A 66595-nucleotide genomic window follows, 5' to 3' on the forward strand; every position below is an offset into this window, starting at 1 on the left:
TCAAAACTGCACATGCTGGCACGGATGTGGGGAGAAGGGAACACTTTTACACTGCTGTAAAACTAGTACAACCTTTTTGGAAGGAAGTATGGAGAAAACTCAAAGAACTCAAGCTAGACCTCCCATTTGATCCTGCAATCCCATTACTGGGCATCTACCCAGAAGGAAAAAAAAACAAACATTTTTTTCATAAGGACACTTGCACTAGACTGTTTATCACAGCTCAATTTACAATTGCCAAAATGTGGAAATAGCCTAAATGCCCACCAACCCAGGAATGGATTCACAAGCTGTGGTATATGTACACCATGGAATACTATTCATCCATTAAAAAAAAATGGAGACTTTACAGCATTTGTATTAACCCGGATGGAAGTGGAAGACATTATTCTTAGTGAAGCATCACAAGAATGGAGAAGCATGAATCCTATTTACTCAATTTTGATATGAGAACAATTAATGACAATTAATGATACAGTGGGGGGGAAGGGGAGAGCAGAGACAGAGAGAAGGAGGGAGGAGGTGGGGTTACAGTGTGTGACATATCTTGTACCCTCAATGAACTCCGCACAATAAAAAAAAGAGCATCTAGGGCAGATGCTCAAAGGAGTAGGGTGCCAGCCCCATATGCCAGAGGTGGCGGGTTCAAACCCAGCCCCAGCCAAAAACTACAAAAAGAAAAAGAAAAAAAATGAAAAGAAAAGAAAAGTGCATCCAAATCATGGCAGAGGAGGTCAAACTCTCATTCTGTGCTGGTGATATGATCTTATATTTAGGAAACCCCAGAGATTCAACCACAAAACTCCTGGAAGTGATCAGGAAATACAGTAATTTCTCAGGGTATAAAATAAATCTCCACGAATCAGTAGCCTTTGTTTATGCCAACAATAGCCAAGTTGAGAAGCAAATCAAAGACACAATTCCCTTCACAGTAGCTTCAAATAAAATGAAATACTTAGGAATATACCTAACAAAAGAGGCGAAGGATCTTTATAAAGAGAATTATAAAACCCTAAGAAAAGAAATAGTAGAAGGCATTAAAATGTTTTAGAGCATACCATTCAACATTGAAGAATCAACATTGTTCAAATGTCTATACTTCCCAAAGCAATCTACAGATTCAATGCAATCCCAATTAAGTTATCAACAACACACTTTGAAGAACTGGAAAAAAATAGTACTTCATTTTGTATGGAACCAGGAAAAAACCCATATAGACAAGGCTGTTCTTATTAATAAAAACAAGCCAGAGGCATCACTCTACCAGATGTCAGGTTATATTACAAGTCCACAGTGATGAAAACAGCATGGTACTGGCACAAAAATAGAGACTTAGACATATGGAACACAATAGAAAATCTAGAGACGAAACCAGTCTCTACTTGCCCTCTGATCTTTGAAAAACCCAACAAAAGCATACAGTGGGAAAAGAATCCTTACTTAACAAATGGTGCTGGGAGAACCTGATAACCACATGTAAAAGACTGAAACTAGACCCATACCTTTCACCCCTTACAAAAATTGATTCAAGATGGATAAAAGATTTAAATCACAAAACAATAAAAATGTTAGAAGAAAGGATGGAAAAATCTCATAATAATGTCAGACGGGTGAAAGATTTTAGATGAAGAATTCAGGGGCAGGGCGGTACCTATGGCTCAAAAGAGTAGGGCGCCGGCCCCATATACCAGAGGTGGTGGGTTCAAACCTGGCCCCAGGCAAAAACTACAAAAAAAGCTTCTAAGGACAACTAAGGACACAACAAGTAAAGCAAAAAGACAACATTCAGAATGGGAAAAGATATTTGCAAGGCATGAATCTGACAAAGGGTTAATTACTAGAATCTACAGAGAACTCAAATCAATCAACAAAAAAAGAGCAAACAATCCCATCTATAGAGAATTGAACATCATCATGACACCCTTCTACCACTGGGGAAGAGATATGAGCAGAACCTTCTCTGAAGATGGCAGATGAATGGCTAACAAACATTTTGAAAAAATGCTCATTGTCCCTAATCATCAGAGAAATGTATATCAAACACAAGTGCCTATTGACCCAGGAATGGATTAACAAATTGTGGTATATGTACACCATGGAATACTATGCAGCTATAAAAAAGATGGAGACTCCACATCTTTTATGTTTACCTGGATGGAGCTGGAACATATTCTTCTCAGTAAAGTATCTCAAGAATGGGAAAAAAAGTATCCAATGTACTCAATACTACTATGAAATCAATATATAATCACTTACACACTCATATGAATGGTAAAACATAACTGTAGTCCAGAAAGAAGGAGGGAAGAGGAGAGAGGGGATGGGAGGGTGGAGGATGAGAAGAGGGAGGGTATTTTGTGGGACCTCACCTAATGTGCATAATGCAATGGTACATTTCTTTTTTTTTTTTTTTTTAATGTAGAGACAGAGTCTCACTTTATGGCCCTCAGTAGAGTGCCGTGGCCTCACACAGCTCACAGCAACCTCCAACTCCTGGGCTTAAGCGATTCTCTTGCCTCAGCCTCCCGAGTAGCTGGGACTACAGGTGCCCACCACAACACCCAGCTATTTTTTTTTGGTTGCAGTTTGGCCAGGGCTGGGTTTAGAACCCGCCACCCTCGGTATATGGGGCCGGCGCCTTACCGACTGAGCCACAGGTGCCGCCCTGCAATGGTACATTTCAAAACTATTAAGAATTAAGTATAAATGTCTTACCACAACAAATAAGTAAGGAAGGAGATGGTTATATTAATCTGTTAGATGTAAGCATTCCACATTGTATATCAAATTAACACATTGTACCCCATAAATGCACTAATGTACACAGTTATGTTTTGATAAAGGAATAAAAACTACCAGGAATATCACCTAAACCCAGTGAAAATAGCCCACATCACAAAGTCTCAAAGTTTTGAATGCCGGCATGTATGTGGAGAGAAGGGAACACTTTGACATTGCTGGTGGGATTGTAAACTAATACAACCACTTTGGAATGAAGTATGGAGAATTCTCAAGAAACTCAAATTAGACCTCACTTTTGATCCTGTAATGCCACTACATAGGACATTTGCACTAGACAGTTTATTGCAGCTCAATTTACAATCACCAAAATGTGGAGACAACCTGATTGCCCATCAACCCAGGAATGGAATAACAAATTGTCATACATGTATGCCATGGAATACTGTTCATCCATTTAAAAAGATGGAGATTTTATCTTTTGTATTAACCTGGATGGAGTTGAAACATATTCTTCTTAGTAAAGTATCACAAGAATGGAGAAGCAGGAATCCAATGTACTCAATTCTAATATGAAGCCAGTAGACAATCTAATGCACATTCACATAAGACAAAAACTCAAATCAATTCAAAGTGTGGGGCAGGAGAAGGAGGGAGTGGTGAGAGGGTAGGAGGGAGAAGGACAGGTGTGCTCTTACTTACTGGGTACAATGTTAGCATGTATGGCAATTCTCTTGGGGCAGGACACAATTATAAGAGGGACTCTACCTAACCAATGCAAACATTGTAACCTAATTCTTTGTACCCTTAAATTGACCTGAAACAATTTTAAAAACCCAAAGTTTTATGGAAAGTAATCTGATTGCATTAATGAGACCCTCAAAATGCATTAACTCGTGAGTCAGTAAGGCACGAGTTAGTATCTATCTGCAAAATAATAAATCAGAGGTTGAAAAAAATAAGGATTTACATACTAAAATGTTCACTGCAGCATCAATGAGAATAGCGAGGACAGGAAAAAAGTGAAAAATAATCAAAGGGGACTGACTGTTTAAAAAAGATAACTATGGAAAGAATTATTATTGAATATAAAAAAGTATTTTTAAAGAATTTCAATTACTATGAAAATATTACTCAGTGAAAAAAGCAAAACCGAATGTACAGTATGATCCCACATACGTTAAAAGATACACACACACACACACACACACCCTTCCAAAAAAGACTGAAAGGAAATAATACGCTATTAACATTAGAGTTAGGTTTCAAGATTATAGATGACATTTGTTTTTTTCATAATGATTAAAGATTTAGTCTATTTCAGCAAATACTTTTTACTTGTTTTCTTGTTCTGTTCTGTGGTTGCCTAAAGGTCTCAGTCATGCTCTGAATAATCATGGCTGACCTCATGCACATTACTTCATGCCACACTGTGCTGCCTGCTCCCTCCCAAACATGTGGCATGCATTCCTCTGGAAGGCCCAGTTAGTGTCTCCATTTACAAGGAAGAAAACTGAGGCTTACAGGGGTGAATAAATATATCCAAAGATCACATGTGTAGGAAGTGGCAGAGGTAAGCTCCTTCCCCAAGCTTAGCTCTGCCCTTAGCCTCGCTCCTTTCATGGCTGCACTACCCTGACCAGCTGAAAATCCACTCGCTATGGCAAAATCACATAAGCAGGAAGGTTAAGATACAGAAGGAACACTGAACCCTGCTTAGTCTTTGTCTCAACCACCCTAAAAGGTGATAGAGATATCCCTGACTCCATTTCCAAAGTATGAGAGAACCCACACTGCAGCAATACAATGCTGAAGTCATCCTATTCAGCAAGCAGAAAGGAGAGAGGAAATAGGATGGGTGGTAGTCCCTGATTTATCCCAAATCACCCACCCCACCTCCAGGGAGGACAAGGGGTATATAAGCAAAGAAGGTGATTGAAGGAGGTCCCCTGTACAAGCTAAACTGTTCTCATTTCTACATCCTTGCTTCTCTTATCTCCCTATCCTGGCCAGGTACCTCTCAAGATGTTTCCAACTCTTGAGAATCCATTGGCTTCCTCTTTGCTCCAGGCACAACATCACCTCCAATTGAAAGCTGTCAGTCCTGTTCCTACAGGATGAAGAAACACACAGCAATTCTGTCTTGAGAAACATGACATCTGTGAGAGGCATGAAGCAACATGAAAAAAGAGTAGAATAGCTAAAGAAGTGATATTCTGAAGACTACAGAAGAGAGGTCCCAGTTCCTTGGTTCCAAACACACCCTGCATATCTCCAGGACAATTTGACATCAACGTGTTAAAACCAGGTCACCCCCCTTATGGCTTCTCCCACAGTCCCTATCAGTTTATGGAACCTTCCAACATAAGTGCCAAGCTAGAAACAATAGAATCATGTGTATTGTTTTCCCTTGAACTGCTAACCACAACCTCTCACCATCACTGTCTCTAGCTCCAGGATGCTGCTCCACTCCTTGAGTTTGCCTTACCTCCAGTATATCATTGAATGGATATACTGTCATTTATTTAACAATGCTCTTATTGTTCAATGTTTAGGTTGGTTTTGATATTTTACAGTTAAAATAATACTGTAATGAGGGGAGAAGCAAGATGGTGGCCGAGTAACAGCTTCCTTGTTTCTGGGCATGGTGAGACTGGGGAGAGGAGACCCCAGGCATCTCTGGCTGGTGGGATCTGCCCAGAAACATCCCTCTGAGGACACAAGGAGTCAGTGAGAGACTTCTGGACCCCATAAGGAAGACAAGAGCAGTGGAGAACTGGCAAGTGGTTGCTTGTGTTTGTTCAGTCAATCCTCTGGCAGCTATAAGTACAGTAGCAGTGAGATTGCAAACTGGAAAGGCCTTACCTGTGAGCTGTTTTCTTTTCTTTGGACTTGGCAGTCAGTTGAACTACCTTGGGAGAACTTGGGCGAGAGTGTGGAGGACTTTAACTGTTGTCAAGGGCCCCAGACTGCACTGTTAAGCCAGACGGAGATAATAGTGTTCAGATGTGGGCCACATGGAGCATTGTGGGAGAATTGCCCTTGCAAGCTCTGTCCTCAGGGTTGCAGAGTGAGGATTGGGCATGAGACCTTGGGCAAGTAATTTAGTGACTGAGCAGCCGAAAGGTTGGGGACTGAGATGCTTTACAGCCTTGGCCCTCAGGGATATAGAGTGAGACTGGTTTTTGCACACTGGATAAGCAGACAACCACTTTAGGAGTGATCCCAGTGACAAGTGCTTTCCTGGGAAAGCTTCTGCTTCGCCAAGGTTAGCAGTTTAAAGTGCCTTTTAAGTGGGCTGAGGAAAGATTTAGGCTCTCCACCCTGTGGGGTTTGAGAAATCAGCAGAGGCCTCCAGTCTCCATCTTGTACAGCCATATCAGCATTGTGATTAATATCTCATATCCCTGAAGATCACCTGTTGCCCAGAAAATATTCAGCAAGATATATATACTATTTTGTTTTTTTTTTAATTTCAACATTTTCCCTCTAGACGTTTTTTCTTTCTTTTCTTTCTTCATTTTTCTAGTTTAAATATAATTTTCCATTGTTGCCTTCTTTAACAATTATAACTTCATTTTTGCTAGTGTTTCTGCCCCTATTATTTGGTTTTCCCCCAATTTTATCCTGTAAGGGTTTCTGTTTGTTTAGTTTGGTTTGATTTATAGTATTTTTGTCTTTCCTGTATACTTGGTGGAGGTGGGGTACTGTGTCTGAACAGACTGGCAAAGAGCTGCTGACCTCAAGGAAAACAACCCAACCTGGCACCCCCAGAGGTTGGGGGTTTTTAACATTGGATCAAAATACCCTACTGTACACCTATATTGCTCCTGTCTCCCTCTTTCTGTGCCTCTCTTCTTTTTGTCAATATTCCCTCTTACTCATGCCCTCTCCTTTCTATTTTTTCTTTCTTTCTTTTTTTTAATCTTTTTTCTCTTCTTGCTCTTCAATCTTCTCATCCTTCTGGTCCTGTACCAAAAGGACTCATCGAAACCCTAGGCCAGAGTCATGGTAACTTAAAGAGCAAGAGGAAGTGAAAGGAAATTAGGGCAAGGAAACAGGTAAAAGAAAACACTCATGAGGAAGAATCAGCAGAAAAATCCTGGCAACATGAAAAACCAGTCCAGAGCAACTCCCCCAAGGGACCATGAGGTAGCTACTGCAGAGGATTTCACCTACAAAGAAATGTTAGAAATGACAGAAAGGGAATTTAGAATACAGATGATGAAAACAATGAAGGAAATGATGGGAACAATGAAGGAAACTGCTGTTAAAGTGGAAAATAACGAAAAGGAAATCCAAAAACAGAATCAAATAAGAGATGAATGATATGAATAATACCATCATGTTCTATATTCTTCATCTCTGAAGAATATAGAAAGGATATAGCAGAGCTGAAGGAACTGAAGCAGTCAATTAGGGAACTTAAAGATGCAATAGAAAGTGTCAACAACAGATTAGACCATGCAGAAGAAAGAATCTCAGAGGTGGAGGACAAAGCTCTTGAGATAACTCAGATAGTTAAAAAGGTAGAAAAGAAGAGAGAGAAAGCAGAACGTTCACTAACAGAATTATGGGACTTTATGAAGCATTCAAATATACGAGTTGTAGGTAGCCCAGAAGGGGAAGAAAAATGCCCCAGGGGAATGGAAGCCATACTAGAGAATAGTATAAATGAAAATTTCCCAAATATCACCAAAGATTCTGACGCACTCCTTTCAGAGGGATATCGGACTCCAGGTCACCTCAACTCTAACAGAGCTTCTCCAAGACACATTGTGATGAACCTGTCCAAAGTCAAAACAAAATAAAAGATTCTGCAAGCTGCCAGGAGTAAGTGTCAGTTGACCTACAGGGGCAAATCCATCAGGGTGACTACAGATTTCTCTAATGAAACTTTTCAAGCAAGAAGACAATGGTCATCTACCTTTAATCTACTTAAACAGAACAATTTCCAGCCCGGAATTCTATATCCTGCTAAGCTAAGCTTTAAAACTGACAGAGAAATCATATCATTTACTGATACGCAAACATTGAGGAAATTCGCCACAACAAGACCAGCTTTACAGGAGATACTTCAACCTGTTCTGCACACTGACCATCACGATGTATCAACAGTAAAGTAAGAACTCAGAAATTAAAGGCAAGAGCCTAACTTCCACAATGATGCAAAAGATAAAACTAAGCAGTGGACTCTAACAAAATAAGATGAATAGAACACTACCACACTTTTCAATTATCTCAATAAATGTTAATGACTTTAATTCTCCACTGAAGAGGCATATATTGGCTGGTTGGATTAAAAAACACAAGCCATCCATTTGCTGTCTGCAGGAAACACACCTACCTTCAAAAGATGAATTAAAACTCCAAGTTCAGGGTTGGAAGACAATTTTTCAGGCAAACGGAATTCAGAAGGAAAGAGGGATTGCAATCTTATTTTCAGATACATGTGGATTTAAAGCAACCAAAGTCAAAAAAGACAAAGATGGTCACTTTATATTGGTCAAGGGAAAAATACAACAAGAAGATGTTTCAATTCTAAATATTTATGCACCCAACTTAAATGCTCCCAGATTCTTGAAACAGACCTTACTGAGTCTGAGCAATATGATATCTTATAACACCATAATAACAGGGGACTTTAACACTCCTCTTACAGAGCTGGACAGATCCTCTAAACAGAAATTAAACCAAGATATAAGGGACTTAAATGAGACCCTAGAACAACTGTTATTGACAGATGCATATAGAACACTCCATTCCAAAAGTAAAGAATATAATTCTTCTCCTTGCCCCAACATTCTCCAAAATTGATCATATCCTAGGACACAAAACAAATCTCAACAGAATCAACAGAATTGAAATTTACCTTGTATCTTCTCGGACCACAAGGCACTAAAGGTGGAACTCCACTCCAACAAAAATGTTCAACCCCACACAAATGCATGAAAATTAAATAACCTTCTGTTGAATGACAGCTGGGTGCAGGAAGAAATAAAAGAGGAAATCATTAACTTCCTTGGGCATAACAATGATGACGACACAAGCTACTAAAACCTGTGGGATACTGCAAAAGCAGTTCTGAGAGGAAAATTTATCACTTTAGATACCTACATTCAAAAAACAGAAAGAGAGCACATCAACAAACTCACAAGCCATCTTATGGGATTGGAAAAAGAACAATCTAAGCCTAAACCCAGCAGAGGAAAAGAAATATCCAAAATTAAATCAGAGATCAATGAAATTGAAAACAAAAGAATCATTCAGAAAATTAATGAAACAAGGAGTTGGTATTTTGAAAAAATAAATAAAATAGATAAACCTTTGGCCAGACTAACTAGAAATAGAAAAGTAAAATCTCTAGTGACCTCAATTAGAAATGATAAAGGGGAAATAACAACTGATCCCACAGAGATACAAGAGATCATCTCTGAATACTACCAGAAACTCTATGCCCAGAAATTTGACAATGTGAAGGAAATGGATCCATATTTGGAATCACACCCTCTCCTTAGACTTAGCCAGGAAGAAATAGAGCTCCTGAACAGAACAATTTCAAGCACTGATATCAAAGAAACAAAAAAATGCCCTGATCCAGGTGGCTTCACACCAGAATTCCATCGAACCGTCAAAGAAGAGCTTATTCCCATACTGCAGAAATTATTCCAAAAAATTGAGGAGGAAGGAATCTACTGAAATTGGCATAAATGTATTTATGAACTATGTATAAAAGACTTAATAAAAAAATAAAGATATGTATTTTTCATCCTAGGATTCCATGAGAGATATATGAGATGAGATTTTTTTGTAAAGAAACACCTGTCAGCTGTCCCACCAATGTGGTTAAGTATCCCAAATGGAGATTTCCATGATATTTCTGATAGATCTCCCCAGAGTTAGCCCTCCCAAATGGAACAGGGAAATGCATCCTCAGACTTGGTGGAGGATTTGATGATTCTTAGCATTTTATGATTGCAGTCCCTTCTGGAAATCTGGTGTATCATCAATAGCTACTTTCATGCTGCAAGGGCAGAGCTAAGTAGTAGTGACAGGTTATTCTCTGCTATCTTCCCTTTATGGAAAAGTGTGCCAACCTCTGGTTTGCATGCCTGCATTTTTTCATGTTGTATAAAGGAGTGGGGTGATTTTAAATGCTTCTTCCTCATTATTTGAACCCATCCATCTATCCACTCTGAAGATGGGTATGAGCTAGTAAGCCCTGACTCATATAGGGGTGGTCTTCTGTGGGTCTATTCTGTATTCGTTGGGAAATGTTGGGCAGGCTTCTATAAACCTAAATAAGCTGTAAAAATTTTGATGTTACCTATAAATAAGGGCTTCCGGTACTTTCCTTCAGGGCTGAATATACACAGCAGTGTCATCTGTCAGCCTCTTCTTGGGTGGGCCAGCAAACATCAACCAAATTTGTAAAATACACTTTTCACTGCTGGCAAAGACGGGAACTAACACAGTCATGTCTATCAGACTGAACACCAGGGGATGGCAGGTTCCACAGGGTGTAAGGGGCAAGATTTGCTCAGCATAAGAGATATGAGGAGGAGCAGACATGCTGCCAACACTGAGCAGAGCACGCCCCAGGCATACCAGGAGACTCTGCCTTGTGTCTGCCAGCCAGGGCACGAATGGCTCTCTTCTGAAGGGAAGGTGAGGAAGAATATGACAGAGGGTGCAACTTAATCCCTTCAAGGTTAACATAAAGAGATCTATTATTCAAAAGCACTGAGCAGCCAAAAAAGGTAGGAAATGCTGATTTAAAAGATGCTCCTATAGAGGGAGGGGGATCGGTGGGATCACACCTGTGGTGCATATTACAGGGGTATTTGCGAAACTTGGTAAATGTAGAATGTAAATGTTTTGGCACAGTAACTGAGATAACACCAGAAAGGCTATGTTAACCACTGTGATAAAAATGTGTCAAATGGTTTATGAAGCGAGTGTATGATGCCCCATGATCATATCAATGTATACAGTTATGATTTAATAAAAAAAAAATGCTCCTAGTAGTCTGGTGGGGGAGAGCATGTGTATGAGTTTTCTGGAGCTGCTGTCACAAAGGACTACAAGCTTACATTTTAAACAACAGAAATCGATTCTCTCTCAGTTCTGGAGGCTTGAAGGCTGAAATCAGGTGTTCAAAGAGCCTTACTCCTGCTGAAGGCCCTAGGGAAGGATCCTTCCTCCCTCTTCTGGCTTCAGGGGGCTCCAGGCATTCCTTACCTTGTGGCTGTGTCCTCTGTGTCTTTACATTGTCTTCCCTTTCTGCATGCCTGAATCTATGTCCAGACTTCCCCTTTTTATAAGGACAACTGTTATCTTGAATTAGGGCCCACCATAATGGTCTGAGTGCATCACCTCCATAAAGGCTCTACCTCCAAACAAGGGCCCATCCTGAGGGGCTATGGGTCAGGACTTTAACATGTCTCTGTGGAAAGACACAAGTTAACCCATAACAGCACATACAGAAGTGAGAAATCAAGGGCCAAGTGCAGTGGCTCATGCTTGTAATCATAGCACTCTGGGAGGCTAAGGTAGGAGTATCCCTTGAATTCAAGAGTTCAAGACCAACCTGAACAAGAGCAAGACCCCATCGCTTCTAAAAACAGAAAAACTAGGCAGGCTTTGTGGCGAGTGTCTGTAGTCTCAGCTACTCAGGAGGCTGAGACAAGAGGATCACTTGAGCCTAACAGTTTGAGGTTGCTGTGAGCTACATATAACACCATGGCACTCTACCAAGGGCAACAGAGTGAGACTTTATCTCAAAAAAAAAAGAAAAAAGAGAGAGAGAGAGAGAAAAGGGAAGGGAAGGGAAGGGAAGGGAAGGGAAGGGAAGGGAAGGGAAGGGAAGGGAAAGGAAAGGAAGGGAAGGAAAGGAAAGGAAAGGAGAAAGGAAAGGAGAGAAACCAAAGTGAATGAACTCACCAAGACCCTCACTCTCACCATTTGGCCAGAACCCTTCTGGAATCTGCTGTAAAAAGAGAATACAAAAATAAAACTGTATTTTAGAAGACAGGACAGACTAAGAGTTCAAAGACACACAAAAAGTATCCTTTCGAAATATAATGACTTTTTGAAACCAGGGAGATCATGAAGGAACTGATTAAGATATCTTATCTCCTACCAAAACAAAGAAAATGTGTCATTTGGCCACAATGTTGTGACATTAGGTAAGAAACATCTCTCTCTGGGTCTCTGTTTCCTTGCAAATAAAATGAAGATTTAATAAAAAAAAAAAAAAATGAAGGTTACTGGGGAAATACCTGAGACCCCTTCCAACTTAAAAATACTCAAAGAATCTGCGGTTCTCCCCAGTAGGTGGCCCAGTTGGCGATGTAAGTGAAAACAAGCAAAGCTGGGGTCCAAATCCAAGTGCATCTGCTCCAAAGCTCTGTACTATGGATTCAAGAATTGGGGGCAAGTTTAAGAAGAACAGAGCCACAGACTGAGACCAAGAAACAAGGGGATCACATACACTTCTTCAGGCTTCAACTGGCTTCTGGTTGTAGTAAGCTCCTGCCTCTAGGGCTTGGCATTTGCCATCCCTCTTAGACTACTCTTCATTCAGTATCCACACAGCTGTCCCCACCTCTTTCATCCCTCCATTCAAATGCTACATTCACCAGGCCTGCCCTGACTAACCTTTCTGAAGTAAGATAGCACCACTCCCAGTCCCTTACTATGCTGTGCTGTCGCTTCATAGCACTTCTCCGCACCTGACATGTTTAGTTTTGATTTATTTTCTGAGTGTTTATTGTCTATCTCACCCCCTCCTCCCTCCTTCTGTCAACTCTATGAGGCAAAGATCATTGCCTTCTTTGTTCGCTAGTAGATCTCCAGAACCTAGGCGGGCACCCCAGGTACATAGGAGCTCAATACATTTTGATGAATAGATGTTACAAAATGATTATAATCAGGAGCAGGGTGACCCCTGTGCTACTACTGAGCATGCCCCATGCCCTGCCAGAAGGCTGAGGATGATAAAAGTCTAGGCATTTTCAACACGGGAACAGGATGAGAGAAGCTCCCAGGACCAGCCTCCATGCTGCTTTTAAGGCAATCTGTCTCTAGAAGTTACACGCACTTTTTTTGGAACCTGTTGAGTTACAACCAAATGACCTAATGACAAGTAAATGATAAAGCCCTTTGCTCTCCTGAGAAACACACATGAGAGCAGAGGAGCCAATGCGTGCATGCAGGTGACCACTACCTCCTCCTAAGCCCTCACTACACAGTCATTCAGTTCAGTCATTTGGAGAAGAAATTAATTAATTCAAATACACAAGGCAGAAAAAGGTATGGCCTCCTAGCCATTGGCTCTCTTCAGCTAGTAAAGCTACTCCAGGCTTGCCATGCTTTAGAAACAAATCAATGAACAAACACCACACAATACATCTTTGACTTCTCCCTCACAGCCCCCATCCAGTCCTGAGCAAGTCCTAGCAATCGGGCTGCCTAAGGTCTAGAACACACACCCAGGTCTTCAGGCCCACTACCTCAGAACAGACGCAAACACATCAGCATAGATTCTTGCAACAGTCCTGACAGGTTTCCCAGGATTCACCCTCTCCTGCACCTATCCCGTCTTCCACCTGACCACCAACCTGGGCTTTCAGAGCAGCAAATCTTGCCAACATATGACAGCTTCAAAACGTTCCAAACATCCCCCGTGACCACAGGGCACAAATCCAAATTCTTGAATGTGGGCTCCATACTTTTTTGTGATCTGGCCCAAATGAGCACCCACTGCATGACAGGCACTGTTCCAGGTGCCCTCCTGAAGAGTTCACCATCTGGTGGAGTAAGCGGTGCTCCAGAAAAAGAACAGGGTGCCAGGGGAGCACGGAATAAGAGGGCTGTCCTTGGCTAGCAAAATCACAGGTGTGCCTTCAGCAGAGAGCTAAATATGAAGATAAGGGGACAGCGACAAGTAGAGGGAGCCAACCAGGACACCCTTGATATTTCTCTGTTGTTATAGCTTTATGAAGTCATCCTTGAACATACTCACACTAACCATTTCTTTTCCTTTACTCCCATGGGCCAATTAAACAGCCCTCTCCAAGCTTTCACTTCAGCCTTCCCTACTAAGCAGTGGGTTCCCTAAGGGCTGCCACCATGTTTTTACAGAAGTGGAGACTTTAGGACCTGTGGGGTATCAGTGAATGGATAAAGAGAAGTTGGTCCTTCCTTTACATGTGGCACACTGTACATATGTGTAAAAATCTGCATGGGAGGGCAGCACCTGTGGCTCAAAGGAGTAGGGCACTGGCCCCATATACCGGAGGTGGTGGGTTCAAACCCAGCCCCGGCCAAAAACTGCAAAAAAAAAAAAAAAATCTGCATAGGAGAGAGCTTTCCAGACTACCCACACCAGGCCAGGACCCTCCCTGTGCCCTCATTGCCTTGAGAAGCTCTCTATTTCACACTGGCAACTATCAGTCATATTCTCTTGCTGCCATCAGCCTGCAGATTGCACGAGGCAAAGGACTGTGCCGGCTGCACTTCCTGCAGTGTCCTGGGAGCTTGCTCCTGCCCAGCACACAGCGGTGCTCAATGAGAAGTATTGGCTGGTTGGCGCCTGTGCCTCAGTGGGTAAGGCGCCAGCCCCATATACCAAGGGTGGCGGGTTCAAACCCAGCCCCAGCCAAACTGCAACAAAAAAATAGCCGGGCATGTGGCAGGTGCCTGTAGTCCCAGCTACTCAAGAGGCAAGAGAATCACCTAAGCCCAGGAGTTGGAGGTTCCTGTGATCTGTGTGATGCCATGGCACACTACCAAGGGCAATGGAGTGAGACTCTACAAAAAAAGTAAATAAATAAATAAATAATAAGAACTATTGGCTGATAATTGAGGGTAAGCAGGCAGCAGCAGCTGTTAGTTTTATGTCTCCCAAAGTGCTGAGCACCAGAACAAGTATTCAGCAAGTAGATCCTCATGGAGTTGAACTTTATTAAGTCATGTATGTTCTCAAATGACTCCAGTGTGAATTAGCTGAAGAAGTAATGTCTTTGAAGGAAAATTATGTCTATGCAACACATGTAAAGAGGAAGTAGCTTTGAATTCCTGGCCCTGCCAAAAAGCAGCTAAGTGGCCATGGCAAGTCACCCAGCCTGTCTGTCTCCATTTCTTCATCCAGAAAATGGTTATACCTGATTCTGGAGAGGTGTATGAAATGACCTATAATAGAATATTTAACTCATTAGTCATGATCAGCGTTCACTTCCATTACTGTAAGTACTGTGAAGTTTAGTCATAGTGCATGTCACCTGTGCCTGCCCTTGTGCCCATGCCACCTCAAATTGGCCAGCTTCTCTTATCTTCCTCCACATACGCAGAAATGAGTCTCTCATCCATGACACTTTCCCGGAGTTTCCCCTTAACACATGCAAATAGTTACTGGCTGATTCATGTCACAGCCTGGGGCATTCAGTCACAGCACCGAATCGCACATCCACACCAGGCCCCCTGTACATGTCATTATCAAGAATGGCTTCTGGTTACTTGGCCATGGAGCACATCACTTACAAATTTTTAATGCCAAAGGATTTGAACATGAGGAAAAACTAAAATTATGCTCAGAATTACACTCAACAGTTTGGAATCTTAGTCAATTCCAAAATTGCCTAGATCTTTCAGTGGCCTTTACCTTGCATGGACTGCCCTCTGCCCCTGGAATCTGCTAGAGTTTCAAAGGTGAGGGCTATCGGTATAATCCCAGCTTTGTGACTAAATGCAGGTTTCAAGGCCCCACCTTGGCAACTCTGATTCTAGGGACCTGGACCGAATCCCATGCACCTGCATTTTCCTAGGCCCCTGAGGCCCAAATGTGAGGAGTGAGTAGGGGGAAGTCAGGGTGCACCCCACTCTGCCAGACTCCAGGGCTGAGATCAGCAGAGCCTTGGTGCCAGGATACTCTCACCACGCCTACCGAGCACCTGGGGTCGCACTGATTAGTAGCTCCAGACCCTGCCTACTGGCCTTTGCCCACGTGGTCAAAGGCCACCTGGCCAACTCTGATTCAAGCTGGCTGTGACCTCTGCTCCCTAGACCTGGTGGGACTGAGGAATGCAGTTCAGCAGACCTGGCTAGAGGTGGGACTAGGGCTGTGGGCAGTGGCACTCTAAGAAAACACTGCTACTTCCCATGGTAGAAGCAATGCTGAGTGCAGAGGAAGGGTGAGAAGTTTCCCCTGTCCTAAGGAATGCCCCTAAGGGGGTTGATGCTGGAGACAAGCAGAAGGACAATTCCAACAACAGTGAAAAGAACCAAGTGAGGGATGGCCACGAGTGTGTAGGAGAGACTGCCTCTGGTAATCTCTTTTTGTCTCACCACCAGAGAGCACAGTTTTTGATCTCCATTCTACAGATGAGGAAACTGAGGCCCCAAGATGGGGAGAGAATGTTGTTTATTGAGTGAAATGTGTAATCACCAAGAAGTAAGTCAGTGAGTGCCGGAGGATGCCTGAGCCAGTCCAGCTGCATATCAAAGGCTGTCATATGGAGACCAAAGGCAAGCTAGAGCGACTCCCCAGTCCCACAGTGCTCATGGGCACCTCTCAGGGCTGTGTGGGACACGGGCCTGAGTGCTACATGCACACTATTTCACAGGCATTCCCTACGTTCCTGTTGGATATCTTAATTTTAATTATTTTATATATAAGAAACTGAGTTTTGAAGCACCCAGCCAGTCACACAGAACCCTGCACCTCTGAAGCCAGTGTTGGGCTACAATGACTCTAGAACTTTCTTCCACATCAGAACCACTTTCAGAGAGTTTGTATTTCTGGAAGTTTGAATGGGATACTAAAGCTGTTGTTGTTCCCCGATCACCACCTCAACCCCCATTGTGCCCCTAGTGCTGGCCCAAACTGGAGACCGGTCCTGCCTGTGTGCTTTGGGCACGTCCTTCGCCCTGCCTGGAATATCCCCCCCCAATCATCCTAGGGAAATCCTTGAGATCTGCTCTCACACAGGAGATGTCTTTCTCTGTGACCTGTCCTCCCTTGCAGCAATCCGCCCCAACATTCTACTGCTACTCCAGTAACAAAGGTCCGGATATATTATATATACTTAGTTTCGACTTTATCTTTACCCCATCCTGGGTTCTTACTTTTCCACAGGAAATGACCTTGTCCTATTTATTTTGTTATGCCCAGCAACAAGTACAAGCCCACAGAAACGTTTAACTTTTGGGTTCCTCCATAGTCCTGACCCGGCCTTCATTGCACTCTTAGCTTTCGGCATCTGTCAACTCTCATGCTGCTCCTGCTTTCTTTTCAGCAATAATAGCACCCACAAACATAACATTCATGCTTAACACCAACAGCAGCCAGGAGCAGTGGAAGATACACCGCCACAGGACCCAAGTGTGGAATGACACTGCAGTTTTCGAAGCAGGTCCCAGGGGTCCCTGAGGCCCTTTCAGGCAGGGGTCCACAATGTCAAATCTCTTTTCATAATGATGCTGAGATGTTTCTGCCCTTTGCTCCCTCCTTCTTTCACAAAGGTACAGTGGAGTTTTCCAGAGGCTACCTGAGTGTGATATCATAGCACACTGAAGTCAGAGACAGATATGAAAATACAGCTAATAGCTTGTGTTAATATGTAATGGTTTTGTTACTGTTATCTTTCAATAAATAATAAATATTTTTAAATTTCTCATTTTTAATTCTAGCATAGTAAAATGTACACTGTGTATATCTATGGAGATACATAGATATAGCTGTCTGCTACATAGACATGTGCTCTTTGAGGTCTTCAACAAACTTTACAAATACAAAGAGGTCCTGAAAGCAAAAGCTTTGAGAGAGAGAGGCTGATATTAAATAGCTAGTAAGTTAATATTGCTTCATTTGATGTTCTAAAATGGAATGAAGAGAAAAACCCTTTCGTGGTATATTAGGTGGATGGATCTTTACCTTTTGAAAGATGATTTTTTGTTTTCCCTCTTGACAATGGTACAGATACCAGAATGCAAATTGAGGAGCGCAAGCATGGAAGAATTTTGTAATTCATGCAAAACATCAGGTAGTTACACTAACAATTTTAGTGCTCTATTTTTTTAAAACCCTCCTTCTTTGTTTGTATATGGGAAGGGTATATAAATGCAGCACAAAGAAGGAATTGTGGGTTCAGCTTGGAAATGACCCAAGATCAAGAACTGGGTTGGACAAATTTGCCAGAGCTGCTATTCCAAGGTACCACAAAGTGGGAGGCTTAACCAACAGAAAGTGATTGTCTCCAAGTTCTGAAGGAGGAAGTCTGACATATGGGTACTGGCTGGGTCCTGATTTCTCTGAAGGCTCTATGGAAGCATCTATTCCAGGCCACTCCTCCTAACTGTTGGTCATTCTTTGGCTTATGGTTGCTTAACTCCAATCTCCACCTGGCATTCTGTGTGTACAGCCATGCACACACAAGCATGTGTGTTTCCGTATGTCCTCTTTTTTTTATTTTTTGAGACAGAGTCTCACTATGTCACCCTGGGTAGAGTGCCATGGTGTCACAGCTCACAGCAACCTCAGACTCTTTGGGCTTAAGTGATTCTCTTGCCTCAGCCTCCCAAATAGCTGGTACTACAGGCACCCGCCACAGCGGGTGTAGTTTGGTTGTAGTTATCATTGTTGTTTGGCAGGCCCAGGCTGGATTCAAACCTGCCAGCTCTGGTGTATGTGGTTGGCACCCTAGCCACTGAACTACAGGTGCCGAGCCATATGTTCTCTTCTTTTTTTTAATTAAATCAAAAAAAGGTAGATCATGTACATATGTCCTCTTCTTATAAGGACATGAGTCATGTTGCATTAGGTCCACCCTAATGACCTCATTTTAACTTGAATATCTTGTAAAGACCCAATCTTTAAATAAGGTCTCATTCTGAGGTATTTGGGGAATTGGGACTTCAACATATCTTTTATTTCTGGGGACATAATTCAACCCATAACTATAAGTAGTAACACAAGTTAGAAAAATTATAAAGGAAAGAGGTATGGCATAAATTGATGGGTGTCAAATCAAGAAAGCCAATTTCATGTTTTGGACCACAGCAATAAAGAACTAGAGGGGGTTTCCAGGGAAAACCCCTACAATTCCTTCTTTTGTTATGTCTTATCACCCACCATGCACGTGAAAATATTACTAAAGGTGCTGGGCCTTATGCTGGACCAGGAGGATGTGCTGAGCTAGGGGGTGGTTACTTTCTTTTAAGACATCCCTGCTCAGATGATGCAGGTGGGGAGAATGATTTGGACCTAGAAGTTTTAGAATCAATTCCAAGTCTCTTGCTCCAAAAGTCCAGAGCGGGAGAGAACATACAGAGGAGGAGGAGGATGAAGAAGAAAAGTAGATTTTGCAGAACTTTCAAATCCTCTATGGTTAAGGACCTTGCAGCCATTTAGAGCTTTTGCTTGCAATAATGAGAAGTGTTGCCAGGAATCAGCCGATTTAAGAAATGAGACCTCGTAAAGAGACAAAATGAGGAGGAAAACTGCCAGATTCTGCATGGTCCCAACCTTGGGAGTGAGTTGAGCTAGAAACCATGTTGGAAGTTGACCAAAGGGATCCAAGACACAAAGGGCCACTGAGGCCAGAATCCCCCATTCTTCATGGCTGTGGCAGTGATGAGAAGGGCCACACCCACCAAAAGGAGCAACGCTTAAAGGGGGAGTGCCGCACTGTGCCATCCAGCTTCATGAAACCGATTGCTAGGAATGTTCAAGCTTGAAACAACACCCATTTATTGTTAGACAATTGTGCTGGATCAGGAGCCCAGGCCTAGCTTAAAGGGGTTCTCTGCCCACAAGGCTTTTTTTTTTTTTTTTATTGTTGGGGATTCATTGAGGGTACAATAAGCCAGGTTACATTGATTGCAATTGTTAGGCAAAGTCCCTCTTGCAATCATGTCTTGCCCCCATAAAGTGTGACACACACCAAGGCCCCACCCCCCTCCCTCCGTCCCTCTTTCTGCTTTTCCTCCCCCCATAACCTTAATTGTCATTAATTGTCCTCATATCAAAATTGAGTACATAGGATTCATGCTTCTCCATTCTTGTGATGCTTTACTAAGAATAATGTCTTCCACTTCCATCCAGGTTAATATGAAGGATGTAAAGTCTCCATTTTTTTTAATAGCTGAATAGTATTCCATGGTGTACATATACCACAGTTTGTTAATCCATTCCTGGGTTGGATGCCCACAAGGCTTTAATCAGGGTGTTGACTGGCTGGAATCTTATCTGGAGGCCTTAGGGGAGAACCAGATTCCAGGCGCGCCATGGTTGCTGGCAGAATTCAACTCCCTGAGCTTGCAGGACGGTGGTGTCCATGTTCTTGCCAGCTGTCTCCTAGGAATTGTTCTCAGCTCCCAGAGGCCTGTCTCTGGTCCATGCATGTCCTTCCCCAACATTCTCGGAGCCAACAATAAAGTGTTGAGTCCTTCTCATGCTTTAAATCTCTAATTTTCCCTTCTATCTTTACCAGACCTGCCAGAAAAGCTAAGGTAATCTCCCCATTTTAAGGACAACTGATTAGTAACCTCATTTACTTCTGCAAAGTCCCCTTTACCTAGTAACCTTAGAGATTCACAAGTGTGACACCAGATGGAAAGGTCACAGCCCAAAGCCTGCCTGCCACAGAGGGCACCTGGTGTTTCTGCAAAGGCTTTCTTTGGAGACTCCATTTTTCACTCACCAGAGGATTATTATCTGCTCAAAAACTCTCAACCCTTTCAAATTGCTTTCTAGCTGCTACTGACTTGTTACTGCAGCAGTTCCCTTGGCAACACCATTGCTAATGCAGACCACACTTGGCACTTTGCTACAAGGCCAAGGACAGCTGCTACCTGCTAGAAAGAGCCATGTGCTGCCGGCCTTCTCTGCTCCTCCAGCTCCAGTCTCACTACTGCTCTCCTCCAGGGAGCCCCATGGATCCCTAGACTGGGTTGTGTGTACACAACTTGCTCCCAGTCTGGCCCACTGTACACATTCCACACTGAGCACATGCAGCCAAGTGCTACGGGCCTGTTACATCAAAGGACATGGGACTCTACATAAAGATAAAGCGAGCACCAGTTCTTATAAGGTCCTGAGGAGGTGCCTGGCAAGCAGCCAGTGCTAATGACAATGACAGCCACTGTTGTCCCTGCCACCAGTACTTCTGTCAGGGTGATGGTGAGCCTGCCCTAGCCTCAGCTCTGGGAGACTGTGGGGTCCAGACTGTTGGCCTCTTCCTCTCTGTATGCCCAGCTGCTGGCACAGGGACTGGCCCTGCCCAGAGGTGTCCCTGAAGAAGCTGGCCCACCAGCCCTGCTCACCACCTGACCAGGTCCTGGAGGAAGGGACCTTGCAAGCCCAGGGCCCCTGCTGGGTAACGAATGAAAGAAACAGACCCCCCCCTCCCCCGCAGCCTCTTTGGCCTCTCCCCTGAAAGACATTTCATCACTAGGCTTCCTGGGGCCAAGGTCACCCTGGGGCCCAGGAGTGGGGAGGGCAGGCTGGCTCAAGAGTGCTCTCTCTCTCCCCTCCTTTCTCTCTCTCTTTCCCTCTCCCTCTGTCTCTCTCTCACTCACTCCCTTGTTCTCCTCCTTCCTCCCTCTCCCTCCCACTCTTTCCCTGCCCTTTGGGGGCTCCAAGTGACCTGCAGCAGGAGTGGGGACTTTCTCAACACTCAGGGGCCAGGGACCTGAGGTCTCTGGGACCCATCCTTTGTCCTACAACACCCCAGGTTCTTGTTCCCACCCCTGCCTGCTCCCAGGCTTTCCTCTTCCAGCCCATCTCAAAAGCCCCTTGGGCCGCTCTGCCCTTGGCCAGTCCCTGCTCCAGCCAGGCCAGGGTATTTGCCTGCTGTGGTTAGCAGACAGCCCCCGGGTGGGATCCCGCTGGGCACCCCTGTGCCTCTCGACTCCTCTCAAGGGCCCTCTGCTACATAGCCAGGCTGCTTCTGTGTCCCTGTCCCCTCAATCTTCCCTCCTAACATCAGAGCTCACCTCGGGGGCTGCCAGACACCACTCTCTCATTGTGGCTGCCCCTGCCAAGTGCCACCCTGGGAGGCCAACACCTGCTGGGGAGCACCAGCCTTTGAAGGCCTGGCTGTCTCCCCGCCCCAGTGAGATGGGCCTCTGGACTTGGGGGCCTCCACCGGAGACCTGCTGCTGGAGAAGGTGGGCGCGTGGCCTCACAGAGTCAGGACCTGTCCCAGGGCAGGGGTCTGCCACAGCTTGGAGCGAGAGATGGGATCCCCTCCCACAGTACAGCCTCAAGCCTGGGGGCAGCTGCCTGTCCCAGCCCTCTGCACCTCAGTTGTGCACGGGCTCAGGATCACTGACCGTGGCCACAGTATTTCCCAGTTCGGTGTCTCATTAGTCCTCAGGGAGGCAGGAAGGGGGCTGATGGACCTGAAGGACTAAAGCAGGGGCCGAGTTAATAAAGGGGATATAAGGTCTTCTAGGAGTTGGGTCCATTAGGTCTTTTCACACGTGACCATGCAGTGGTCATGGGGGAACCTGATCCGGGTGATCTAGGTGGGTTTTCCCCCTCCTTAGTGGTATGGATTGGGGGAGTTTCGTGACTTTCCTCTGTACCTTGGAGTATTGAGCTCATGTGATGTCCTTTAGAGGTGGGCAGATGCAATCTGAAGACAGGCAAATAGATGTGCAGTTTGCATCTGTCGAGAAAGGCCATGGAAACACTGCAATTCCAATTTCTGTGTGTGCTGCGTCAGTTTGACTCAGGAGCTGTTGTGGCCTCCAGTGCAAAGAAAGAATCACAAGTCTTTAAACTGAGACATCCTGTAATTCGCATGGCACGCAATTCACCCTTGTAAAGTACACAATCGAGTGACGTTTAGTGAATTCACAATGGTGTATAATCATCACCTCTATCTAGTTCCAAAGCCAATCAGCCTAAAGGAGACCCTATGTTCATTAGTCACTCCCTCCGCCACCACAGGCCCCAGCAGCCAGCAATCTGCCTTTCGTGTCTGTAGATTTCCCTTTCTCAACATCTCCTATGAATGACATCGTACACTACGCTGCATTTTCTGTCTTCTTTCATTACCATAATGTTTTCAAGATTCATCAGTATTGTGGTGTATATCAGGACTGCGTTTCTTTATGGCAAAATAACACTCTTGTGTAGACAGGACACATTTTATTTATCCATTCATCAGTTGCTTGATATCTCAGTTCTTTTCACCTTCGGGGGATTATGAATATGCTGCTATGAATCTTTTTGTATACTTTTTAGGTGGATGTATATTTTCTTTTAGTAGGGGAGATATCATTAAAACAAAATAAATTACAGGCTTGAGGACTCTCCAAGCAGAGAAAACCAGTTAGGACATGCAAACAAAACTTAACTTAGGTTATTTCTTTTTTTGCAGTTTTTGGCTGAGGCTGGGTTTGAACCCGCCACCTCAGGTATATGGGGCCAGCGCCCTACTCCTTCAGCCACAGGCGCCGCCCAAGTTGGGTTATTACTTGTGAGTGCCTCTAATAATAATAAACGAAACTGAAGTCACCTTCCAGAAATGGTAAATGATGATAACTCTTAACAAATCCTCTGCCATCTGAAAGCACCTATTATAATACATACCTTTGCCCATTTTTCTGTCGCTTATTAGCAGAATGCCTAATGCTGGGTCATTTATAAAGAAAATAAGTTTATTTCTTACAGTTATGGAGGCTGAAGCATCCAAGGTCAAGGGGCCACATCTGATGAGAGTCAGAGCTGCCTTCTTGCTGGTAGGGACTCTGTAGAGTGTCAAGACGGCACACACCATCCCTTGGTGAGGGAGCTGAATGTGCTCACTCCGGCCTTTCCTCTTCTTCTTCTCCTCCTTCTCCTTCCTCTTCCTCCTCCTCTTCCTCCTCCTCTTCCTCTCCTCCTTCTCCTTCTCCCTCTTCTCCCTCTTCTCCCTCTTCTCCGCCTTCGTCTTTGTCTTCTTCTTCTTCTTCCACCAGTCCCACTCTTATGATAACCCATTAGCCCATGAGTCTGTGAATCCATGAATAGACATTAAGCCGTTCATGAGGGAAGAGCCCAAGTGACCCTATCAACTCTTAAAGGCCCCACCTCTCAAAACTACCACAACGGGGATTCAGTTTCAACACGAGTTTTGTAGGGGACAAGCTTTCATAGAATTCTGCCCCTGGCCCTCCAAACTCATGTCCTTCTCCCATATAAATACATTCATTCCATCTCCATAGCCCAAAGTCGTAACTTGCTAAAGCACCAACTCAAAAGTCCAAAGCCCGGGGTCTCAACTGTGAGCCTGTGAAATCAAAACAAGTTATCTGCTTGCAACATACAATGGTGATACAGGCAAAAGATGGGCATTCCCATTGCAAAAGGGAGAAATAGGCGAACAGAAGGAGGAATAGGCCCCGAGCAAGTCCAAAGCCCAGCAGGGCAGACGTTCAATCTTAAAGCTGGAGAATAACCTCTAGTGACTCCACTTGCCACTGAGACGGGGTGGGGTTCCCACGGCTTTGCCGGAGGCAGCCCACGTGGCTCCTCATACAGGTTAGAATCCAGGGCTGGGAGGTTTTCCAGGGAGGCACTACATGCTGCTGGTGACTCTGCACTTCTGGGGCCCCACCGCTCCACTGGGCATTGCCCTGACGGGGACTCTCTGCGGCAACCCAACCCCACGTTGTCACTCAGCATTGCTCTAGGGAGACTCTCTGAGGTGGCTCCACCTGCAGCGAGTCTCTGCCTGGGCCCCCGAGCTTTCCATGACATCTTTCAAAATCTGGGTGGGAGGCTGCCGAGCCTCCCTAGCTCCTGACTTTTGTGAGCCCGCAGGATTAGTGCAGTACAAATGCCAGCGCTGCCCAGGTGTACCGCTTGTGCCTTCAAGAGAAGGAGTGGGGACTGAGATGGGTGTGAAACTCAACCAGTCTCCAAGGAATCCCAGACTTTCCCTAGTCTTCTTGTCTCCCAAGCCCTCACCAGGATCCAGGCGTTTTCTAGCCCACTCCTCAAAATTCTTCCAGCCTCTGCCCATCACCCAGTTCCAAAGCCATTTTCAGGTATTCATTATCAGCAATACCTCAGTTCCTGGTACCAATTTTCTGCCTTTGTCCATTTTCTGTTACTTATGACAGGTGCAAACTAAAAATAAAACCCCAACCCAGTGTTTTTCAACCTTTTTTATCTCACAGCACACTTGAAACTATAGTTAAACTTCTGTGGCACACCGAAATTATCTTGGTCAAAAAAAAAAAAAAAAGAGTAAAAAAAAGGAATATACTTACTGTGCTTTGAACTTCTTTTGAAAATAATTAATGATCTTTAAAATGTTTATGGCACACCAAAGATCTTCTCACAGCACACCGGTTGAAAATCACTCCCCTACCCCCTCCAATTGGGTGGACCCCTCTTGGCCAAGAGGACCCCAGAAAAACCTTAAAACTAGGTTCCCAGTCATGAAGGGAAGAGAAATTGAACACATCTCCTTATACCCTCTTCCTTTTGAAGTTTAGAAACAACTGACCGATTTTAATGTTAATATAGAGATCAAAGACTTACATAACAGACTCTTGGCAATAAGATGCTAAATTATAAACAGGACCTAAGGCCTTACAAGGCAAAGGTTACCTGACACCTGCAGACCATCAATTTGCTTAACAGATCACTTTAAGTCATTATATTGTGCCTTGCTCTGTAAGTAACAGACTTCCTTAACTTAAAACATTCATTTTTACTGACTCCAAGCTTTAAGAAAATGCTTTATTCCTTTAACCAATTTCCAATTAAAGAATCTCTAGTCCACCTAAAACCTTTAAGCCCCTTTTCCAAGATTTCCAAACCAATGTATAACTTTCACATATTATTTTATGATTTTACTTGCAATTCATAAAATATATAAATATCTCCCTAAAATGTATAAAACCAAACGGTAACCCAGCCACTTTGGGCACATTTACTCAGAACTCTTGAGACTATGTTCCCTGGGCTGCAGTCACTCATATTAGCTCCTTGCTTCAAACCACGTGGGTGCTGCCAGCCCAGGGGAGTGGGGAGACAGGAAGGCCACAGCTGCGGCCCCTAGGCCAGCAGGGACCAGCTGCATCCAGAATGCAGACATGGGCAGTGGCCCCATCACCTGTCTGTGGCCTTCCCCAGGCCTCCTTCAAGGGTCGGGTCTGCCCTGCATGGGACCCTGCATCCCTAGAGGGGGATGTGATCAAAGGCAACCCCTGAGCCCAGCTCAGCCCCCTGGCCCTGGCCCTGGACCTGCAAGTGGGTCCACACCCCTCCCTCCAAGCCCCTCCCCCCAACACCCTGCTCCCCAACTACAAGGCTGTGCCCAGAGCCTAGCTGTGCCAGAAGGCCACAGCAGCGGTCCCTAGGCCGGCAGGGGCCAGCTGGGTCCAGAATGCAGACATGGGCAGTGGTCCAGTCACTTGTCTGTGGCCTTCCCCCGGCTTCCCTCAAGGGCCATGTCTGCCCTGCATGGGACCCTGCATCCCTAGAGGAGGATGTCGTCAAAGGCAACCCCAGAGCCAAGCTCAGCCCCCCTGGCCCTGGCAAACATTCAGTGACGTGCTCCCACATTCATACCCTTCAATGGCACACGCACACCCTCAATGACACACTCATAGGCTCATGGTGACACATATTCACATTCATGCACATTAAATGATACATTGACACAATCACACAAATTCAGTGATAGTCACACACATTCAATGAGATGTGCACACTCAGTGACATACACACTCAGTGACACAAATACACACAAATGCTCACATGCAAACGCACTCACACACTCTTGCACACATTCACCCCACACTCACTGCAGAAATCCACCTGTATCCATATGCTCACGCTGATGCTGATGCTGACGCTCACACACACATTCACACTTCCATACCCACTCGAACACTCCCACACTTACACCGACACCTGCTCAGGGGTCACAGCATGCGGGTTCACTCTGAATAGGGAGATACAAGGAGGCCCCCACACCCCTGCAGCCCTGCCATCTGCAGCCCTTGCCCTATGGCCAGGTCAGCCAGATGCAGGGCTCCTGCGGGCCACTCTGGCTGCCACAAGTTCTTGTCCCGGCTCTTTGTCTGCCTTGGGGACTGTCTTTCATAGACACAGACTTAGTGAACCCAAGGGCACTCATCATTTCCGGGTCAGTGATCCCATCCCCTCTGTGCACATGGACAGGAGGGCGAGGAGCCCACCCTCATCCAAGGGGCCCACCCTCATCCTGGTCCAGTCTCCAGAACATTCTGAGCCTGTGGAACTGCTGTTGGGAGGCTGCCCTTGATGTGAGCATGCCTACCTGTGGGAAACAGGCTGAGACTTGGGGCGGTTAAGGAGGGCAGATTCCAGGCCCCTCACCCCGATGAAGAAGTCCTCTCCAACAACTGGCTCTCCAGAGAAGTGCCCTTGTGGACATGGAGCTCAGGGCAGAGATGTCCCAGATGCACAGGGCCATCCATGTCCACATGGGGGCTGTGGTCAGGCATCTTTGGGGCTCAGCCGACTGCAGGGACCCAGGGCAGGGAGGGCACCCTCCACAGTCTCCCCTTCTAGCCCAAACCTGCCCTCAGGACGCAGGAGTGATGGCAGCACCAGGAGGCCTGGAGGGGCAGCACAGGACTTGGTGGAGGGCAGCCCTCCCCATCCTTCCTGTCACTCAGGCCAAGGCCTGAGCACTGTGGAATCCACATCCGGGCCGCACTCTGCCCCTCAACGATCACTCAAACTCTGTCCCCAGACATGCTTCAGGGGCTAGGCCAGGGTGCACCACTTGTCAACTCGCAGGGGTGGGTGGAACCAGGTGGGTGGACAGACCCCACACGCAGCTCTGGACAGGGTGTCCGACCTCATGTCCAGGGCCTTTGGGCCCTTTTCCTGATCTTCACTGCCAGCCTGGGATCACACATGTGGCCTCTGTTTCCTGTCTGGATGCCCTGAGCCCCCACAGTGCTGCCAAGCAGGGATCCTGGGACCCCATGAGCAGCCTATTGGCCCTGACCCTCCTTTTCACATCTGACCCACTCATGCCTGGGGGTCTCTACAGGCCTTGGGGACCCAACCAGCCACCGGCCACACCCAGCAGATCCCCATTGCCTGCCTCCATCCAGGTTACCCCATAGGCACTCACAAATACTGTCCCCAGTGTACCCCAGTGATGGCCCAAGCACTGTTCCCCCTCACCCCCATGCCCTCCTCAGTCAGTACGTCCACAGTGGGGACACTGTCCCCACAGAGGGAACACTCAGCTGCAACATTTAATGAATTTTATTGAACAGAAACATTCAGCGCAACCACTGTAGAGATGGGAACAGCAACAGACAGCAACTGCTAACTGCCACTAGAGGCCACGTGGGATCCAGGACCCATGATCTGCCCCTTGCCTGGACTCTGGACTCTGGCAATGGCCACACACTCTAGGGAATCCCCTCGGGGGCCATCTACTGGGGCGCGGCCCTGCCCCATGGCCCACACAGGACACCAGGAATAACAGCAGGACATATCCCACCAAGTTCAGGAAACTGAATCACAAGGGCTGACATGACAGGCATGGGACACCAAAGCACAGTCCCCAGGGAGCCCCTCACAGCCCCCCTTCTGTTCCTGGTCCAGCTCTTCTCCCCGCTGTATGGGAGTGCACATTCCCACTGTCTCCTGGGACTGTGCTGGGGGTCTCCAAGGTGGAGCTGCTCAGGTAAGAACACACATCTGCACCAGGACAGGCAGCGGTCAGCCTACATCTACACCGAGGAAGCAGAGGCTCTGCTATCTGCCATCTGATTCAGAATGGCAGAGAGCAGAGCCTGGGCTGGCACTGAAGCTCACAGCATGTGTCCCGGGCCCAGCACACACACAGCAGCTTTGCACACAAAAGGTCACTGGTAGCTGGTGGAAGGGGGTACGTGTTCTGGACACTTGGGTCACTACTGAGCCTGCACGGATGGGGAGTTTTGCAGAACAGGGCTCAGGCTGCCCCAGGACATTGAATAGGGGGGCCCCTCTGAGGAGGCCCAGGCAGTGGGCATCCCTGAGATGGCCTCTCTCCCAAAGGCCTCCCAGTCTACCTCTGGTGGTAAAGGTCTTCAGGTGCCCTCACCCAGGCCACAGCTGGCTGCTCAGAGGGGCTTCCAGGTTGGCTGCCCAAGTTTGTGGGGTTTGGGGCTGGGAACAGGTGTATTGGTGTCATGGCAGGGGCACCTCTCCCCTCCCTGCTGGGCAGCAAACTTGGTCATCTGGGTCACTGAGAATGTCTGAGAGTAATGGTTGGGGGCCCCTCGAGGGAGAAGGAAGGTCTGAGGAGCCCATGTGGTGGTGGCTGTGGCCTCCCTTCTCCCACCTCCAGGACACTGTGCTGCCTGAGAAGGCAGGAGAGGAGGCCCCTGCATGGGCCTTCTGAGCCTGTTTGCCTGAGGACTCGGGGTAGCTCATGTCCCCAGCCCTTTCCTGTTTTCCCTACTCCTCTGGGATGGGTTTGAGCCCCTCCAGCGGGGGCTCCTCGGCCTCCTGCTCTGCTGCCTGGGCACGCCTGTCAGGCACCCAGCCAGGACCTCCTGGGCTCGCCCCAGGTGCACTACCCATCTGGGCTGGGGTGGGGCCCCCGGGGGCCTCAGTGGACGCTGCCTGACCTAGCCCCACAGGTTCAGAGACACTTTCCTCTCCCTGGGGGACAGGGGAGGCCCCAGCCGCAACACTGCTGATGGGGAGAAGCTCAGCAGGGGCATCAGGAATTGCCTGGCTGGCACCTCCAGGGGCCAGGGGGACCTCCGCAGTGCCTCCCAGGACAGGGACGGCCCGGGCAACAGCCAGGTCTCCACCGTCTCCATGGGACCCTTCCTCTCCTCTGCACAGCTCCCTCAGAGGCAGAGCAGCCTCCCAGGCCTCCGTTTCCCGCACCAACCGGAGCAGCCCCAGGAAGCCAGGCAGCCGCCTCTCCAGCCACATCCTCCGCAGCTTGTCCTGCAGCATGGCGTTGGGCCCGGCCTGCAGCAGCACCTGCCTAGCTCGCATCTGGTCTGCCATGGCTGGGTGGACAGCTCCCTGCTCCATGGCCACGTGCAGCAGGCCTTCCAGGCGCATCACGTAGGCGAACAGACTCTCCCCTGGCTGCTGCGAGCACGTCAGCAACTTCATCCTCGCTGTTACCCGGGTGTCATTGTTCCCGAACACCTGCTCCAGCGCGTCCAGGCAGTCCTGAGCCGGGGTGTCCGGATGTTCTGCCAGGAGGCCGCACATGAGGTCCAGGGCCGGACCGTCCAAGCTCTCCACCAGCCGCCGCCGCCTCTCCCGTTCTGACGTGTGGCGCCACAGGTATAGCATGTCCTTGGCGTGGTCCAGCCAGCTCTCAAAGGACTCTTCCCCACAGCCTGGCTGCTCTCTTCCGGAAAAGGCTCGCAGTTCCTGGCAGGCCAGACTTCTCAGCAGAGGCTTCAGGGACTCACTCCATTGCCGGGACCAGGCGTCTGCCTCCCCTGCAGCTCCTGCCTCACCTGCAGTCCCCGCAACACCTGCAGCTTCCTCTCCACCTGCATCCCCCACCTCACCTGCAGCTTCCTCTCCACCTGCACCCCCCACCTCATCTGCAGTCCCCGCCTCACCTGCAGCTTCCTCTCCACCTGCATCCCCCACCTCATCTGCAGTCCCCACCTCACCTGCAGCTTCCTCTCCACCTGCATCCCCCACCTCACCTGCAGCTTCCTCTCCACCTGCATCCCCCACCTCATCTGCAGTCCCCACCTCACCTGCAGCTTCCTCTCCACCTGCATCCCCCACCTCATCTGCAGTCCCCACCTCACCTGCAGCTTCCTCTCCACCTGCATCCCCCACCTCATCTGCAGTCCCCGCCTCACCTGCAGCTTCCTCTCCACTTGCATCCCCCACCTCATCTGCAGTCCCCACCTCACCTGCAGCTTCCTCTCCACCTGCATCCCCCACCTCATCTGCAGCTTCCTCTCCACCTGCATCCCCCACCTCATCTGCAGTCCCCACCTCACCTGCAGCTTCCTCTCCACCTGCATCCCCCACCTCATCTGCAGTCCCCGCCTCACCTGCAGCTTCCTCTCCACTTGCATCCCCCACCTCATCTGCAGTCCCCACCTCACCTGCAGCTTCCTCTCCACCTGCATCCCCCACCTCATCTGCAGCTTCCTCTCCACCTGCATCCCCCACCTCATCTGCAGTCCCCGCCTCACCTGCAGCTTCCTCTCCACCTGCACCCCCCACCTCATCTGCAGCTTCCTCTCCACCTGCATCCCCCACCTCATCTGCAGTCCCCGCCTCACCTGCAGCTTCCTCTCCACCTTCACCCCCCACCTCATCTGCAGCTTCCTCTCCACCTGCAGCTTCCTCTCCACCTGCATCCCCCACCTCATCTGCAGCTTCCTCTCCACCTGCATCCCCCACCTCATCTGCAGCTTCCTCTCCACCTGCAGCTTCCTCTCCACCTGCATCCCCCACCTCATCTGCAGTCCCCACCTCACCTGCAGCTTCCTCTCCACCTGCACCCCCCACCTCACCTGCAGCTTCCTCTCCACCTGCAGCTTCCTCTCCACCTGCATCCCCCACCTCATCTGCAGCTTCCTCTCCACCTGCATCCCCCACCTCACCTGCAGCTTCCTCTCCACCTGCATCCCCCACCTCATCTGCAGCTTCCTCTCCACCTGCAGCTTCCTCTCCACCTGCAGACCCCGCCTCACCTGTGGCTCCTGCCTTACCTGGGGCTCCTTCCTCACTTGTGGCTCCTGCCTTACCTGGGGCTCCTTCCTCACCTGGGGCTCCTTCCTCACCTGGGGCTCCTGCCCCATCTGCACTTCCTGCAGCTCCTGCAACTCCTGCCCCACCTGCGTATCTGGCCACTGATTGCCCCTGGGGCTGTGCAGGAAAACTCCGTGTGTCCTGTAAGTCAGCATCAGGCGCCTGGGGCAGGAAAATCACAGTCCAGGGCCCCCCCTTGCCTGCTATCTGTCTGGGGATCAAACTTCGGTTTAAAACGTCTGCGAACTCGACCAAGGCTGCCCTGGCCCCCAGCTCCTTTCTGAAGACCTTGCTGAGCACTCGGTACCTGCCCAGAGGCCACAGCGCAGCATGCAGGGCCGCCCGGAATTCACCTTCCTGGCAGTCGTCAGGGATGCCCAGGATGAGCAGGGCACGCTGCGCGTTCGCGCCCATCCAGCCGCACCAGTCCTGCAGCATTGCCAGCGCCATCGCTGAGGACAGGGAGGGAGTCGATGGGACGGGGTATGCGCTGACTGTCGCAGTCTCTGCCACAACCTGTGAGTGCCAAAGGGAGAGAGGGACATTGGTGCCACACACAGCTCAACGCCACTGCCCCGTGGTGGCCAACCACCCCCCACAGCGGGGACCTGAAGCACCTCGCCTGCCCAGTGTCGCAGCCCCTGCTCCCCCTTACCCCCACCCCTGCGGCTCAGAGCCCCTCACTGTACCCCTCCCCTCCACGGCGGGAACAACCCCTTTTGCCTTGCAAGACGCCCCCTGACCGACAGGAGCAGCGTGCCCCCCCTCCTCACCGGTGCCGGTGGTCTGCCCCCTGCCCTGCACCCCTGCGGCAGGAGCCCTCCCCGCCCACATCTCTGCCGCTGGGCCGCACCTCCCCTCACCCCCCGCCGCCCTGGGACTCCGACCCGTCTCGCCCCCACCACCTGCCCGGGACCCGCGGCCACTCCGGGTTCCCACCTGAGCAAAGCCCGGTTGCCGCTCACTTTCTCCGACTCTGCGGACGCGGCACCACCCGCAGGGACCAGCAGCCTCCAAACCCTGCGGCAGGAGGGTGCAGGAACGCGCCTCTGCCCGCCGAGGGCTGCGCAGTCGAGGGTCTCCAGGCCCTCGGTGCCGAGGCCACGTGGGCTGCCCGCGTCCCCCAGAAGCCCGGGGCAGATGAGGGAGGAAGATGTCGGAGTGTCTGTGGGAGGCAAATGGCCAGGCTGGGGGCTGGGGGGGTGGTGTAGATCATGTCGCCATGACAACAGGACCTGTGTCATCCTAAGGGCCTGATGCAGCCGAGTATGGGGCCTCTGGAAGCAACAGGCACAGCCATTGGCCTTCCACCAACAGAAAGGCCGCTGTTAACAATTGGGGCAAATCTGTGGGGCTGGGACCGAAAATCAGGGGCAGGCTGCCCTCCTCACGCTCGCCTGGAATCTTCACGATATACCCAGGCTGGCTGTGTTCCGGGTCATAGTGCCCTGTGCTATCAAGCCAGCCCCCCATACCTTCTGGGCAGCCATTGCACAGGAACGCGGTGGACTTTGGGGCAGACAAATACAGGGTCACCTGACAGTTGAGTAGCCTACATGGGTCACTGAGCATCTATGCCCCTCATCTGCAAGTGGGCGATAAAATATTTTCCTTTTTATATATTGCTGGACATGATTTGCTAATAGTTTTGCTACACTGTTTATGCAGAATATTTTTCTGTAATTTTCTTCATTTATATCATTTTTAAATCAAGATTTAGCAGTAGGTTGGTATTGTCCTCATAAAATGAATTGGAAATTGTTCCCCACTCCTCTATTTTCTGAAAGTGCTGTGTAAAATTGGATGTTTTTACTATATACTAGGGTTTGGCAACTATAGCATAAAGGATGTGGTAGGAGGGAAATGGAGTTCCTTAATATTTTCTCGAGTTCGCCCCTGAGCTCATCTGGGATGGGATTCCTGTTTCGTTTTGTTTTGTTTGATCCACTAATTTTTATGAGTTTTATTTTATTACTATTCTGTCTGAAATATTTTCTAAGTTCTTTTGTGATATGTTCTTTGGCCCATAGTTTTTATTTTTTTTAAGAAGTGTAATGTAATAAAAAAAATTGTAATGTTGAATTTCCAAATATTTGGAGATATATCACTGTTATTAATTTCTAATGGAATTCTATTGTATGCTCAGACATTATTATATAATATTTCAATCATTTTCCATATGTTGAGACTTGTTTTATGGCCCATTATTTGATCTATCTAGGTGAATGGACACAGCGCCCTTGTAACAAATCTATATTCTGCAAGTGTTGAATAAAGTGTCCCTTATGTAAAAGTAGTTGATAATGTCATGTAGATCTTATATATTTACTGATTTCTTGACTAGTTATGTCAATTGCTGAGGCATAGATGAGAAAATGTCCAGCTATCGTTGTGAAAATGTCTAGCCCCAGACCTGGCTTCACAAAAACTGCACTTAGGTACTTCCTCTTCACCAATTGCTTGATTTAGCAGGTGCCTATAAAATCCACTGAGATCTTCCTGCTTTGTTACAGCCCAATGCACTTCTAGGGCAACGACCCTCTTCTCTCTTTCTTCCTCTTCAGCTCTTGCAGTTTTTTTCTTATAAGCTGATGTCACAAATGCCTCTTCATCATCAAATTCGCCCTTTTCCATTTCTCGTTCTCTCTGTATTTTCTTTTTCATTATTTTTTCCTGTTACTTTTTTCTAATTTCAACTGCTTTAGTAAGTTGGGAATGTACTTGGGCTTTCAATCTTTCCCTAAAAGCAACTTGGGATTCCTTTCCTCCTTTTTTTCTGCATTTCATCATAAATATTCACATCCATACACAGTGGAATCTTCTACAAGGGCCTTCTGCATTTCCAGTTTGGTCTGTTTCATGGCCTGTTTCTTAGCATCTTCCCTCTGAAGACTTTCACTCATGGAGGTCTCATCCTATCTTCATAATTTGGGTTCTCTCAGCTACTTCTGTAATGCTCTTATCCTACTCGTCATCATCATCACAATCATTTCCAAACACTGATAGTTTTTGCAAAACAGGGTACAACTGCTGTGTTTTCTTTGGCAAAATAAGACTATACTGCCTGCCTGGAATCGCCATCTTGCTCCCATGTGCGCTAAACCCCTGCCAGTGATTCAGATGGAAACTCAGTGGGAACTTTTGCTAATGTGCTCCTGAATATACAATGTTCCCTTTTTTTCCTGCTGCTTTCAAGACTTTTCTGATCATCCTTTGTTTTTAGGAGTTTGACTACAACACATCTACATTTTGTTTTCCTTTCTATTTCTCATCCTCTCAGCTCACTGAGCTTCATTGACTCTGTAAATTACATATTTTCCCCAATTTTGGAAATTTTTGGCCATTATTTCTTCAGATGGTTTTTCTTCCCCATTTTCTCCATCCATGTTTGACCTTTCTATATTGTCCCAGGGACTGCTGAGGTTTGTTTGTTTTATTGTTGTTCCTCTCAGTTTAGTAGAATGGGTCATTTCTATGAATCTATCTTCAAGTTCGGGACTCTTCTGTCACCTGCAATCTGTTATTAAAAATATCCAGTGGAGGGTGGCACCTGTGGCTCAAGGGAATAGGGTGTCGGCCCCATATGCTAGAGGTGGTGGGTTCAAACCCAGACCCAGCCAAAAACTGCAAAAAAAAAAAAATATATATATATATATATCCAGTGGATTTTTTACTTTAGATATTGTGTTTTTCAGTTCAAGAATTTATACCTGATTCAATAATTTCCTTTCCTCTAATAAAATTTCCTATTAAAAAATCCACAACTATTCCCTTGGGTCATTCATTAAACATTCACATTTTTACACTATTACTTTTTATATTTTTACATGTTACACTTAATATTACATTTCTACACCATGCATTTAGTTATGTGTAAGTCATAATAAACACAATAGCTAAAATGTTAAGTAGGGCCATTGCATATAATTCATTTATTCATTCATTCATACATTACCCATTCAACAAGCATCTGCAGTGCCCCTACTGTGTCAGACATTATTCTAAGCCCTAGGAACATAGAGACAAATTAGAAATAGTCCCTGTTCTTTTTTTTTTTTTTTTGAGAAAGAGCCTCACTTTGTCACCCTCAGTAAAGTGCCGTGGAGTCACAGCTCACAGCAACCTCCAACTCTTGGGCTTAAGCGATTCTCTTGCCTCAGCCTCCCAAGTAGCTGGGACTACAGGCACCCACCACAATGCCCAGCTATTTTCGTTGCAGTTTCCACTGCTGTTTTAGCTGGCCGGGGCCAGGTTCAAACGCGTCACCCTCGGAATATGGGGCCAGTGTCACATAGCCACAGGTGCCACCCAGAAATAGTCCCTATTCTTAAGGAGCTGCCAGCATGGTAAGGAAAGGCAGGCCTGTAAACAAATGGGGTAATGTGATTTCCTTGGGTGGTGGTTATAAGATGTGTACAAAGTGCAGGGGGGACATCAAATGGGCAGGTCTGCCTTTAAAGGATTGGAATGTCCTCAAAGGGAAGGTGAACCTTGCATTGACATAGAAGAGCTTGAAGAATTCAGAGGGGTGTTCAATGGGCAGGTGGACATTGGGGTTTGGAGAGCAGAAAAGGTTGGTCCTAGTGATTCAGACCTGATGGCAGTTAGCTTTTGGGTCATTATGTGAAGCTAGGTGACTCCCCCAGATGGCACCACAGACAGTCTAAAAAGACAAAGATGAAATAGAGTTTTTCTGGGGTGTAGTCAATGAAGGAGATCAAAGAATGGGTTCTTGGGAGTAAGGGCCAGTCTCTAAGCCTGAGGGGCCCAGAGTAAGTCTTACCTTCATACTTTAAGGACACAGGCTCTGGACTCAGATAGATCCGTGTTTTAATGCCATCTGTGTGGCACTGATGAGACTATTTAGCCTCTGTGTGACTCAGTCTCCATGGACATAGAACAGGAGAAATAGCAGTACCTACTTTAGCATTGTTATCAGAATTAGAGGAGATAATGTTTATAAAACAGTGTCTGACATATACTCAGCAATTATCGAATATAATAGTAGCCCCCCAACAAATAATTCATTGTTTTAATAGATGTGAAAAACAAAGGAACTAATTTTAAACCTACAACCATAAGATTGTAACAAAGATGTGTTCTTTTAAGAAATATTTACTATGTATGCCAAGGCTGTTTTTTGGTATTTCTGAGGAGAAATCAACTAACTAAAATCTAGCATTTCCTTCGATTATGAATGCAAGCAACAAACCAAAATAGTATTGGTGGTACATGTGATTTTGTCACCAACAGAAATAAACATTTTTATATCACATAACAATTATTGCAGATATCTAGAAATATTTACTAGAAATAACATTACTTCAAATTATGGTATTGGAGAACTTTTTATTTATTTATTTATTTATTTATTTATTTATTTATTTTGAGACAGAGTCTTCTTACTCTGTGCCCTGGGTAGAGTGCTGTGGCATCCCAGCTCACAGCAACCTCAAACTCCTGGGTTCAAGCAATCCTCCTGCCCCAGCCTCCTGAGTGCCTGGGACTACAGGCACCTGCCACAATGCCCTGCTAATTTTTCTATTTTTAGTAGCAATGGGGTTTAACTCTTGCTTAGGCTGGTCTTGAACTCCCGAGATCAAGCAATCCACCCACCGAGGCCTTCAAGAGTGCTAGGATTACGGGTGTGAGCCACCATGAGAAATTTTAAATACTGCTATATTGGGTCTTAATGAAGAAGCACATGTATCAATATAAAAACCATCTGTGCATGCTCTATGTCCTCGACCATAGTCATCTTAAGATCAGTTTCCCTTGAATGCTTTTTCTCTTGAGTGCCACGACATTTTCTTGCTTCTTTGGGTAAGTTGTAGTGAATTCGGCCTCTTGGTTTTCATTGTATTTCTCCAAAGAGGAATTGTTGTTGTGTCATGTTTTAGCAGACAATTAACCTGGCTAAATTCAAACTAAACCTCTCCTCTATTGGGTAACAACTGAAATATCCGAACTCTTTTTCTTCTATGTTGAGCACCAACTGAAATCTCTGCTCAATTCTTTTCTTGAAGTCTGCCCTTTGCATGCATAGCTCTGAGGTCAACCAGAGATTAGGATGGTGTTTACACGCTGAATGTGGGGCACCTTAGGTGTGATTTTCTCCTCTCCGGGGTTGCCCCTCCTGCTATTCCTCTACTGTGATCACCTCAAAGTCTGCTCTATAGGTCTCTGAGTTTTACCCATCCACATGGAGTCCTCTGCAGCCCACCTTCACATGCAGACAATGGAGAAATTCACTTAGTGCTGGTCCCTCCTTCCAACTGTTAACTTCCATATGGTTTCTGCCTCTGTTGCTCAGTGTGTCGTGCCATCAGGAGGTGTTGATGTAATATCTCATCCTGGGTTCATATCTGCTATCTGCAGGAGTGCTGGTCTCAGAGGTCCTACTGCACCATTGTTGAAGGCAGAAGCGGAAGTTTTAATATGATCCATTGGGCCTAGACGGCTGTCAGACCACTCTATGTGGCCTTTGCTTCAAGTGCTGCCTCCTCCCCAGTCTCTCACGGTACCAGATGCAGAGTTACCATAGGTGTCAAAAAATATGATTTTAAGAATGTGTCCAAACTTCTCTGATACCACTTTTGTTTTTTTGGTTTTTTTTTTTTTGAGACAGAGTCTCACTATGTTGTCCTCAGTAGAGTGCTGTGGTGTCACAGCAACTCATAGCAACCTCAAACTCTTGGGCTTAAGTGATTCTCTTGCCTCAGCCTCCCAAGTAGCTGGGACTACAGACTACAGGTGCCCAACACAATGCCTGGCTATTTTTTTGTTGGTTGTCATTGTTGTTTAGCTCGCCAGGGCTGAGTTCGAATCCGCCAGCCTCCATGTGTGTGGCTGACGCCATAACCACTGTGCTACGGATGCTGAGCCTGATATCACTTTTTCAAGATGTAGCTTAACTTGTCTCCCCTCAAGTGGAATCTAGATGTAGCGCCTCACTTCTGACAAACAGCATGGCAGAATCCATGAGGTCTGACTTCCAAGTGGAGGTTACACAAGAATGCAGCTTGTGTCTTGTGCACTGTTTCTTGCACTTTTGCACTTCTTCCCCTTCCTTCCCCTCCCCACTAGTCCATCCTTTCTCTCCCCTCCATGTGTCACTACTCTGGGCCACTTAATAAGGACCTGAGCTACTTGCCAACAGCCATGTGAGTGAGCTTGGAGCACGCTGCACCTCTCAGCCCCCGTCTAGTCTTCAGAGACTGTAGCCCTGGATGACAGTTTGACTGTCACTTCATGAGTGACCCTAAGCCACCGGTGTAATTTGTTACACAGCAAGAGATAACTAATACCATGACATCCCCTTAATGCCTAGTAATCTACAACAGCAGTAAGAATTTTCCTTCCAGTCTACTGTTCTGGGAAGTGTTATCTTAGTAAATGGCACCAAAAGTCACCCAGTGAGGTATCATCTGGTGAAGCTTGAGAGATTTTCATCTATCCCACAAGTCATGCAAAGCCTCTAAACACTCATAACTAGAAATAGCTCCAAAAACATAATCAACATTTTTAGTTATTAGGGAGGTAATTGAAATAACAAAGGCTGACAGTCCCAAATTTTGATGAGGATAGGAAAGAAAAAGAACTCTAATACATTTCTGGTTGAGAAGGTAAACTTCACAACCACTTTGGAATTCATTCTAACAGTTTCTTATAAAACATATAACTAAACTATGATGTGGCAATTCTCCTAGGGATTTACACAAGAAAAGTTAAAGCATATGTCTACACAAAGATGTGTATAGGAATATTCACAGTCAGTTTATTTATCATAGTCCAAATTGGAAAGAGTCCAGATAATAACCTAGTGAAGAAAGAAACCAACTCTGACATATCCAGAGGATGGAATGCTACTCAGCAATAAAAGGAAAGGAGAAACAACACACTCACCAACATAGATAAATCTCAAAAACATCACGCTGAATACAAGAATCCACACACAAAATAGTACATAGATTCCATTAGTATAGATTAGTAATTGCTCAAACGGGCAAAAATAATCTATGGTAAAGAATATATATATATATATATTAGAATAGTGGTTGCCTTTGTGTAGGATTGTTGTGGAAACTGGAAAGGGTCTGAAGGGAAATTTCTGGGGTGTTTAATGTTCTATATTTTGATAGGAGTTTGGAGTATACATTTGTCAAATTTCAATATATGGGGCACTTAATATTTGTGCATTTCACTGTATATAAATTTTACCTCAAAAAAATTTAAAAGAACAGTAAACATAATTGATCTCTAGTTAATGTGATGCATGCTGAAGCATTTAGGGGTGAGGTATACTAATGTCGGCAACTTAGTCTGAACTGAATCAGTAAAATAAGGACAATCATGCATTCAATTAGCATAATGCTAACTGTGGAATATTAGATTGGTAGATGGGTGCAGTTCTTTCAAATGTTCAATTGTATGTTGCAAAATTTTCATAATAAAATGTGGAGAGAAAAGAAACAAGTTCTTATCCAGTGGATAAATTTGTTACAAGGATATTTAAGAAGTTGGTCATGATCATTATTGCCGATAACGCATTAAATGCCTATCGGTAAAAAAAAAAAGAAGAAGAAGAAAAAACTGAGACCACCACCCTCAGAACCCATTTCACTGCTGGGTTTCACCCCTCCAGCACCTCTCTTTTGTCCCTTGCTCATTGCATTGCTGCTTCACTTCTTCCTTTTTGACCCTAGAATATGCCAGACTCATTTCTGTCAGAGGGCATTTGCACTTCCTTTTGCCTGCAGAGCCTTCCTGTCTTTATTCACCTTCCCAGGGCTGAGTCCTTCAGTCTGTCCTGTCCTTCTTGTCCTCCAAGTCCTGCCTCAGCCTTAGCCTCACTGAAGCCCCCATCCATCATTCCCAAATATCACCTTGATTGATTCTCTTCAAAGTTCCCATCACTCTTCTTAGGTGTTTTGTGTCAACCTTTGTTTACTACCGGCTTCCTTACTAAACTAGAATCTTCAGGAAAGCAGTGACCTATACCCCCAGAGCTCAGTACAGTGCAGGGCAACAGCAGATTCGTAGATTTTTGTTGACCGACAAAACATTCATGTGAAACTGGCGGTCATTTCCTTGTAGCACCTCTGATCCAAGGATCATGTTCTTTTTTCTTCAGAGTATGACCTGTTTGTTTTGTCTGTTTGTTTTGTTTTATATTAACGCAAGTATTTACTTGTTGATTGCGTTCTCTGCACAAAAACACACGCATAAAATCACAGGAGCTCTAGGGAATAAAATGCGTGCCCCCTTAGGGCAGGGATGAGGCCAGGTTTTGCTCACATCTGTATTTGGAGTGCCTGGCACAGCCAGTATTCACAGCATCTGTGGTAACTCTGTGAGAAGGTTTGGCCCCTCCAGTGAGGTGCTGGCTTTTCTGTCTTCACCCTGCGTTCTCAACACTCCACAACCACCACCATCCTGAAGGCGCCCAAAAGAGAGGAGTCTTTTCCATCTCTTCGTTCCCTCCGTACCCTGTTAGTCGATTTGTAGGTTCGTTCATTCTTTCATTCACACGTTAATTTCACTCCTCCCACCTCCTCCCAAGAATCCAGCCGGTTTGCGCTGCTCCTTAGCGGTCAGGCCAGACACGCCTCCCTATTCCAAGCCTGCCCCCCTAAGCCCGCCCCCTTCCCGCCCCTCCCCCTGTCCAGACCAATCGTGGCCTTTCAGGGGCGGGGCCTCGCTCTCCAGTACCCCCCGCGGCGCCCGCAGCTCCGGAAACGCTCCGCGGGGCTGCTAGGATCAGCCGGGGGCTGGCAGGTCCGTGGCGCTTCCTGCCACGCCGGGCCTTCCTGGGCCGCTCCAGAGCCGCTCCGGCGAGGCACGCGTGTCAGCCGCTGCCGGGCCCAGGTGAACGTGCGGGCTGCGGGAGGATTGCGGGTGGTGCAGGAGAGAGTGCGAGGCCGTGGTGATCACGAGGGCAGCAGAAGGATGTGCGGGCCGGAGTGAGTGTGCGGGCCACGGGAGGATGTACAGGGGGACGTGGGAGTGTGTGCGAGGCTAGAGTGAGTGTGAGGGCTACAACAGAGTGTGCGGCGGGGTCGAGCGTCTCTGGGTCTTGTGGGAAGCTGCTAGGCCTTGAAGCTGGCCAGAGAGGGGGACGAGTCTGGGATGACGAGAAATGCGAGGCCCCAAGGCCTTCCTGTGGCGGGCAGGGGGCGGCGGTCACGTGCGGGAATTGAGGACGCACAGAGGCCTGCTCTGCTCTTAGGGGGACGCTAGGGGCTGGGACCCAGTCGGGGCAGAGAGAGAGGACCCCCATCTAAGCGCAAAGGAGGCTGAGGGGGAGGGGGCTTTCTGGAAAGCCCCCTGGTTAACAGACTTTTCCCCAGTCTGGGGCACTGGGTGGCAAGCTGGGGACAGTTCCTGCTCAGGGAGTTCCTCCTTTGCTTTTGGGTGGGCGTCAGACCTCAGCTTGATGGAGTGATTGGGAGCAAGTAGAGCCTGATACTTTGTGCTGTGTGAAGGCCAGTGCAGGGCCCTCTGTCTGAACAGGGCTTTTTCTCTAGCCCTCCTGAGGCCAAGGTGTCCTGCTCCAGTGACCCCCCCCCCCATTAAACTCCTTTGCTGGCTCCTCCAGTCTATATTTGGGTGATTAATTACAGGTCTTTTTCCATATACCCCCCCCCACTTGCCTGCTGCCCAAAGCCCATAGTCCCTTTCAAACACCCCCCACCATTCCTGGCCCTGTTCCCGGAGGACCCACCCAGTTCCAACTGACACCCTCCAGCCAGCCTTGGCCTAGCTGGGCCAGCGGCCCTCTCCAGAGACGTCTCCTTGGTCAGTGAAACATTTCCTCTTCAACCTCAGCCCCGACATTTCTCCTTTACAAGAGGATTTCAGATGAGATTGCTGGAACAGCACCTCCTCTAGGTACTAACACTGCCTCCCCCCTCCTTCTGTCTTTCCCCTCCCCCTAGGCCTTTAAAGTAGAATTAACTTGCAGTGTCTGGCACAGTTCAGCATTCCCCCAAAATGTTATTGAATCTATATTTAGAGTCCTGTTGTGCACTGATTTTTCAGCCTTCTGTCCATGAGAGACCCCTTGGAAAATCTGCTAGAAAGTGTGAATTCTCTTCTGACCATCAGCACTGACTCATAGAATGGGCTCCTGGGCAGGAATTCTGTCTGATGAGAGCTAGAGATGAGTGAACCTTCAGATTCTAGAACAATTCGATGTTAAGGAAGTACAGCCCCTCATCATAATCTTCCGGGGTGTTTGTGGAAAATGCAGATTCCTTGGCCCCACTAAGCCCAGCCACTCTGCCACTTGAGGTCTTAGTGAACTCCGAACTAAACCCAATGATCCAGCCCTTGCCTAACCTCCCTGGGTTCCTTACATGGCCTGGGCCTCCTTGCTACTAGCATACCATCCCACCCCACCCCCAGTTTAGAATCTTATATCCAGTCAGCGTAACCTAAAAAGAGCTATACTTACAATTTATTTTGATTTTTTGTAAGATGCCATGCATCTTCTTGAGGAAATGAGTACATAAACCTTTCCTCAATTAAGTACAACAAACTACAAAATCCCCTTCTGGTCTACCTTCTGGATTTTTATAGAAGGGAAAGAAGATGGAAACCTAAACAGAGACAGACAGGTACCCAAGCAAAGTGAGAGAGGAAACAGATGCCTTCCCACCCACGCACACAGAAAAAGACACACACAGATACAAATATCCCAAGAGAAACAGACTTTCCTGGTGAGACTTCCTCTCTTTTGGCCCTTCAGGATTTTGCTACTTCGAGTAGCAGCCTGTTTGCACAGTGCAGAGTGGGCCTGAGTGGGCCTTTTGCTTCCACCTCCTGGTGAGGGAGCTTAAAGGCCAGGTCAGCTGACAAGGGGGTGGCTAGGGAGTTATATCCTTGCCCAGATGGAATGAATTGGGATCTTCAGCTGATCCCTCACTATACCAGAGGACAGATTCCTAAAAGGTGCTGCTCCAGTTCACCTGAATTATTTCAATCCAACAGGTGGGACCTTACCTGCGGGATTAATCTGTGAGAATCATTCTGAGCTATAATGAGTCATCCATGTACGTCTCTTTTGGGTAAGTCTTGAGTGTCTGCTGGCCACACTGTTAGGAGATCCTATAGGTAGGGATATAAGATGTTGAGGAATATCATTTTGGTTCATGAAGCACTTCTATTTTCATATATTTCAGTGTTGCTGAACTGTCTTTACCCAGAGACAATTATCTCAGTCCAAGCAACACAACTCAGGGAGAAAGATACCCAGTAAGGAGAACTGGGAATCCAGGTAGACATTTAGATGGGTGAGGGAGCTGAGGGCACTCATCTGAGGTAGATCTCTTATGAGTGGAAAACTATAAAGATACCATATAGGGAATATTAGCTCTGGCCCAGAATCAAAATGAACGCCTCAAGCCACCTGTTGTCTTGTAGATAAACTCAAACTTTGGAACCTGAGGATATTCTGCTGCAGGTTCTTATTTAGATGCCTAAGGGAGTCCAGGTGGTTTTTAGGAGCCCTTGGAAGCTTCTGGAACCTGCCAGATAGGTCTTACTTGGGTCGCCTTGCTACCTCTTCCTAACCCCAATGCCCAAGGAAGGATGATACCTGTCAGAGATTGCTTGGCTGTTTATGCAATAGAATCAGTTGAATGCTGATCGTCTAGGCTCAGAAGCTACCTTTAGTAGTAACTAGACTTCCTTGAGGGGAAGAGTGGTCCTAAGTTCAAAGGTGACTGGAAAACATGTAATTATTCACCACTTTTTGTGATATGAGTTGGTTTTTGGCTCCTTTAAATCAAACTCTTAATTTCTCTTCTTTCAGATAAAAGCACAATGATTATTTTGGGTCTCTTAATCTTTCTGAGACCATGCAGTAAATTGGATTTAAATAAGTTGGTTAAATTTTACATTGTGACCTACCACACATAGTGGGAAGATTTGCTCACTCACATGAGCACCCATGTGTTAAAATGCATAATTTTTCAAATTTCCAGGCACTTGATTAACATTGACATTATTTTCCATGTATTCTAGCAGCAGATTTTTGTTAAACAACTGCATTGTACGTGGTGCTCGGCTAGATCTAATGTGGCATCCACATTTGACCATGACAGAGCCTTTGCTGTCTGGGAGTTTACAGACTTTAAACTATGTTCAAACCTCATTTCAAGGAGGAGGATAGTATTATTTATGTAAGAGTTGGGTATTTGTTTTCCCATAGTATTCCTCCCAGCTTCCATTTTCCAGTTGTGTGTAGGTATGTACCCTACGGGACATGTGGGGCATGCTTTTCTGCTGTGACTGAAAGTGCTTTGCATTCAAGGTCAGCATTGTGCCCATTGGGTGCATCACAATGATTTTTGTGCTCTGTCTGGAATTGTTCTGTCCTGTATTCCCCAACATCCACTTTTGGAAGGAAGTGGACACCTGTGTTTGTCACTTTTGTCACAGCGTCCAGCTTCTTTTCTTGATTAGTTCCACCATTTTAAAATGGAACAGTTGTGCAACATAGATCCTAAATGACCCCATGGTCTCTGGGCCTGGTGATAATTTTAGTTTTAACTTCAGGGACTCATGTACTGTCTTTTTTTTTTTTTATTTGCGCCAGAATGTTTATTGTAGCCCAATTCATAATTGCTAAGTCATGGAAGAAGCCCAAGTGCCCATCATGTACTGTCTTTCTTAACAAGCTTCCTTTGCTTCTGAAGCTGTTCACCTGATACACTTGGCTAGTTATGCAGAGTTCAGCTTCCTTTTATGAAAGCACAGCCCACTTTTTTCCTCTGTTTTTATGAGTACCTTCTAAATGTCTGTATGTCCATGAGCTACTGTCACTGAGTGTGGTGATCACACTGCCACTGAGAGCTGAGTCCCCTGGGTGAGCTGGTACAGGAAGGGCCACTCTCTTTGTTACCCAGGAAAGGATAATTAACAACTCATTTGGGGGTTGTGACTCCAGGATTTCAACAGTTAATCATGCCAATTAAGTAAAAACAGTTTGATAGGATTTGCTCAAATAAATTGAACACGTCAGGAAGATTTGCTCAATTAAATGTGGGTGGCTTAGAAGTATGTGCGTATGTGTGAGAGAGAAAGAGAATGCTGTGTCTGTGTTACATCCATATGTATCATTTGCTTAGATGGCACTCCCTGCCAGTCTTTCTTCTAGTATACAGTTACATATTATTTCTCTCTTCTCTGGTATGGTTGGAAAAGTCTGAAATCTTGGCAGCTGGACACTAAGCAAGTGAGCCTCATGGATCCATGGCCACCTTCTCTGTAAAATGCAGGCGGTGATGACCACAGCCTGCCATGATGGAGTGGTGCCAGGGGAGACGCACCTCTCAAAACACATATAGCAAGTGCTCCCATTGCCACGTTTTCTCCACATACATCGATTCAGTTGCCCCGCAGTTCATCACATGCCCACTCGGTACCAGTATCTACTGCAGACACTGGGTATTTGGGGATAACCAAGAAAGAGGTGCTGGCCTGTGGGAGCTGACATTTGTCCTGAGGAGAGTCAGGTGGGAGCCAGCACTTTCATACGATAGCTTTTGGTTAGTGTTGGGGCTGAGGAGATGACATTTGAGTTGAGGCCTGTATTCTTAGAAGGAGGTTCCTACAATAAGCAATAGGGATGGTATCCAGGGCAGGTTTTGGTGGCCTTGAGGGTCGCAGCCATGGCCTATCTAGGACTGAATGAAAACCCATGTATCTGGATATAACTGGGACGTGAGGGGGGCAGGGAAAGGGATTGATGGGCTGGGCCAGAACTTGCATAAGGATTAAAGCCTCAGGTTTCTGGCCTGAGGGCAGTGAGAAACAGTCTGTAACAGGTCATCTTTCTCAAAAGGTACGTACACAATGTCCCTTTCCCTGTTCCATTTGGCAACCAATCATCAGTATCAATTGGAAGTGAATTTTTTAAAAAATGTATAAGTAATTCATGACCAGTTCATTTTGTATTGGAAGGCAGATTCAAACCAGACATTAATATTCCAGGAAGAATCCATTGGGCCAGCAATACCCTGCCCAGGTGACAGTGGGGCGCAGAGAGGGCTTGGCTGCTGAGCACTGGAGATTAACTCACATTTGGTGCCTGGCAGCCAGTTAATGGTGGCAACAGGGCTTCCGTGGGCTTTGGGGTCAAATGGGGCTTCTGCCCACACCAGTCCAAGATGCTGATGGCTTGAGGGAGGACCCAAGGAGAGCACAACCCCATGGTCCTATCTCTAGACTTCCTATCATTACCGTTCATGGACTACTCCTTCCAGCCCTTTACCCTGCAGTTGCCTCTCCCATATGGGGATTCTGAAAGTGCCAGTCTTCCGACCTAACCCCTGTCTCCTTGGCCACAGCCCTTGTCTTCTTGTATGCTGGTCATATTTCTTATCCTAAGTCTTACCAAGATCTAATCTGTCATGGGATTAGAGCAGTGGTTCTCAACCTTCCTAATGCTACGGCCCTTTAATACAGTTCCTGTGGGTCGCAACAGGTTGAAAATCCCTGGATTACAGGAAAAAACAAAGTCTACCAAAACGCTTTTAAAATTTTTGCTCTTTTCTAATACCAATGAAATTCAGCTTGGTTACTAAAATTTCCCTCATTACGGAAACAGAAAGCAAGTCTTTCTAGACCTTGACTCTATGTGGTCACACACACATTGAAGTACAGATGTGCTGATTCAAGCTACAAGTCACTCTCAGTTTTTTTCCTTTTTGCTCCTAAAATGCAAATACCTACTTAGCCATGTTCTCCCCTTTCCTTCCCCTTAAATCAGGAGTTATTACCTCTGTACCTTCTACAGAGGATTCACATTTTTGTAATCTGCCACACATCATCATACATTGGCCACCTATTGGTTTTATATTTAAATCCTCCAATTTCTTCCTGCTCTGAGTTCTAGGATTCTCCAGTGGAGACATCAGAGCTCTGAGATACATTGTTCATTTAGCCTCTCCCCCCTTTTTTATGACTTTAGGATTATTTAGAGCTCGTTCAATCAGTTATAGTAGATTGTTTTCCATCCTTTATTTTCGATGTATCTGTGTCTTTATATTTAAAGTTTCTTGATAACATATAATTGAGTCCTGTTTTTTTAATAGTCTGACAACCTCTGCTTTTTTTCACCCTCTGCCTTTTGATTTAGTCCAGCCATTTTGCTGTTTGTTTCTATTTGCCCCATCTGTTCTTTTTTCTTCTTTCTCTTTGCTTTTCTTCTTTTGGGTTATTTTTAGTATGCATTTTATCTCTACTCTTGGCTTATTAGCGTGTATGGAAAGTCTTAGAGGGCTCACCAAAACACACAATCGTATGTTTTACTTCTATGTATGTTACAAACCACATACTACCTTGTTACTATTTTTACTTTAAATGGTCAGTTATTTTTTAAAGATGTAAAAATTAAGGGGATCACTTCTCGGCCTTTTGGCTAAAATCACCTGTAAATATGAGGGGGGGTAAGAGTGTTTTATATTTCCCTACATTTTTACATTCCTGGTGTTCATGCCTCTGTGTACATTCAAGTTTCCATCTGGTATCATTTTCCTTCTACCTGAAAAACTTCCTTAAATATTACTTTTTTCTTTTTTTTTTTTTTTTGAGACAGAGTTTTACTCTGGCATCCTGACTAGAATGCCATGGCTTTATAGCTCACAGCAACCTCAAGTCCTTGGGCTCAAGCGATCCTCTTGCCTCACTTTGTCTATTTTTAGTAGAGACAGGGTCTCACTATTGCTCAGGCTGGTCTTGAACTCCTGAGCTCCAGTGATCTACCTGCCTTGGCTTCCCAGAGTGCTAGGATTACAGGCATGAGCCACTGTGCCCAGCCCAATCTGCTGGTGATGATTCATCTAAGCTTTTGTCTGAAATCATTTTTATTTTCCCTTAATTTTTGAAGGTTATTTTCCTTAAATATAAAATTCTAGGTTAATGGGTATTTTTTAGCTCTTTAAAAATGTCATTCAGTTGTTTTGTGGCTTGCACACTTTCTGATAAGAATTCAACGGTTATTCTTCTTTGTGCCTCTGTACACAGCAGCAGCATTTCTTTCCTCTGGCTACTTTAGTTTCTCTTTATCACTGCTTTTCAGAAATTTGGTTATGATGTGTCTTTTTAAATCTTGCTAGGGGTTGGTCTTCTTGGATCTGTAAATTTATACTTTTAATCAAATTTGAAAAATTTTTCAAGCCATTACTTCTTCAACTATCTGTCCAATCCTCCTCCGCATTTTCTTTACCTTCTCAGATTCCAGTTATGTGGGTGTTCGACCATTTTATATTATCATCAGGCCATAGGCATACTGTTTGTTTCTAAAAGCTTTTATTCTCCCTGAGCTTCATTTGAAATAGTTTCTATTGCTATGTCTTCAAGTTCTCTAACTTTTTTTATGTGTGTGGTATTTAATCTGCTGTTAGTATCTGGTGAAACTTTCATTTTAAATATTGTAGTTTTCACCTCCAAAATTTGTATTTGGTTTTTTTTTTCATATCTTTTATTTCTCTCATTATATTCCTGTTTTTTTCAATACTTGTACATATTATAGTTAAACTGGATATTATCCCTGTTTGTGAGTTCTGTCACTCTTGCCATGGGTCACATGTTTGTGCTTCTTAGCATTTCAGTAATTTTTGGTTGGATATTAGACATTATAAATATTATGTTGTTAAGTGTCTGGACTTTGAGTGGTAGGATAGTTATTTGTGGATCAATTTGATCCCTTTTTAAGCTTTTTAAAAGTGTTGTAAAACCTTGGCTCTAAGATCAGCCTTACTATTAAGACATGACCTCTCAGGATTCTCTGTTGAATGTCCCTGATGACAATAGAAGACACACTGTGCTGGCTGGTCAGACCTTCAACATCTCCCTACCTTTGTGTGTCCTGGGAATTGTTCAGCTTACAGCTTCCTGGTCATCCTTTTTTTCCCAGGCTTTTGGAGTTTCACTCTATGTGTGCATGGCTTAGCAGTCAGGAAAGACTCAAGGGGAGCCTTATGCAGATTTTTTAAAACTTATTTTTCTGCATAACTCACTCCTTTCGGGAACTCTGCACTGCAACCTTCCAGCTGCCTCGGCTGCTCTGAATGATGGTCTGTGTCTCCTTGACTAGGTGAAGCCTCTAAGCACTGTTTGGTTCCTCCTTCCCTACACGCTCAATCTGAAAATTGCCTTCAGGTGATGGTTAGGCTCACTTCATTTGTTTCTTTTCTGTGGTGGATCGTGATGCTGTGCTTCCTCCTGTCCTTCTTACTCCATCACAGCCATAAGTGGACAGTTCCATCAATCCTTTTTAACATAATATCTTTAATTTTATGTAAAAGTCTTTCTGGAGTATCTGGGTTTTGTGGTCCTTGATCTAGTGTCAAAAGGCCTCCTTTTCATTTGACTTGAATTTTTTGATTGAATTGACATCATAACAGGAGCTGTGTAACTGTTTCTTTGAACTCGCTGAAGTGGGAGCCTATGGTGCATAGATGTCTGTGGTAGGATCTTATATTACTTCACACACTTTGCAGTCTGGGAGAAAAGGGTAACTTGTACAAATCATTCAGATCTTTTATTTAGCAATTTAGTGTTTGAAGGTCTTATCTTTGAGGCTTATTTTTCCAGCTGTTTTGTTCAACTTTTCATTTTGTTGAGTATGTTAGAGAAATGTTGTCACCTGCAACTGTCTGGCTATCATGTGGGGTAGTATTTCATTGGGGTGTGGCTTTTAAGGACCTCACTGCTGGTCAGGAAGCCCCAGTTTCAGCTCTTTGTTGCCTCTCTTCCCTCCAGTGACCTGATCCAGTTTTTTGTTGCCTCTGTGAAGTCGGAAAGGCTATCTCATTTGCAGGTTATTTCTTCTCATAACCTTTGATGTGAACATGGACCTCTTTGAGGCTTGCTATCAAGAGGCCTATGGCTGGCCTGTCTCCAAGAACCTGTCTCCCTGCCTTTGGCTCCCTCCATCTGCCTTCTCTTGGTTGTGCCTAGGCTGGCAAATAGTGGTCTTGTTGTGGCTCCCTTTGGCTTGCCTGTGTGAATTCTTTACCTTTCCCCCTTTGGAGGTTTGCTTTCTCAGGCATGCCCATGCTCTGGCTTGCCACTCAGCCAGCATGTGAGAGAATACTCTGCAAGATCCAAAAGGAAATTGCTAGTCGCTTCCCAAGGGACCCAGAGACAGGACTATTGTCACTCATGGCTTTTTTCACTTTCTTTAGCTACACTTGCTCCCTAAGGTCTTACCTTTCCCCAGGACACAGCCCCAGGAAACCAGGTCTTGGCAGTCCCTCTTGAGATGCCAGAGGCTGAGGTGAAGTGTGAGAATCTGTCACTGCTACCTGATTCTGGCCTTAGCCTCTACCTCTTGCCCCAGCATGACACACAGCAAAGTGTGACCCCCCAGCCACTGCCTTCTTGCCCTCCTTTGGCTTCTCTTCCGAAGGCTGCCAAGGAATGGATGGCCAATGGGCTTGGACTTCCTGTCATCCAGGTTGGGAAGCTGAATTCCCATCCAGGAAAGTGATTGAACTGAGGTCCCTTGGAAAGATTGTGGGAGACCTAAGCTGCAGCCCATGTCTCCTGGCACTTGATCAGTTTCTCTTTTCAGGATTTCTTGTGACTTACAGTCAAATATCCATGTTAGCAACACATACCCACTCCAGACCCTTACCTCTTATCCTTGGTGTCACTGGCATTTGTCCCTGTCTCATTCTAGAATAAATGGAAAGACTGATTATCTCTGGAAATTCTTTCAGGATTTGGTGACATGTGATAATGTGGCATGGTACCTCACCAAAAGGGAGTGGCTGAGGCTGGATCCTGAGCAGAGGGCACTGGCATATTATGGGAACGTGACCTCCGTGGGTAAGGATGCCCCTAGCCCTTCCCCAGATTTGCCATCTACTGTGGGTGGGGTGGGGGCACTTGGCTAGCCCCATATAAGCTCACCTTGTCCCTGGAGTGTGGAGAAACACAAAGGGTCTGCCACAGTTGACATCTCAGAGTGGCACAGTTCCCCCAAGTAAGCCCTCCTGGCATAGAAAGAACCCCCTTTGGTCTTTTATTGGAAAGGAAATTGGAATAAACTTGCCACTGTAATATAGAATACCCAGCCATTTGACTTGAATTTCTTTTGAGAGGAGCTGACAAGATCAAGCTCTTGCTCACCCCTCAGGGTCTATATATGTAGGGTGAGGAGGATTTTTAAGAGGAGACTTTTTGGAAGTGTAGAAGTCTGTGGGTCTGGAAAGAGCAAGAAGTCTAATTTGTGTGCACCAAGGGGGTACACAGGGAGAAGGTGGAATATGGGTCAGCTTCCCAGGTGGGCCCATAGCCTGCCTTTCTCCAGTTCCTGGAAGGCATAAACTTCAGGAAATGCATTTGGACTAAGACTGAATAGAATGACTGAGGTCACAGCCAGCCTGATCTTTTGAGGACTGAAAGGGTTCCCCTGTTCTGCCACCATTCTAATGTCATCTCTGGCTGTCCCATTCCTTTTCTGTGGGCAGGAGTTCCTGTTTTGAATCCTGCCTTGGTCTCTCACCTGGCACAAGGACAAGTGCTATTGGTATCAGACCCATCCATCGACATGGAGCCAGCTAAGTACTCTGGTAAGTAAGAAAGAAACCCAAGGAAATGTGAGGAAATCAGAAATCTGAAGTGGGGAGTAGGCCCAACCAAGCTGTCATGGGTTTGGGGTTAGAACTGGGAGGACTGGCTGAGCTCTGGGGGGCTTCAGGGTAGGGAGGGGAGGCCCATCACAGGAGGGGGTCCTCCTCAGGACCACTTCAGCAAGGAGTATCCAGGAATCAGGCCCTCTGCCCCTTGCTGCTTCCAGGCTTAGGCAGCAGTGTGGTAGAAGGAAGAGGATTCTTTGCTTGGGAGATGAGCCTCTTTCCTTCCTCCTGTACAGACTGCAGTGTCTTGTGTTTATTGTTTCAGAAAACACCTTGGTGATTCAGCACCCAACAAAGAGGGAAGACACCCAGCCACAGGAGATGGCCTCCACAAGCTCCCTGAGGGCCAGTGAGCCCAGCCCTGAGGTCAAACAGAACGGGGACTCTGGGGAGAAGGGTGGGAGCCCACAGAACCTGCCCATAGAACATCATTTTGCATGTAAAGAGTGTGGTGATGCCTTCCGGCTTAAAGTCCTCCTTGTTCAGCACCAGAGGGTCCACAGTGAGAAGAAGAGTTGGGAATGCAACGATTGTGGGAAGGTGTTCAGGGGGGTGTCGGAGTTCAATGAGCACAGGAAGAACCATGTGGCCGTAGAGCCCCGGCCTGGCCCTAGTCGGGCCCTGGAAGTTGCAGGGGAGAAGAGGGGTCAGATGGAGCTGGAGGTGAAGCCCTTCGAGTGTGAGGAGTGCGGGAAGCGCTTTAAGAAGAACGCAGGCCTCAGCCAGCACCTAAGGGTGCACAGCCGAGAGAAGCCGTTTGATTGCGAGGAGTGCGGGCGGTCCTTCAAGGTCAACACCCATCTCTTCCGGCATCAGAAGAACCACAATGCAGAGAAGCTTTTCGCCTGCAAGACGTGCTGCAGGGATTTCCTGGATCGCCAGGAACTGCTCAAGCACCAGCGGGTTCACACCGGTCACCTGCCCTTCGACTGCGACGACTGCGGCAAGTCCTTCCGAGGTGTCAACGGGCTGGCAGAGCACCAGCGCATCCACAGCGGGGCCAAGCCATATGGGTGCCCCCACTGCGGCAAGCTTTTCCGCCGGAGCTCAGAGCTCACCAAGCACCGGCGCATCCACACAGGCGAGAAGCCATACGCTTGCGGCCAGTGCGGCAAGGCCTTCCGCCAGAGCTCCAGCCTGCTGGAGCACGCGCGCATCCACAGCGGAGAGCGTCCCTATGCATGCGGAGAATGCGGCAAGGCCTTCCGCGGGCCCTCGGATCTCATCAAGCACCGGCGCATCCACAGCGGACTGAAGCCCTATGCCTGTGACAAGTGTGGCAAGGCCTTCCGCAGGAGCTCAGGCCTGAGCCGCCACCGGCGGATCCACAGCGGGGCACGGCGCTGCGAGTGCAGCGAGTGTGGCCGCGTCTTCAAGAGGCGCTCAGCGCTGCAGAAGCACCAGCCCACCCACCATGAGTAGGGGAGCCCGGGTGGCAGCCAGCCAGGCCCCAAGGGGATGGAAGAGTCAAAGGAGATTAACAATTTTGTAGCACTTACCTATTTTGTCGTCCAGTAGGTTGAGACCAATTTATACTGCCACCAGCAATTTCTGATTGTACATGTTCCCCATCATGGCCCCCGAGGATAGCTTTTCCATTTTCACTTAGTCTGGCTAGTTTCACTGGCAGAAAGTACCATCAAGGTATTGAAATCCACATGGCTTGAATCCTAGAGTGAGAGAAGAGAAGGCCAGATGTACAGGTGGAGCAGGGGCCATGCTCCCCTACCAGGGAAACACACACAGAGCTATTCCATGGAGGGACCAATATAATCTGACCCCTGCTTTCCCCAAGAGATCACCCCGAAGCATCTTAGCCCAGTTGAATTTAGAAATTTTTAGATGTGTAAGTAGAACACTCAAATGTCTTATAATATTTAATTTATTAATTTAGTTATACTTGCCTATTATAAATCACATATTATATAGAATAATATATTAATTTAGAAAATACTCTTTTGCCACATTCTGTTTCACGAAATCATTTTATTCTAACTCCTCATGTGCATTTTTGACCTCACCGTCTTCACCAGCATGGGAGACCCTCCGAGTCATCAGACAGTGTCAAAGCACATCCAGTGACTTGGATCCAAATTGCGCACAGTAGCATGGTGACAATCTCTGCATGAGGCTCTCACTACAGATGTCCTCCCAAGCCATAAGAGCATATTTGCATAACATTAGAAAAACTTTTACCTTGCCCTGTAACTCTATGATGTAAGTACTCGAGGTGGTTCTTTCTCAAGTGACCTTTCCAAGGCTTTTTTTAAAAACACCATTGTGAGGTCATACTCCTACTGATGACTAAGTCTAGACTAATGTCTTGTGTCCTTTCTTCTTAGACCCGTTCAATCTGCTAACCCCTATGCATATCCAAAACTAGCATCAGTTGGGGTTATCTTGGACTAATGGATCTAGTCCTCAAGCAGCAGCATTTTGTTCTAAATGAAGTAGTTGAGCTCACCCCCCAATAAGAGATAAGTCTCAAGGACTCACATATGCGGTGACACCTCCTTTTTGGAAATAAGGCCTAAATGGTACTTCCCAAGCCCTGTTTCCAACTCTGTAAAACAAGGGTCATCACAGCATTTACCTCCTAAAGACTGCATTATGCCTGCAGAACACGGAGGCATATGCTCAGTGAAGGCCATCTGCTGTCATTGTCATAGTTATTGCTGTCATTCTAAGGTTCATTAGTACCAGGCCTCCTGACTGCTAGTCTTATCCTCTATCTCATGTGATGACTTGAACACCATCTCAGTTTTCTTGCATGCAGATTGTAAGTTCATCTCCTTTGACTAGTTAACAGGTTACCTTTGGACATGACTTTATATATCAGCTCTTTCTCTATTGACTGATTTTCTCTTTTCCAATTTTATTGCTTTGCTCTTTGTAGCAGTTTTATTACATTTTGTTATATAAGCTGAAGCATTCATTTTTTGTTCATAATTTTCATTGCTTCTTAGATATGGTGACATTTTCTTCTAGAATTTTAATTACAAAGAAAAAATTGAAATCCCTGCCCATCAGAAGGTGAATGCACCAGGTGGGCAGGCTGGAGGTGAATGAGCCAGAGTATTGGGCTCTTCCCTCGTCCAAGATGCAGACTCTGTATATATCTTTGGGCAGCACTTGACTATCCAAACCTGGCCGCTAAGGCACACTAGAGGTGCTTCCATCACAGATTGGCCAGAACACTCTGTGACGGTTCCTCGGTACAGCCCAGCAGCCTACAGCAGGGCTTGTCCTCACCCAGCCCAATGGGATGGTCCAAACTTGGTCTGGCAGCGGCCCAGCCATCCTTCAAGCTCCTGAGAGCCTTGGCAGTGCCCAGTGTGGATTCAGTGGCTGAGCAGCAACTGCACCCAAGAAATAGCTGGGGCACAGAAGATGCGCCTGACATCACATGGACCACTTCCTCCTCCCAGCCAGTGACTCTACAGCTGGAAAGAGATCTGTTTGTTGGCTTCTGCTTTGGGCACCTAAAGGAAAATTCATCCACGTATTGTGGCATAACTTCCTGTAGCCACACCTAAGAATGGCAACAGAGCAGAGGCTCAGAGAAGAGCCATATCCCTCTGGTGGCTTGTGTGTCATGCTGGAGAAGCTGGCTGTACCAGGCCTGTGCTATGACATGCAGCAGCCATGCCCAGGAGGGACACTAAAGCAAACGTGTGGAGGGCAATGATGCCCTCCTGAAAGCCTGTGTGGCACAGAATAGGAGCTGGTTACCCTGGGGTTGGGCTGTCATTTCCTCCCCAGGAGGAACTGCTGCAAGGGCTGGTAGGGAACCTGGTTCCCCCAGTGGCCTATAGAGGCTACAGATAGAAGGAGGTCTCACCAGGCCTGCAGCTGAGTTCCCAGCACCTGTGCCTGGGGTTCTGTAAAAAGTCTGGAGGGAAGGTGTGCCTTCCTGCCAGGCCACCAGGCTCAGCAGCAGGCACAACCGAGAAGGCCTTCTCAGGCCTCTTCCTTAGCAGCAAGGTCCAACAACGACCCTTATGACCTCAGCCAGAAGGTCCTTACAAATGGCCCCCAGGCCACCCCAGTGGACCTGTGCGACATCTCCATCCTGACCACCAGGCTGGAGAGAAGCCAGCAGCACTTGTTATGTAGTGATTCCTTTTGCTCCTTGGGCCTCAGTTGTTGGAGTAGTTGTGAATCTGTCTGAAGTCACTACCTTCTTCTCTGATCAGTTTTCTCTTTTCAAGCTGTTCTGTGTTTTGTACAGCTGTCATTGGTAAAGAATGTTGGCATCTACCAGGGCCGGGCCTGGCACCTTTACCTAGAAGTTCTCTGCCATTTCCTGCCTGTTCACTCCTCATTTCTGGGGTTTTATGAAGGATCCCGTTGACATCTAGGGACAGCATTAACTCAGAACGTAACATAGCCATCGCTACTTCCGGCCAGGGCGTGATGTCTTTATATCCCTTCCTGCCCTCCCTGACTTTTTCCCAATTGGGGTTTTATAATTTTCTCTGAAACAAATCCTCTTTTAGAGTTAACACTAAAGATCACGTCTTTTCTGTCGCAGTTGGTGGAACAGCTGTTCTGGATGTCTGCGGTAGAATTTGTGCTCTCTTCAAATGCAGTTTGTGGCTTTACTATGTGTCCTGTAGTTTTGCCAAGTTCATCTGTTGCCTCTGGTAACTTGGGGGTGGATTTCCTTGAATTCTCTAGGTATAATACTGCCATGTCAGGTGTGAACTGTGACCAGGCTTCCTGTCATGTGTCCCTGTCTACACATTCGTGCATCTACCTCATTTTGTTTTCTTTCTAATCACATGTGTTCCTATTTCAGGGGACATGGAGAGTGGCAGGGTCCCAGGGAACACTGGCTCCTGTTAGAAATATGTTCTTGTTAAGAATGCAAGTGTCCATTGATTTTATTACAGTTCCGAATACTTGGTGAAATTTACAAAAGAAAGTAATTGTTTACCATGTTTGCTGCTTTCTATGATTAACTACGTCAATTACTTGCGTCATCCTCACTCTTGCATTTCCAGAATAATCCCCACCCAATCACAATGGCATCATTCTTGCGTGGTGTTGCATTCCATGTGCTTGATTTTTGCTAGAAGTGGCACAGTGCATGCCCTGTCTGCCACCCCAAGCTGTGGCCCTATTGTATACCATGTGACTTGCCACCCCTCTTCTAGGCCACATTAATTAATCGGAATGGAACACCTGACCCAAGAGCATCAATTGGCCAGTCCTCAGAGCTGGTGGGAGACAGGGCCTTCAGGTCTGAGCAGCTGAGCAGCTCTCATGACTGCCAAAAGACGGGGGTGGGGAGCCATGTAGTGCTGAGAGGGGTTGAAGATCCTGGGCCCCTGCTGGGCTCCCTGAGCCAATTCCATCCCAGCTCCCCAAAGGAGGCCTGGCATGGTCAAGTCCTTGGGTTTTTGGTGACTGCCCTCATCAGTCCACATGTGTGCCCACCATAGACCCCCTTGACTTGGGCCAGCTTGAGCTGTTCTCTGCAGCTTGTCAAGAGACAACTGCACTTCACCATTCAGCTGGTGCAGAGAATACCACCAATGCTGGCTGTCCTTGCGTTCTGCCCACCAGCATTCCTGCCCATGTCGCACCTGGCTGTCATGAATACCTGTCTAAATGTGGGACTGTTTTGTTAGCTAAGATGGTAGGGGGCTGTGCCACCTTGCCTCAGTTTCACCAGTGCTTTTCTGTCCCAGTGTCGCTGCACCCACGTTAGGCCTATAAAGTGAGTTAAGTGGCAGCCACTCTTTCTCTATTTCGGAAGTGTTTCACTGTTCATTCCAGCACGCCGCTGTTAGATGCAAGAATTGCTAACTTCTCTCTTCCTATTATACTTTACATTCTGTGGTTCTCATTGAGCCTGTTTGGGTGTTTACTTTTCAAAAATAGAAACTGTTTCTTTAAACTTGGCCCTCAATGTGATTTGTGTATCTCCTGAGAAAAGTAGCTACGTCCCGCCCCAATTTGTATTTCAATCCTTGGGCTCTTTCCTTGTTCCTCCCTGATCTCTTACCTTGTCTGTTTTATGGCTCTCACTATGCTCAGCCCTGCACTAGAGCTGTTGTGGACTTGGCTTCTCCCTTCCCCTTCCCTACCCTCCCCCACACATTAGATTGTGAGCTCTTAGAAGACAGGGGTGGCCCTTCATGTCTGATCCCTACCAAATCTAGCACAGTGCCTTGCATCAAGTAGATTTCAATAAATATATGTTAAATGGCATTGGTCTCCTTGAATTATTTTGTCAACACTTTATCAGTCCTTCCCTTTCTCCTTTCTCCATGCTGTGAAGTTCTTCTGCCTTTGTCCTTATACTTGGAGAGCTGCCCCCTCCTGGGATTGGTTATCCCAGTACTGGCTGGACACCTGGAGGGTAGAGAGCACCCTGCCATGATAGGCTGTTTGCTTAGAAGTGTCCCCTCACCTAGACTAGGGCTCCCCTTAGTCTGGATTCTGGATGGGGACAGAAAGAAGGCCAAACCCTGAGTTCATCCTTTTAGAAACCAGAAATAGAATGACAAATGGCTTCTGTGACTTGAGAATCAGCCCATTTCTCCAAGCTTGGTGGGACTGGGAGTGTTACTATTTGGTGGCTAGTGACTGGGCCTCTCTCTGGTGACCACTGCCTCAGAAAAGGCAAGGGCGGGAGCAGGACTCCTGGTTTCCTGAGCCTTCCAAATGCCAACAGGGCTCAGCTGTCAAGTCGGCTGCTCAGTCTCAGAAGGACACAGAGGGCTCCAGGAGATGAGCCTGGACAGGGATCCAGACAGGAGGAAGGGTCCTTCCTCCTCAGGATTCAACACTAGCCACCCACCCCTCCCAGTGCCTCCACCCCAGATCTCACACCCTCCCCGACCCGGCCCAAGGCACAGACCCCTCTGCTTGCAAGCCAGGTAGTTGTTGGGGAAGTAGTGTGACTTGCTTGTTACAAATCCATCTGTGTGAAGACGCAAGAACTGTTCTGGCAAGCCTGGCTGTACATGGTCTGTTTAGACAGTTACTGCTGAACCCAAGGGAGAGGGGATAGCACGGGGCTTTTCGTGCTCCTCGTATGGGTTTGAGCATATTTCTTCCTGCCCCTGTTCTAGTCCCCTGCCTTCTTGAGCCCTGCAACTCCTCCAGCACCACCCTCTGCAGAACCAACAAGAAGGCACCTGAGGAAACCGGACATACCTTTTGGCTCTCCCCATTGGTGGAACATCCACAAATCCAGAAGTCCCCTTGGACGGCGCCTGTGGCTCAAATGAGTAGGGCACAGGCCACATATACTGGAGGTGGCAGGTTCAAACCCGGCCCTGGCCAAAAACTGCAAAAAAAAATAAAAATCCCCTAGAAGTCTGACCTGAGAGTTCATGGTCCCCAGACCCACATCCGGGCCAGGGGTGGGATGCCCCTCATCCCTCTTGTCCAGGTTCCTCACCACCCCCCCGCCCCAGACGCACAGCTCATAAGTGGCAATGGAGCTGTCTGCATCAATGCCAGGTGCATTCTCGCTTCCCTTCCCCAAACCTCCCAGCCCATTTTCCTAAAGTTTTCAGAACTGTGGCTTTGTGTACCCTCACTGGTCCCTCCAAGAGACATGGCAATTAATGTGTGCTAGCCTGGGCAGCCTGCACAGCCTGGCAACACTGCACTAAGTGTGCTTCACTCAAAAACTGAGCACGCAATAAAACCAGGGCCCCAAATTCCCCTCAGGCAAGGTGGGTCAGAAAAATACCTTGTTCCCTCTTCCCTTTCACCTTTACTAAAGAAGCATGTTTTGAGCACTTGTTGTGTTCTGGGCCCCAGGGATGCAAAAGGAATGACAAGGTCCCTTCCCTCAAGGACAATGCCAGAGGGAGAGAGTCAGGTAGCCCTACATGGACAGTCACCAAGCCATGGAGTACTTAGTAGATGGAGGTTACACGTCAACTGAAAGCACAAAGCCACACACGGGCAGCCTCAGCAAATGAATCCTCTCCCCCCATCCTCAGATTCTGTTTATTTTACGCCCCTCTCTGGCACCTCCCCATCCCTGCCCTGTCCCCACCTCTCGCAGCCTCACTGGCCTCGGCCTCCAGCCCAGTTCCATGGGGCAGAACAGCTAATCATCTTCTGCACGCCTGAAATGAGCAGCTCCGGTGTGCAGGCCCCACCTGAGTGCCAGAGCCCAGCAGGCCCTTCTGTGCTGCAAGGACTTGGAAAGGTTTGAAAGTGGGGCCCTGCACCAGCCATGAGCTACCTCACTCTGGGTTACTATGAATCCTCTGCCCCATTAAGTGTGTGCACCCCCCTTCCATACTGTAAATGCTGCAGCGACCTGAGGTCCTTCCTCTGGGCCCCACAGCCCAGGGGCCTCCAGCAACACACCCACCTTATTGCACTGCACTGTTATCATGTGTCCGCGTTATCTTCCCTCTCCCCAGAAGTCTCCTTCACCTCTGACCTTCCATACTGCCACAGGGGTCCCTGGCAGAGAATGCCTCCCCTTGCATCCCCCCACCCCCTAAAGCAAAGCGGTGGAGATGATGGATCAGCTCGTCTGCTGGAGCACCCATCCAGGCTGGCAGGGGCCCCTGCCATGGAGACCATGGCAATGCCCATGATGCTGCTCAACCTGCTGGAGCAGCTCTTGGAGGCCCACTCAGAGCTGGAGGCCTAATATGCAGAGCTGGGGGACTGGTGTTCCCAGAGATGTGAGGCCCCCACTTCCCCGCTCCACACCCTGCCCTCCAGCTTTACAGACCCAGAGATTCCAGAAGGCCTGGGACCCTTAGGAAAGCGGGATGGCCCCAGGGAGCCCATGGCAGAGAGAGCCCATGGGTCTGAGGAATGGATGGACAGTGTCAGAGCCCCAGCCAAAGCCTAAAGGAGTAACAGCCAGACCCAAGGCCCTCCCAGGCCACTGTGGGTGGCACTAGGGCAGAGGTGTTGGCCTTCTAGTGAGAGGGGGCATCTGGGGATCAGGTGCCCGGAGGATGGGAATGGATGAGGCCCAGGGCAGGGCTCAGAAGGTCCCAAGACCAGTGTTGCTATATGGGAGGGGTCAAATGGTAGAGGTTGGGGGGCTTTTGACCTTGAACCTCAAGAAGTCTCACAGCACCAAGCCCACGTTGAAAGGGCATCAAAGATACATTTGGTGATGCCAAATGGCCAAGACCAAAGCCCAATTTCACCATCACAAAATTAATTTCCGAGATTCAATAATAATTCCGAAACTGCTCTCAAAACATAACTGATACTATAATTTCATCCATTTTCATCCTCCAATTTTCAGAGTTGGCTTTCTGAATAGTGCAGGAACCAGGGCCTCTCAGCACTGTCACCTGAGGTTGACTCCCGGGGACACAAACCAGTACCTGACACTTTTCTTTTCTTTTTTTTTTTTTTTTTTTGTTGTAGAGACAGAGTCTCACAGTACCACCCTCGGGTAGAGTGCCGTGGCATCACACGGCTCACAGCAACCTCTAACTCTTGGGCTTACGCGATTCTCTTGCCTCAGCCTCCGGAGCAGCTGGGACTACAGGTGCCCGCCACAACGCCCGGCTATTTTTCTGTTGCAGTTTGGCCGGGGCTGGGTCTGAACCTGCCACCCTCGGCATATGGGGCTGGCGCCCTACTCACTGAGCCACAGGCGCCGCCCACCTGACACTTTTCTAGTAGCCAACCTGATTTCAGAAGAAAGTTTTCAGTGACTTGTTTTCCAGAAGGAACTTCGTGTCCAGGATTAACAGTTTGGTCAAATCTCAAAAACCCTTTGCCTTTAACCAGTGAAAATGGTCGATGTCTACAGCATTCGTTGTGACAAGATTTCCTTTTTTATTTTTTGAGAGACGGTCTCTCACTCTGTCACCCAGGCTGCAATACAGTGGCATGATCACACCTCACTGCAACCTTCAATTCTGAGGCTCCAGCAATCCTTCTCCCTCAGCCTTCCAAGTAGCTGAGACTACAGGTGCATGCCACCATGCCTTGTTATTTTTTTTTTTTAATTTTTATAAAGAGGAAGTTGCCCAGGCTGATTTTGAACTCCTGTCTTCAAACTATCCTCCCTCCTTGACTTCCCAAAGTGCTGGGATTACAAGCATAAGGCACCTAACGTGGCCAAGATTTCCTTTAAGATTTTCAGCAATTGTTTTTCTAAGACATTTTGCAAAATCTTTTGAAGCTTGTCCAGATCACAATATGTTTGAGAAACTCATTTTTCTCTTACATTTTATTTTTTTCTTTATATTTTCATATCCTTTATTATTCCAGAATCAGAGACGATTTATCAAAGACACAAATGTACACAGCATTGAGGATTTTCCTCCTGGATAATCTGTCTGCTTTATTTCTTTCTTGCAAGATGAGAATAAAAAGGTATAGACATTGTCTATTTTGTATTGGTTTAAATTTTTTCTTAATTTTGTTGTGGTCACGAACAAAACATGAATGTAATCTCATATAAAAATATTAAACAAAGCCCCTTTTAACAACTCTCTGGCCCCTCTCAATCACCCCCTTTTCTGATAGAATCCATCCTGATGCTTTTCTGCATATTTACACACATACATGTACATATACAATAGTGAGCTTACCATACTGTTGATTGTGCAAGTTACTTTCTTGGCATAAGTAAGCATGCCTGGGACAATGTTTTTAACTACAGCTTGGTATTTCATAGCAGGTATGTAGCCAGGTTCATTTGACCTTATCCGTCGGATCTTTTCCAGGTTTTGCTGATGGAAACAGTGCTTCACGGACAGCCACGCCCCGTTTCCTGAGCACATGTGTGAGCTGTAGGACAGATGCTGAGTTAGGTAGGGTGACACTAGAAGCCATCAATAAAGAGACCTGCAGTAATGCAGTGACTTCAAAGAACGTGAAGATCATATATCTCACGTAAGTCTGAGTCAAGTCACTCAGGGACCCCAACTTCTTACGGGAATCTCTCCTCTTTCCTCTTAAGGCAACACTTCTCAAGACCAGTTTATTTCCTCCCAACCTATTGCAGAGCAAAATTTTTTGTAACATTCAGTGAAGCTGTGGTGGCAATATTGAGTTGCTATAAAAGCTTCTTAACACTCACTCTTGATAACCTTGTTGTGGACAGCTGACAAATAGCTATGGCTACGCGGTGACCCAAGGACCCTAGTCAAATAAATAGCTCGGTTCCAGGGGGCGACCGAGCTATTTATTAGACTAAGGTCCCTGGGTCAAGCCCTTTCCCTTCTAGATGGGCAAAGCAGAAGCTGACACCACCATCCTGTTCCACTGGGGAACTCATACTCATGGGTGACACACCTACCCCCAGGGAGGCCGGAGGCGTAGTCCTGCAAGCAGCCCTTGGGTGGGGGTGCAGTGTGCCATCTCCCCCACAGACACCCAGAAGGGTATTTGCTAGATTCAAAGGGTACAGACATTTTTAAAATAAACACTGTCAACTTTCCCTCTTGTATGTATCAAGTGCATAAAAGAGTTCCCGTTGCCCCCGCCGTAGCCAACAAGAGTGGGCAAAAATGCTAATGGCCTTGTTGTCATACACCCATCCCTGATTACTAGTGTGGTCAGGTAGAGCATCTTTTTAAGTGTTTAGAGGCCTTTCCAAGGGACTCTTCTGGGAACCACCTGTTTGTGTTCTTTGCCACTTTTTCCTATTAACTTATAGTTCTTTTTATATGCTTGATAGGAACCCTTCTTCATCTGCTATACACAATGCAGACACTTTCTTCCACAGCTATTTCTAACTTAGTTTGTGGGACATGTATTGTCATGCAGGAGCTGTATTTTTCATTACTATGGTGTCAGATTGTACTGGATTTTTCTTTTACAGTGTCTGCCTTGCTTAAAACATCTTCTTTACCTAAGGACTAGAAAGACATGCTCCTCCAGTCTTATTTTTATAAATCCACTTGTGTAGTTTTATTCTTTATGGTTTTTTATGCTCAGATTTTTTAACCACTCAGGAATGCTTTCTCATCTATGATATCTAGTTAGAATCCATTATTTTGTCTTCCTTACATGGGTAGCCAATTGTCACAACACCACCCTTTCCTGGATTATTTGAAATGCCAGTTGATCATGTGGCTCCACACTTCCATAAGAGCAGAAGCTGCATTTTATTCACCCCTAAAACAATATCTGGCACAGCATAGACAATGGCTATTTGTCAACCGAATGAATGAGCACTAAATAGCCAAATTTTCATGGGTGCGTTTCTAGAATTCCTGGTTTTTTAACAATTAACATCCTAATTCTTACTCCTAATTCTTACTTATTGGAGTAAGAATATCTGTATTTTTATTTGTGATTAATATGTTTTGGTATTTAGTAGGTTTCTTTTAAGTTTTTGGCCAATATCGTCCATGTCTCTTCCAAATGGATTTAAGAATCAGCTTGTCAGTTTTCATTACAATCCTTTTGGGATTGTTATTGAGATTACATTGGAGTTATAGATTAATTTCAAAGAGAACAGACATCTTTCAAATTTGAGTCTTTCTATCCAAAAAATTTAACATATCTGAATAATGATAGTCTTTGCCATGCCAATATTTGTATTCTTATCTCACATTGATCAGAATGACTCCATTAAAGAAGATTGGCAAGGATGGCATGGATACATGTTGAAATTTACCAAATGCATTTCCTGTATCAGTTCAGATAGTATATTTGTTTCCTCTTTAACCAGTAATGAAGAGAATTACATTAGTAACTGTTAATATTGATTAAGCATTGCATTCTTGGAGAAAATCATACTTGGGTATGATAGGGAATTCTAGTGATGCCTCATGGATATGATTTAGTATCTGCATTTTTGTTTGTGATTAAGATCGGTCTACACAGTGCTTTCACTGTCCTATCTTACTCAATTTTGGTATCAGCGTTATAATCACCTCATAGAATGGATTTGGATGCTTTCCATCTTTTCCAGAGCAGAGAAGGGTTTATACAATATGACAACTACCTATTTCTTTTCAAGTTTAGTAGAATTTAGCCATAAAACCATGTGCGCCTAGTGCAACATTGAAGAACACATCTTCGATTCTCTCTATTCTTCTTATATGGATATTGGTTTCATCTGATTTTCTACTTCTTCACCAATCATTATAATTTATATTTTCCTAGGAAGTTAATATATTTTATCTAGATGCTCAAATTTATTCCTATATAATATTCTCTTAGAAGTTTTAGAAAAGGGTGGTGCCTGTGGCTCAGTGGATAGGGCACTGGCCCCATATACCGAGGGTGGCGGGTTTGAACCTGGCCCCGGCCAAACTGCAACCAAAAAATAGCCGGACATTGTGGTGGGCGCCTGTAGTCCCAGCTACTCGGGAGGCTGAGGCAAGAGAATTGCCTAAACCCAGGAGTTGGAAGTTGCTGTGAGCTGTGATGCTACAGCATTCTACTGAGAGCAATAAAGCGAGACTCTGTCTCTAAAAAAAAAAAAACATAAAATAAATAAGTTTTAGAAAAATTGACTCTGCATCTGAAGTTACACCTTGTCTCATATCTTATGGTAAACTTTTGTTTCTTCACCTTCTTTTCTCCTGACAAATTACCATGAGTTTGTGTGTGTGTGTGTGTGTGTTTTTTACTTTGGCCTTTTCACCTGTTCTGGACTTTTGCTGTTTATTTATTTTGTTAATCACTATCTTCAGTAGGCTTTCCTTTACTTAGTAATTTCCTGTTTTAGCGCTTTGGATTCAATAAATATAAAATCTGCTTTTGAACGTGTTGAGATTTTCTTTGTGACCAAGTACATAGTCAGTTTGGGGTAATGTTTCATGCACATTTGAGAAGAATCTATATTATCTGATGGTCAGACACAGTTATATACACTGTGTACCTATTAGGTCAAGCTCCTGGCTCATGCCACTCAGATCCTCTTTATTGATAATTATTTTTTGTCTTGTCAATACCTGAGAGAAGTACAGTAAGTCTGTTCACTCTGAATGTGTCGATTTCTTTTGAAACTTCTATCAATTTTTTGTTTCACATATTATGAAGCTATTTGGGGCACAAAGGTTTATGCCTATCTTACCTTCATTGAGCTTGTGTCTTTTACAAATAGGAATATTCATATTTGTCCCTTTGGAAGCTTTGTGCTTTGCCCTCACAAGAAGAGTGAGGATAATATAACAGGTAGAGAGAGAGACCACAAGCGAGCGCACATATACTCCCATTTTACATAATAGGAGTATTGTTCTATCTTCTTTCTTTCTGTTTTCCTGGCATTTTTCAATTCATTCATTTTGACCCTATTATGATTTGTTTTCCAACAAAACCTTGAGTTTATCAAGGAGTAGCAGTGTTGCAAGTTTTGAATCCACATTTCCCAGCCTCCCTTACAGATAAGGGTGACCAATAAAATGAGAGTGGACATCCATTGGGTGAGACTTCTGTAAAGTTCTTAACAGTGGGCTGAGTTAGCGGACACTGCCTCCTTTTGGCCTCTCCCTTTCTCTTTCTCTTAATGTGGAACATGTGT

General features: G+C 46.4%; 2 protein-coding genes across 5 annotated transcripts; one reads left to right on the forward strand and one right to left on the reverse strand.

The window, feature by feature from the left end:
- Positions 1 to 28015: 28015 nt before the first annotated feature.
- On the reverse strand, positions 28016 to 32753 carry LOC128577111 (paraneoplastic antigen Ma6F-like). The gene is made up of 4 exons (XM_053579127.1): positions 32435 to 32753; positions 31402 to 32011; positions 30646 to 31005; positions 28016 to 30573 (listed from the first exon to the last, which is right to left on the reverse strand). The coding sequence occupies exons 2-4, from the start codon at positions 31943 to 31945 to the stop codon at positions 29198 to 29200; spliced, it is 2280 nt and encodes a 759-aa protein (XP_053435102.1). The 5' UTR covers positions 31946 to 32011; positions 32435 to 32753; the 3' UTR covers positions 28016 to 29197.
- An 8477-nt stretch (positions 32754 to 41230) lies between these two features.
- On the forward strand, positions 41231 to 58368 carry ZNF275 (zinc finger protein 275). Of its 4 annotated transcripts, none has more exons than XM_053580571.1 (6): positions 41254 to 41362; positions 42161 to 42385; positions 43487 to 43563; positions 51229 to 51337; positions 51982 to 52083; positions 52415 to 58368. In XM_053580571.1, exons 5-6 carry the CDS (start codon positions 52062 to 52064, stop codon positions 53569 to 53571), a joined length of 1179 nt encoding a protein of 392 aa, XP_053436546.1. In that variant the 5' UTR covers positions 41254 to 41362; positions 42161 to 42385; positions 43487 to 43563; positions 51229 to 51337; positions 51982 to 52061; the 3' UTR covers positions 53572 to 58368. The 4 variants fall into 4 exon arrangements, with proteins under 4 accessions (XP_053436547.1, XP_053436546.1, XP_053436548.1 ...); XM_053580573.1 differs by having other exon boundaries at positions 42323 to 42385; XM_053580572.1 differs by lacking the exon at positions 42161 to 42385 and having other exon boundaries at positions 41231 to 41362.
- The last annotated feature ends 8227 nt before the right edge of the window (positions 58369 to 66595 follow it).

This window comes from Nycticebus coucang, chromosome X (genome assembly GCF_027406575.1).
Source record: "Nycticebus coucang isolate mNycCou1 chromosome X, mNycCou1.pri, whole genome shotgun sequence".
Taxonomy (NCBI): Eukaryota; Metazoa; Chordata; class Mammalia; order Primates; family Lorisidae; genus Nycticebus; species Nycticebus coucang.

Excerpts from the sequence above, each read along its gene's own strand:
- LOC128577111 (XM_053579127.1), bottom strand. The coding sequence starts at position 31,945 with ATGGCGCTGGCAATGCTGCAGGACTGGTGCGGCTGGATGGGCGCGAAC. Across the intron at positions 31,006-31,401 it reads AGGTGGAGAGGAAGCTGCAG|ATGAGGTGGGGGATGCAGGT; the intron begins GTGGAGAGGAAG and ends CGGGGACTGCAG. Across the intron at positions 30,574-30,645 it reads AGGTGGAGAGGAAGCTGCAG|ATGAGGTGGGGGATGCAGGT; the intron begins GTGAGGTGGGGA and ends CGGGGACTGCAG.
- ZNF275 (XM_053580572.1), top strand. The coding sequence starts at position 52,062 with ATGGAGCCAGCTAAGTACTCTG. Across the intron at positions 52,084-52,414 it reads GGAGCCAGCTAAGTACTCTG|AAAACACCTTGGTGATTCAG; the intron begins GTAAGTAAGAAA and ends TTATTGTTTCAG.